Raw genomic sequence first — 72089 nt, forward strand, 5'->3', positions numbered from 1 at the left:
AGTCTCATAATATATCGCGAGCCCTATAAATTCTACAAAGAAACTTCAACAGTCGTTTTGTTGCTATTTCTTCAATGATTTTAGAGATTCCGATGGAATGTGATCCATCCCGTCTGCGTTATTTGAGCTTAAGTCGTCGACAACTCTCTTAAATTCTAATTCTAGCACTGGAACCCTTGTCTTTTAGGTATCGACTTCTTACATCACGACATCAGGCACTTCTCCCCCTTCTAGAGGCTTCCATTGTACGCTTTCCACCTATTAGCTCCCTCCTCTGTATTTAACAGTGAATTTTCCATTGCGCTCTTAATGTTCCCTCCGTTTTAATTTGACTGAAGATTGTTTTCACTTTTGTATATGCTAAGTCAGTCTTTCCGACAATAGTTTCTTTTTCGATTTCTTCGCTTTTTTCATGCAGTCATTTCGTGTTAGCTTCCCTGAATTTTCTGTTTATTTCATTGCTGAGGGTCTTGTATTTCTGTATTCCTGAATTTTTTGAACATTTTTGTTGTTCCTTCTTTCGGCCAACAACGAAGTATTTCTTTTTTCCAATGGTTTCCTCTCACTTACCTTTCTTATACCTATGTGTTTCCTTCCAGTTTATATGGTTTCTCTTTTTAGAGTTGTACATTGCTCTTCAACTGAACTTCCTGCTGATCTATTCATTATCGCAGTGTCTGTAGCATCAGAGAACCTCAACATATCTCTTCATTCCTTAGAATTCGTATAAAACTTCTTTTTACATTGATTCTTCCTGAATGTTCTTTTAAACTTTAGCCTACTCCGCGTTATTATCTCCCTAATTACTAAATTGCGAACTGAATCTGTATCTGCTCCAGGGTACGCCTTACTATTCAGTATCAGATTTGGGAATCTCTGCCTGACCATCATGTAATATAACTAGAATTTTCAAGTTTGTCCCGGACTTTTCAAAGTACACCTCCTCCTCTTGTGATTACTGAACAAAGTACTAGCTATTAACATCTGATATTTATTTCAGCACTCTATTATCCTTTCTCGTCGCTCGCTTTTGTTACTAAGCCTATATTCTCCAGTAACACTTTCTTCTACTCCCTCCACTATAACCGCGTACCAATCTCCCATGACTATTAGACTTTCATCTCCCTTTACGTACTGAATTATCTGTTAAGTATCTCCATATAGTTTGATCTCTTAATCCTATGCTTGTGACGTCGGCATGTAAACCTGAAGTATTGTTGTATTTTTGGTTTGATGTCGATACTGATGAGAACAACCCTGTCATTGAGCCGTTTGCAGTAACTCGCTCTCTGCCATACCTTCATATTCACAACGAATCCTATTCCCGTTATTCCGTTTTCTGCTGCTGTTGATGTTACCCTATACTAATGTGCCCAGAAATTGTTGTCTTATTTCCACTTCACTTCACTTACTCCCAGTATGTCTAGATGAAGGTTCAGCATTACGCTTTTCAATTTTTTTATCTTTCGTACCACCTTCAAACCTCAGACATTCCATTCCTAGAGTTGTAGAACGTTATCCTTAATCTTTTTGTCATGGTTACCTTCCCCTCGGCAGTCCCTTCCTGGAGATCCGAATGGGAGACCAGTTTGGAACATTTTTCCAATAGAGACATCATGATAATATTTTTCCAATTCCGGGCGGATGTCCCGTGGGTATACATTATGCGTCTTTGATGCTGTGGTATCCATCGCCTCTGTTTGCTCATGATGTTGATCATTGCTGATTATTCCGCCTTTTATGGTTAGTTTTCCACCTAAGAGCAAGAGACCACCCTAAACCCTGGCTGCACTCCGCCCTTTGACACGGCCGTTGTGAGATTGAGGTTGACTTCTTATGGAGGAAGTCTTCAGCAGACATACCTGATAATTTATATTCAAAATTTAAGCAATGGTGGCGTTCGAGCCTGGGACCCAATGCGTTCTGATCGCTAGTCAAAGACGCAACCCATAGATCAAAGCAGCACGGTTGGTTTTTAATACCACCTTAAAACAGCCATGCAAATGTAGATTCCGGCGTTTGTAACGTGCTCAAGGTGTCGGTTTTTACAATGACTATCAACCCAGCACGTGTAAATCTTAAACTGAAAAATTAAAAAAGAAATGCCTAAACTTGTATACGAAATTCTCATGTAAGCCTTACAATCCCTTCCTTGAAACTAATTTGCAATTCAAAGGTTCTTTTGCTTCTCCTTTTCATGCCTTTTCTGAAAAATATTAAGGAAAATAATTAGCATTATTTCAGTCTATTTGCAGTGTAGGGTGAAAACTGAAAATAAAAAAAAAAAAAAGAATTTACCACATGGGGACTAGACCCAATGAGTCTCTAATTACATTTCTGTACACCTTCCGCCGAGCAAACCGGTGTCTGGATGTTTTGCTAACTAATCTGGCTCATGTCTTACCTGAATCATGTCAGAAATGCTAATTTTTCCAAACGATTGGCCATCTGGATCTCACACTTCTTTCATTTGTGACCAAGTCTGCATGTACCACAAATATGGATGAAATCGGCGATGACGAGTAGACTTGGTCCCATTATGAGAGTTCTGGCAAAGAGCTGCATTAGAGTGAACTGACATGGGAGTATTTGCCATCCAAACTCTATTTGACTCGATGCCGGGCCAGGTTAGGTCCATTGTTGCAGCAATAAGTGGCAGCTCTGTGTTCTGAATTCTGCATCGTGTGTACCAGGTGTGACCAAGAACTCGGCTCGCCAGCTGTGGCCTGGCATGAGTGCCATAGCGCTCAGCATTACTGCACACTTCTCCATCTCCACACCAGGCTGCCTGAGTGCAAGGAGGGAGAGGATGCCGCATTTAAATGGCGTTGTAGTCGCACTGCATGCGACTTGCTTTTATATTTCTCATAGATATACATCGCAAACAAAACAAATTTTCAATATTAATTAATTACATTGTTACCATGAAGACATATACTTTTTATGTGGTGTTAATTGGCGGTATATGCACAGACAGAGACAGTTTCGCAGATTTTCACACTCACGTTGCCACATAATCGTGGCTTCTTTAGTTTGATAATCGAGAAATGGTCTTTCATACGCATATGTTGATCGGAATATTGTAATACTTTTGCTGCTTCATTATAGAGATGGTGAACCTCTGCCTGAGGAAGGCAGTATAGACGTCCTCGACAATTTTAACCTAAAATTATTTGTCTTTAAAACGGAAATTAGCCTGCATGTGAATCAGTTACATCTGTACATCGATCCGGGTGCTTTCAACTGAAATGGCAAACGGACTCGAAAATAGGACGGAAAACAGATGTAAGACTTTCAGTTTACTAAAAACGTTTAGGGAACTATCCTTACAATTCTTTCAAGGCCACAATAAAACCAATCCTTGTGTTTTCTTTGACGGCAGTGAGGTTCGTGGACTGGTTGTGTATGTCAGAGTGTGTCCTTTCTACAACGGGATTTTCTTTTTAAATGCATGCTTAAGGAGTCGTTTCTCACCTTGCACTGGATTTCTGTGGCCAGTCTGAAGTCCCGTTCACTCAAAATGTGAGATTGGCAAACCATTCCCGATGTTCTAATTTTAGTTACTGCACTCGTTTTTCCTTCATAAACTCTAAAATTTCGAGTTTTAAATCGAAAACTGGTTCCAGGCCTGCTACCTAAACCAACCAACGTAATTTTCAGTTATATAGAAAGTTCCCATACTCTACTTTCAATTCCTTCTAAAACTGTAGCAATTGACAATGGAATAATGCGTGGAGCTTCAGAAATTTTTACTATTCATACCACCAACTTCTTCACGTGTTGAATGCGCGCAAATTTAGCACGTCTGCCGATCTTTATAATTTTTTTAACTTTCATTGTCAACTAAATTTTTAAATTCCTTCTGTGCAGTATTGTAGTATTGTTTCACAGCAAATTTTCAGTACCCGTCACTTATGTGACGGCATAATAGGTATTGAGAATTCTCATCCCTCTCTTCTGTCATTCCCATTCATTTTTAAAGGATTCTGACGATATATGGCTAGATTGCGTCCTTTTGTGCAAACATCCATTGGACCTGTGAACGTCATTCATACCATGAACGAATAGTGAAGGGTAAACAGCACTGACACCACAATTCTGTTGAACTGAAGAGCGTTTTGCCGCTCGAAAAATAAAATTGAAGTGTCGCGCTGTATCGAATACTTTGGGAAAGGAACGAACAAAGCCGACAAAGGCATGAGCCATGGCTCGCGCGCGATGCCCAAACCCAGCCCGTGTCAAGTTCTTCACGCCGTGGCCGGCACTGCTGTATACCCTCATATCAGCTACGAAATCAGTCATGTATTCTTCTTGAAGTAATGTGTTCGAACAATCAGTAAAATCTCGTTATTTACTAGCCTTCTTTCTGTGGAATTTTAATAGCCACCACAGCATAGTAAGGAACGTTTCAGAGTCTTCAGTATCCCAATCAGCAGGTGGAGCCGATAACCATGTTATCGGATTCTACTTCACTCCTTAATGCTTTTAGGCATTCATACAGCATACGAATAATCACCCTGTTGCTTATGGGGCCCAGTAGTTGATAACTTTATTCCACAACGATCAGCAGAAGGCTGGTGTTGATGCAGAAAACGCGTCGCCCCCTTAACGGAAACAAAATCGTTCTCGGCATATTTTCTGTAAGGCATTAAACTTAAATAATGGAAAACTGGAACAAATAATTGAATATTTGACTATGGATGTACGAAAACAGTTAAGGATTCCCGTCAGAGGTAGGAAGAAAACGTATGCACAAATTTAAAGTTAAAGAAGTACTCCACAGTCTGACTACCGTCGATACTGAACGAGCTTCAGAAGCACCATCGCATCACTCTGGTTCACTTACGACTGCGTCAAAACAGATCTATAAAGCGTCAGGCTTTCCTCGTTTGGCTTATCGCGAAACAAACAGTAACCATAGATTATGCAATGTATAAATCGGTATGCTATATGGCGATGTCTTCTTCAACAGTTCTGTCCTCTGCCTACTTTAGCGAGGTTCTACAAGGTACACAGACTCTCCATGAAATTTTTTTTATTGTAAACGTACAATGTTTTGGGTTATTGGCAGAAAGTTTGGAATTGTGCATTTGATTATATTTCAAAAGCAGTTATCAATATAATAGTGCTGATTGCAAGAATCACCAATGACAAAATATTACGATTGTAAATTGTTAAAAATAAAATTCACGTCAAAATTAAATTAACAACGGGAAATCCGATACATGAAACACAGTGATGAAACTAGATGACTGTGCGACAAAACCGGAAGAAAATTTATGCTTCTGCGTTGAAAGGCCAGTTGATAAAGACCTCTTGCAAAATTTCTGCTACTGTCGACGTACCAATCGTTTCCATAAAACACTAAAATATGGTTATTTAACATTTATGAGTGCTTGAGACTAATATTAACGGTCTATTACTCGCCTATTATGCTGGCGTCGGGTGATATGCGAAAATTAGGGCATTAATGACAGTAATGTTACGTTGTCGTCGCGAGGAAAATTATCATATGAGTTATTGCATTACGTGCTATTTGCAAATGGTGACATGCCAGTAATGACGTGGGGGATAATGTGCAGTTTTATACAGCTTGCGTGTACCCTACAACCTAGTGATCTCTGTGTAATATAAGTTCTCCCACGGCCTTTTCATGGTTAATTGGCCTAATGGTGCTAATTGTGCTGCGTGTGCCAGCTCACATTTTGCCATACAACAGCCGATGGACACGACGGAAAACTGTAGAAATCTTCTGGACAGTGTTTCAAAGGACGTTGGCCGCATGCCAGAATTTATAACGGAACTGACTCCAAGATAGTCCCTTTCCTAATTTATTATAAGGAACAAGGAAAAACTGATTTCCGCCTGTATATATGGTTCTCGGGCGAGACGTCGGATGTCATAGTGAAAACTCCACAATACTTCATCAGCGCAACTGGCCGACATCTTCAAGTGCGCCTGTTTATCAAAAACATGTACTCTTGAAATTATTTTGAGGTCTGGCCTTTTCACTGAAGAATTTTTTTATAAAGAGCCGCGATATTTTGACAGAGCAAATATAGCATGATCATTTATCATTTACTATTTGCATGCCGCTCGGGGACTTCTTGACGGGAAACGAATTATAAGCAAGTTGAAAAGATTTTAAAATGCAGTATGTAGCTATACTGGCCAATATGGAAAATCGTCATACTTATCTCCTTTACTTGAGTGGGCAATAAAGGCACGTAATCATTTAGAAAGGTCTTATCTTTTTGTACAATGGTGGATTAGTATATGTTTACTGTGCTTTATGACATCTTAGCACCTATTAATATCCTGTACGAAACTTCAGGTTGCAGTCTGAATATTGTTGTGTGGTGGACTAGCTGAATCGAAATAAGGTACTGGACAATTTCTTCGATCTTACAATCACAAGAAACAACCATCAACATGAATTCTCCATCTACAGAAAACCCACATCCACAAGCACTGTCATCCACAGCTGATCCAACCATCCAACAGTGCATAAATATGCCAGTTTCACACACATTCTCCACAGGATAAACAGAACACCTCTTAAACCAGAAAACTACACACAGGAACTAAACATAATCAAGCAAATTGCTGTTGAAAACGACTACAAAACAGACATCATAAACAAACTCAACAACAAGGTAAAACGAAAACATGCTGTACACAAAGACAACACAGCTGACCGCACCACTTCAGAAAAAAGACAGATGGTACACATTAACATACAATAACAAAATATCACATAGAATAGGAAACATCTTGAAAAAGCAAGAGATTCCAAAACAATTCAGAACAAATAATACAATTCAGAAAAAACTAAGACCGGTCAGAAAAACCTCAAACAAATTCAGCAATGCTGGAATACATCAACTCACTTGCAACTCCTGTCAGGCCCAATACTTAGGACAAACAAGTAGAAATTCCTGAACGAGGTACACAGAGCCCATGAGAGCTCTAAAAAGTGACAGCGCTCATTCATGTTTTGCAGAAAATCTAATGTACGAAAACCATAACCCGACTAATATCGAAAACGATTTACACATTCTGGGAAACAGCAACAGTTTATGCCGACAACTAACGATAGAAGAAAATTACTACATACAAAAGGCTATAGTCGAAGGGAAAATGTAATAAATGAAAACACAACACTTTGCAACAACACACTCCTTACCGCCCTGAGAGAACTGACTAAGGACACCGAACAGAAAGCACACACACGCAAAAGAACCACTTCCCTGTCACACACAGAGACATAAATAATGAACAGAAGTTTTCGTAATTCGCGCTACAGTTTTCATAGCCTTTTTCGCCACATGCGATACAACTCTCGCGACACACGCGAACAGCAAGATGGCGTAATGTTCTGGATCGGAAACAAAAGTTTTATTTTTCTGTTTATAAAAGCAGCCACGTACCATCCAACGAACGTGAGTACACGAATAGCTAAGTAACAGCTCAGTATACACCAAATAACTGGCTTCCACAACACTACCATAACCCCAAGTATATATTGCTGACATACGAAGTTCACATTTCAGTATTTTGTCTACTAACAGCCGCTCACGTGCCTGCAGATGACATGATGTTCGCTAAGTAAAAAACGGCAACAAAAAAAAAGAGCACAGAAAATATGCCGCCATCAGCGCCAATAATTGCTTAAAACATGTTGTAACATACAATAAATAAGGCAGTATGAAAGTATTTCATAGAAAACTATATTTCAAAAGACGAATAATAAAAATGTAATAATATTTTACTGTGTTTGTATAACCATGCTATTTTCTGCATGTTTTAGATTAAAAAATCCCACTGACGATGGTGATATTTGTCGCCGAAACTAGTTTGGGATAATAAAGAAATAAACGAGTAACAAGGTGTTTTGCATCAAAGCGGACGCAATTTATGATATTACTGTTTTTCTATTTAAACACGGACCAAATGGAAGAGTTCCAAAATAAAATAATCGTTGCACCTCCACACGTGGTGACAGACGTGTTGCGTGCATGTCAGTGATGAGTCGCTCTGCCACATCACGAACAACAGCACAACGAATTCGATCTGTTGCGCAACAAGCAGTGTCCGCACGTACCATTCGACGTCGTTTATAACAAAGTAGACTCTCCACAAGGCGTCCATTGATGTGTTTACCACTGAGTCAACGCTACAGGCGTTTGCGCCGGCAGTGGTTCGATGAAAAATGAACTTGACAGCCGAATGGAACGACATTGTTTTTACCGAGGAATCCCGATTCTATCTGCACCACCACCACCACGATGGTCTGATTAACCTGGAGAAACCGTGGTGAACTGATTCCCCATGTATTTCCATACTATCCAGCACCCGGTACTATGGTTTGGAGTGGTATAGATTCCACTCTCGCACTCACGTAGTATGCATTGCTGGTACACCAATCAGCCAGCATTACATCTCGGATATAATGGTGCCTGTTGTCCTCCCCTTTTTTTTTTTTGGAGCTTGTCAACTGCCACATTGTAACAGGATAGTGGGCACACAGTGTTCAGGACCTCTTCGCCGTCTATCGGATTGCACTGCTGCGTTGGCCTCCCTGTTCTTCCGATATCACACCTGTCGAAAACGTCTTGTCGACAACAGAGGAACGACTGGCCCAGAATACAGCACCCGCTGCTACACCATTCCAGCTTTGGCAATATATGGAAGTAGCATGAACTGTTATACCACAACAACATATCCAGAGCCTCTCTGATTCAAGACCGAGGCGTGTGGCAGCGGTCATTTCCAGCAATGGCGGGAAACTCCGTACTAATTTTATCATCTGTCTCACATCACATCGGGCTGTATTTTCAGTCATGTGATCTTTCTACAACGCGTTAGCTTCCAAACCAACTTGGCTGTGATGTTCTTCTTCGTGTTGCATTTTGGATTGTCAGCAGTGTATAACTCTCTTCACATTCAAAATGGAAGTATAAATAGTTTCAGTACTTGTATTTTCTGTATGGCGGTGTATTTATAGCTTAAGAGAACCATCATCTAAATTCTCAATTATTATTCCGCCTCAGTTGCACGTTTTTAAGTACAGTACATGTTTTGATCACCCTGTATCATCTGTGCGCCAGCAACCTGGCAACCTGTCTTGTCTACTCAGAACCACATATCAGAGTACTGTATTCTCATAGGTTGTTCTCACTAGGCAAACGGGTCTCTGACGCAACTACTTGGATCTGAAGATGATACAGAGTCGTCAAAACACGTAATATAATTAAAATTGTGCAACTGAGACGCAATAATAAATGAGGGTATTTTTAAATATCTACAAAGTTGCTGAATGTTTCAAGACGATTATGTGGACTATAGTGAGAATCATCATCATCATTTTCATCCTCATTTTCTCCTTTTTTTCTTCTTTCCTCTATTTGTAGCTACAATACATAACCACCAAATTCTGTAGTACTATGACACCTCTATTTTAAAGATATTGGCAAAGAAAAGGAGTTGCTACAGATAACTTAGTTCAGTTGTCTAAGCAGTAGTGCATATTAAAAATGATGGGTGAAACATCCACAATGTGGATTAAAATTACTGATGATAGTTTTGAGTGGATTTGCATATTTCTGCGTTTAAGAGCCCAATATGCATTGGCCTAGTAGCTAATGGTGATGAGTTTAAGTATCCCGAAACTTTCTTGAAGCTTGTTTTATATTTGTCACCAACAGAATACGTGAGTTCCATTGACGATTTGATATAAATATCTTACTTCTCTACCGTCCATGTCGGTTGATATTAGGGAAATGTAAACGCACAGTAGGAATAAGTCTCTATCATTGATCAATGACATCAGTGAATGATATTCAGCTAACGTTATGACCTGTCCTTCAAAAGAACTAGCCACTTTCCAGATTCGCGATTAGCGTTGGGTGTTAAAAGAAATTATGAAACTGCATGTTAACATGGCTGTATTCAATGGGTTGTATACTGAAACATGTAAGAAGTTACCAAAGTGAAGGCAAACAAACATTCGTTCAAATTTGGATTCAAAGAATAGTAATTATTGCTACAAGTGGTCACTTATAGCGGGTTAGTAAGCCATCAGATGACCTTGTAAGCTACCTCTCTAACTATGTCTCTTGCTTAGAAGCATTACACCATGCTAACATTTCATTTTCTAGCAATCTGAAGCACGTGAATATATTTGAGACTAACGACGAAATTATGTCTCTTAATATGTGTGTTACTCCAACTTCTCAGCACGCTTTTACGTTTATAGGAGAGGCAAAGGAATATGATGAAAAAGTAATTTAAAGTCACTTTATTCTGTGCATTGAAACATCATAATCATGGGAACCAGTTAATCAGTTAATGACGCTGGTTGAATATACAAATATTTACAATCTCTGTTACATAAAAATCTTTAGAGGCTATCACAAGTAACGTTTCTCTTTATACTGTTACGCTGTAATATGGAGCATTGTTTGTGTTATTTTAATTCTAAAGTGAAGTTGGCTGCACCTTTAGCGATTGTTTGCAAATCAGATCATTCAACAGTGTCACGCACAAAACAGGGAACAGTAAATAAAATTCCACAAGCGCAGCATGCAATTAAAGCTATCATTTAACATATATGCAGATATCGGCTCTCTACTACAACGGGGCGGTAGTGACGCAAGTGATGTGCACAAACCATTGTATAACTCTCTGCATTCTCCGAAGTTACAGTAGAAATGATCGGAGTTTCGTTTGAAGTGAGGTACCGACTGTATGGAATGACTTAATAAAAAACTTTGTTTGACGACCAAGCGCGTGATAAATTACAAGCAGATAAATATTAGCCTCGAAGATCGATAATTTACTTTGCTGCAGAACTTAGCCACATGTGCAGGGAATGGAAGTAAACTGATGAGAAACACACAAATTATCCTCATGACACAGACAGATTTAGAGGATATACACGTGTTTTCTGAAATTTAAATTACAGGAATCATTTTACAGTGTAAGGATATAAGAACAACAAAAGGATACGAAGGGAAAGTAGTTCCACTGTAAGAATCGAAATACCACAATTGTGAAAAATATGTGAATCTGCTAGAGGGCTCTCTTCGAAGTCTGATGAATTATGATGACAATTTTGTATGAACGTAATGCAAACAAGTGGACGAAACGGAACATAATACTGCAGTGAAAATAAGTACAGGCCATGTTACTGGGACTGGGCCAACATTGAAAAGTAGAAAATATTTACTAAAACTATCGTTGTGAACCAACATTGTGAACAAAAATTCCAGTTATTATAGCCCTGCAAATTTCTGGGTACTCTCTGCAAAGATGAGTCTCATACCTAAAACGTGATGACTTGAAAATAACAATGAAAGTGTATCCCCAATAGTGAACAGTTTTATTTGATTAATAGGACAGTTTACATATAATATGTACAAGAACCAAGAGAGATCAATAAATTCGAATAACAAGAATGAAGCGTCCATATTAGAAAGCATGTAGAACAGGAATGTAGCAATGATGGAAAAATGAGAAAGATTCTAGAAGGAAATCGAAGCATTTGAGATATGGTGCTGAAGAACAACTTCGAAAATTAGGTGCCGGCCGGAGTGGCCGAGCGGTTCTATGCGCTTCAGTCTGGAAACGCGCGCCCGCTGCGGTCGCAGGTTAGAATCCTGCCTCGGGCATGGATGTGTGTAATGTCCTTAGGTTTGGTAGGTTTAAGTAGTTCTAAGTTCTAGGGGACTGATGACCTCAGATGTTAAGTCCCATAGTGCTCAGAGCCATTTGAACTATTTGAAAATTAGGTGGAGTGATAAGGTAAGCGATGATGACATTCTCCGCCGAATTGGCGAATAAACTAACATATAGGAAACACTGACAACAAGAAGGGACAGCACGATAGAACGTTTGTTAGACGTCAGGAAATAACTTCCATGTAGAAGGTTAAATCTGTAGATGATTTGAATGCGTCCAAAAAAAAAGGTGAAGATGTTTAATGATATATTTGGAAGAGACAGATCCTAAATTCAGTTGCAATAAAATAATCAACCTTTGTCTAAAAACGAATGATGATTCTTTAATGATGACCTGCTCTAATATATCAGATCATCTTCAGACCATAAAGCATCTCCTTCAGTGATCCGCAGAAACACAGTTGAGGCAGCCGTTGACTACTGTGCCTTCCGACATACAGTCTAGACTCTGTTCACTGTTTCCATGGATCGGTGAACGAAATGGTTTATAGTCTGAAGATGATCTGTATACTAAAAAGCGTGCAATCGGTGGTATTTATTTGATGAAAGACGTTGGCGGATTACTCTGACTTATATTAGTAAATCAGTGTCTTATTGTTGGACAATGTGTTTGAAAATTTCTTCCCAGTCTGTCTCAAAACATACGAACTGAAATCAGCTCATTATGTGACTTCGGCTGATTTAACGTAACATGCTTTGCTTAAAATATTTAATTCGGTGGCAACTTATTATGCAAAAATTTTCAATTACCAATTTGTTGGGCCTGGCATCAGAGACGGTATTGTTCACTGTTCGCATAGACATGCTGCTGTAAACACTTGAGTCATGACAGATTTCAATTAAAATAATGATTAGTCGTATATTATAAACCTAGATGATGATAGCATGTACAACTGGGCGATGATGTAGCACCTACCAGTCTCAGACTGGACGGTTTTGATGATATGGGCATACCAGGTGACTCAGACATAGTTTACATTTCAGAAGAAGATACTATGTGCAGAAAATATCCATTTCTTTCACTCCACTCCAGTGCTGTCCGCAGAGGAAATTATAGCACCACCAAGCAACAAAAAGTCGATTTCCGCTTTATACCACAGCAAAATTTATGTGCTGCAACACTGAAATTTAAAGCAGGTTCTGATCAGTAATCTTATTGGTATCAAAATTAATCGGATATTATTCCATGCCTCCTTGTATTAAACCGATATCGATATTAACTCTTAAAAGTTTAAGAATGCAAAAAAAAGGTTTCGAAAAGAAGTTTTTGTAACTTATGAGTAACAACTCAAGGTGTTGGAATAAATAAAGGAACTATGAGAAACAAGAGATAGAAGCAAGTATAAAAGCGGTATCCAGACCTTTATATTCACTCAAAAAAGCAATGTCACCTAAAATCGTATCAACTGGATCCAAAATAAGGCCACATAAACCATAATCAGAGCAATAAAACTCTATGTGGCCGAAATACACCGAATAGATAAGTATCGAGAGTACATAAAATCGAGCGGAATATGATTTGTGAGGGAGGAGAATTGCGATGAAGGGAAAAAAGAGAGAACTCATAAAGGAGTATAAAGAATCTGATGTTGACGCGAAAGCGTAAATGGAGAAGATGTTAAGACAGACCTAAAATATGATAGAGAGATAAGCTGGCCAAAGATCGTCATATAATTGGTGCAAAGAAAGAAGATACCAAGAGCACTATGCAGTGGAGTATGTGGAGAATGCGCAAAAATGAGTGATATAAAGTTTGTAACAAGCTGGGAAGGTAGATACGGAGCTGCTGCTCTAACTGCAAGACCGGTTTTATAGTCCAATGTCATATGTAAGAACAATTTAGTTGTTGTAGAATTAAGTGGACATAAAATTGTTTTGGAGAAATCCATAGCTGCAAGAACGTCTATTTTTGATGTTACTAAGCTCGTAGATTTCCATTATGTGTGTAAAATAAAGCAACTGTTGAAATGTGTTAGACAGACACGGATAGCTTAATATGTGACGTAAATAGACCACTGGTCATTAAAATTGCTAAACCAAGAAGAAACGCAGAAGATAAACGCATAATCATTGGACAATTATATTATACTAGAACAGACGTGTGATTACATTTTCACTCAATTTGGGTGCACAGATCCTGAGAAATCAGTCACCAGAACAACCACCTCTGGCCGTAATAATGGCCTTGATACGCCTGGGCATTGAGTCAAACAGAGCTTCGATGGCGTGTACAACTACAGCTGCCCTTGCAGCTTCAACAAGAGTAGTGACTGGCGTATTGTGACGAGCCCGTTGGTCTGCCACCATTGAGCAGACGTTTTCAGTTGGTGAGAGATCTGGAGAATTTGCTGGCCAAGGCAGCAGTCTAACATTTGCTGTATCTAGAAAGGCCCGTACAGGACCTGCAACATGCCGTCGTATATTATCCTGCTGAAATGTTGGGTTTCGCACGGATCGAATGAAGGGTAGAGCCACGGGTCGTAACACATCTGAAATGTAACGTCCACTGTTCAAAGTGCCGTCAATGCGAACAAGAGGTGACCGAGACGTGTAACTAATGGCACCCCATACCATCACGCCGGGTGATACGCCAGTATGGCGATGACGAATACACGCTTCACCGCGATGTCGCCAAACACGGATGCGACCATCATGATGCTGTAAACAGAACCTGGATTCATCCGAAAAAATGACGTTTTGCCATTCGTGAAACCAGGTTCGTCGTTGAGTGCACTGTCGCACGCGCTCCCGCCTGTGATGCAGCGTCAAGGGTAACGGCAGCCATGGTCTCCGAGCTGATAGTCCATGCTGCTGCAAACGTCGTCGAACTGTTCGTGCAGATGGTTGTTGTCTTGCAAACGCCCCATGTGTTGACTCAGGGATCGAGACGTGGCTGCACGATCCGCTACTGCCATGCGAATAAGATGCCTGTCATCTCGACTGCTGGTGATACGAGACCGTTGGGACCCAGCACAGCGTTCCGTATTACCCTCCTGAACCCACTGATTCGATATTCTGGTAACAGTCATTGGATCTCGACCAACGCGAGCAGCAATGTCGCGATGCGATAAACCGCAAACGCGATAGGGTACAATCCGACCTTTATCAAAGTCGGAAACGTGATGGTACGCATTTCTCCTCCTTACACGGGGCATCACAACAACGTTTCAGCAGGCAACGCCGGTCAACTGCTCTTTGTGTATGAGAAATCGGTTGGAAACTTTTCTCATGTCAGCACGTTGTAGGTGTCACCACCAGCGGCAACCTTGTGTGAATGCCCTGAAAAACTAATCATTTGCATATCCCAGCATCTTCTGCCTGTCGGTTATATTTCGCGTCTGTAGCACGTCAACTTCGTGATGTAGCAGTTTTAATGGCCAGTAGTGTACCTCAAATATTTAAGATGTTTTTAAAGTGATGTGCATAGGTGGCTCTATGCTTCAGATTACACCGATAAAACCATTTCTAACTTCCCTCTAATTAATAAAGAAAAAATGGGGTCAATGAAAATAAATTCCTTGGGGTTATTGTTACAGAATTCATAGAACAGAGAAAATATACCCGCTCTGGAAACTGTTAGGCCCCAGGGGATGACTGGAAAATGCAAAATTTTCTTAAAATTTTCTCCAGCTAGCTCTACGTGAAGTCCAATAGGCCAGCATACCGTATAGCAATCAGAATTACCAACATGGAGAGAGCCGACACTGTAAATAATGTGGCACACTCCGGAAGTTATTGTATCATCTTGCTCGACTGAGGAATCTGAATAATTGATTCAGTAATATAATCTCACTGGGGAGGGATCATAACATCATTTTTACAGCACAGCACAATGCCATAGGAACAAGCCGAGTTGGCGGCGAGTGGACCTCTGGCGACGAGGAGAGGAGGGTTGGAGAGTACCGAGCGAGAAGGACAGAACGGCAGAGTCTTGGGGTCCGGATGGTCCGAATTGAGCATTAATAATTTTAGCACTCTGTGGTAATGAATTGATGGTGAAACCGAGATGCTTCGGAATTCAACTCTGCTGTGGGCTGTGCAACTGTATGGACGCAATTTACGGCGAGCTGTGGCCGATGTTGTTTGTGGGTGTTTTGCCACGGCAGATAAACAAAGACAGCGTGGACCCAACCTGAAAACGGTGTGCTGTAGCATGTTCGCCCACGATAAGGATGTCATGACCTTGGAGAAGAAAGCAGTGGAGTACGGTACGCGTATTAACCTTCAGTGACTTCTGGGGTGTTAATTTACTTAACTGTGTGGAAATTGAGCAGTAACTGTCACTCTTGAACGGAATTTACGATTGTGTAAAAGTGTGGCCAACGGCCAGATGGGCGTTGTCATAAAGTTATTATATTTCTTATTTGTGAACATAATTTTCTGTTATCAGGAATACTCATTGTAGAGATTTGAAATTGTCAGTTCTGCACTTTAGTTCAGCGGGTTACAAATACTAGAATTTCACAAATATGCTAATTGTGAGTTTTGGATATGTTTTTATATCTGCGTGTGAAATGAAAGTGAGTTTTGAAGTTTGTAAGGTATCTTTCTGCCATTACGGTTCTGTAAGTTTTTATTTGGAAGTGATGTTGTTTGCTACTGTTACCAGATTAATCAAAGGAACGGTTATTTAACCAACCTTTCTACGAAGCGTTTTAAGACTTGTTTTTCAGTGAACTGTTATTAATAAATTACATAAATCAGTAATGTTGTGTAAGCAGTTATTGAAGGCCCCCATCTCCATTAGCCAATCAATCATGGCCAGTTGAGAACGGGCATTGATGTAACATTAGGGGACTATAGACTATTTGTCAAGTTGTGGCACCGCTAATCCTATTGTTTGTTGTTCTTATTGCAGTGTCTAGTCGCCCCTAAATTAAATACTAATTCCGCACATCCTCGGTAAGACATAAAGTCATTGCCTGAGATGGATAGGCTTCGAGGAACATATCCTATTAAGGTACAGTGAGCCAGTTATGATGTAGACGCTTGACAGAATTCTACCATTCGCCAAATGACTTATCTTTGAAATTGCTGCCTGCACGGTCTGCCAAACCTAGTCGCTGTGAGATGCAAACATATCAGTCTGCTGATGAGGAGTCTGGGGGTTATCTGTTCCCAGATTTCTGAGAGCTGAGCTGATGCTGTTCGGTGCATCACCCACATGTCACTGTATCTGGAAATAATGCTATGCATATGTAAGCAGACTCCAGTGTAACTCTGCACTACTATCTACGTTCCGTGCAGAGCTGTCGGAATTGACTTAGGGACACCGTTTCGAGTGCTCCACTAAAAACAGTCGATGATCTTATGGTCGACTCCACTGTATGATCAATTCATGCCGCCCACTAGCCTACATGACACCTGAGCTGCCTCGACAATGACCTTGAGAATGCACAGAGTTGACCGAGTCAGCGTGTTCCAAGGATGTGTGCAGCGTAAGTCTGTTGACTTGGATGTTATCTAATTGGTGTATTACCATAAAGTGTCTGGGTTTGCTTTCTTATAGGAATGCTTCGTTTGGCAACTATATTTGAAGTTGTTCACAAGTACACAGGTTGCGTAAGGAATTTCTGTTATATCCTTAATTTGATGTATAGTCCAATTATGCATCCAGAGCCAACTTAATCCTCCATGAAATACCTGAATATGAGTCATGGATCGAATTTTACACCTTTCATCAAAAAGGAAACCATAAGATACTTAACAGATAATGGGAGAAAATTAACAGAAATAATTAGTTTTTCAACGCATCAAAACTAACTCCATAGTGTTGAAAATTATTTTTGTTATTGTACATAGGGATACCTTAATTTAATTGTGCAGGTCTTGCACAACGCTATGTGACGCAGAACAACATGACAACTATGATGAATGAAGTTTGAGGTGTTCAAATTTTGAAAATACTGTTGATTCGAAAATCTATTAAAAGAATTAGAAAATTATACAACAGTTTACTGGTTTAGTTCTTATGAATCAGCAACAGAAGATAATGATTGCCATGAACACTAGTTCTAGTGAAAACTGGTAAACTGTAGTTTGTTTATCCAATGCGATCAAGACACAATATCTGCATAGAATTAATGTAATGTGCAGCTTCATGGACATCATTGATGGTAGAGTACTGAAGACAGTGTAGACGTGGACAGATACTATTCAATATTTTAACAGTGAAACACTGCACTAGTAATGTATTTTTTCGTGTTTAGCACGACGTTCTGTATATCTTGAACTGAAGTCGCCATTCTGAGGTTATACTGTATTCCGAAAATTGGCCAAAATAAATTTTATTATGTGTTTTACGCGCTAATGTTAGAAACAGTGTTTGCTCCATCTCCACCATTAAATTCATTATATGTGATTTCTGAAAGGGGTGGAGAATTATAAGATCTTCTTCTATGTTTTTGAGTGGGTGTCCATTTCATGTTTGTTGCTGTAACAGATTTAGTGAATTGGTGATCTGTGTAATAGTTGATGTGCTCAATGCATGTAGTATGAACGTCCCCATGGGTCTGTCCTATGTAGTAGCTTGAGCAAGTTTTACGTGTGATTTTGTGCATTCCTGAGTATGAGAACTTATCTTTCTTTAAATAAAAATATGGGATTTCAGTCTTTTGATCGCTATTTTTTATTTTCTATGACCGGTTTCAGGCTAGCTGCCCATCTTCTGATCCTATATTGCAGTTACTCTGGGCATCTGAAATGCCATATTTTTATTTAATGAACGATCGTGGGAGTCCCATTACGACAATCATGTTTAGTTTTGATATCTTTTTATTGTTTGAGGCGTTCACCAATTTCTGTTGTAGTTTACTGTTTGTGGAGAAAGCTACTTTTAGTTTAGTGGGTTTGCTATTTTTTGAGAATTGTTACCTATACAAGGTATGCCGGCCATGCTTATCGCTGTGGTAGTGGTTGCTTATAAAGAACCAGGAATTTCTTTTTCGCTGTTTGTTTCCGCATTTTGTTTGTCATTGAGGTGGGGAAGTCAAAAGCCAAGGCTATTTGCTTAAGATATCTTATTCCTTCTCCACATTCTCTTTGTTCTATGGAACTTTATTTGCTCTGTGTACCATCGTTTTGTATGCAGCGTTCTTGTGTGTTGCTGAAAGTTTTGTTATTTTGTGTCTTGAAACGGTATCTGTGGCCATTTTCTTTGCATAAACCTAGAAAATTGACTCTATTACTTTCTGGTTTTCATACGTAACATTTATTTTCTTGTGTAGAAATTTATGATTTATTAGTGGTACTGGCGTGATCTCTGACTAAATTTCAAGTATCTACATATCATTTGTTGTATATAGACTCCTGGTGTGTATACTGTTCTGTTAGCTGATGTCAATACTGAGTGCACTCGTAAATGCCCTGTGTCGAACTTACTGTCATCGAATTTATTACATATTATAACACCAGACATACATCCACCATCAATTAATGACATGAGAGATTATTTACTTGAACTGTTTTTAACCTTATATCCATTCATGACCGTCTATCAAGGAAACTGGTTGGTGCTTGGGGCTTTCAATGAAAGAGCTGATAGTCAAAACTGTATTTAATGAAATATGGTACAGATGCATGAACGCCACCAAAGATTGTTCTTTCAGATATCGTTAAACATAAAAAAAAATACTACTGCTTCGGCTAAAGCTGCCAATCTACAGGTTCTACAAACGCCTCAGATTACCTTTTCAGACGAATTCTAACTGTAGCTGTCCTACCGTGATGGCCACTCCTGTAGTGCCACAACAAATGCAGAGTTTATTCCTGAAACGTGGCGAACAACACTGTCATGATTTGGGGTGCAAGTAGTACAACGTGTAAACTAAATATGACGACTTTTGGTGGAGCTAAACTCAGCACCTAATCTCGTGACATATTTACTATACGTCAGGCGGGTTCTCGATCTCCATCTACTGTGTCTCCTACATGAAATAACAAAATTTCAGCGAGACAAATTCTTGCGTCGTTATTAAGGAAGAACAGCAACTAATCTGACATGAAAGTTCGTTTGATGTGTCGCTCATGGAAAATATCTGAGAGGTGGTTGATCGGCAATCTGTTCGTCGCATTTATTCAACAACTAATGTTGATGCATTGTGAACTCGAAAACCAACCGCACGGTTCCCCAGAGATGCCTGCAGCTAAGTGCTTCTTGATCTTACTCCATGATGTGAATATGGTTTGACTGCTGCGCAAAGGAATTTCAAGCAATTTATCTGAAAGAAGTGCCGTAATGGTGAAACACTGGTATAGGATGAAGGCAGTCAAATCAACATTCGACCCTGCAGATTTAAGATTACAGCGGTTTCCGAAAATCGCTTGAAGGGAATGTCGGGATGGTTCCTTTGAGTATGAAACTGATGATTTCATTCTCCATCATCCTTCTACACGAGCTTGAGCTATGTCCCTAGTAACAACTTTACGGACAGGAGTTTAAAATCTAATCTCCTTTCTTCATTTCACAACACTTAATTCTTAAAGTCCGAAACCATACGCAGTTCGGTAATCCTAATCATTCGTTTATCTATTGTCATTCAGGTAGCTTATGGAACGATCCTCTGAAAATAACACCACCAAAACAGATATGTTAGTCTGTTAAGCTACGGACACTTCAAGGGACAGAATAGGTACCTCGAGTCTATGGAACCCAACAATATCTTATTCATTCACTTACAACACCTCTTTCAGCGTCCATAGTACTTTCTTTAGGCGCAACTAAATTCAGTAACTAATTTCTCTTTTGTGGTATTACAAATAGAGCAAACAGTCTTTTTGAACATCTTCTTGTCTCTTTCGGTAAGTTTACTTTTTCTCCAGTAATTTTATTTTTCTAATGAAGTTCTGTCGCCAATTGCATGTACTGTCATTATATTAGACATAATTATTCTACAAGCCCCAAGTAGGTATGTGGTTGTTGCCGTGGAACACCGACTTAGTGGATGCTAGCTAATATCATTTGCTTCCATTTAATGCTTTGTAAATGTCAATCAATGTAGTTGACAGCTGAGTAATCGTGAAAAACAATACTCTGTAAGTCAATCAGATGTCTATATCGAAACGACCAAACGAGCATGTGTTAGAAAATTGTATTACATTTATTATTACAGGATTAATTGATAGAAAGATCGAAACTTCCTGACAGATTAAAATTGTGTGCCGGACAGTGACTCGAACGCAGGACCTTTGCTCTTCTGCCTGAGCTACCCAAGCAGGACTCACTTCCCGTCCTCACAGCTTCACTTCTGCCAGCACCTCGTCTCCTTCCTTCCAAACTTCACAGTTCTCCTGCAATCCCTGGAGAACTACCTTGCAGAAACAACACAGGAGAATGGTACATACATAAAATATGGGGATAAAAGATGAAGTTTACACATGAGAAGGGGAATCAGTGGAGGGCAAATACACAAAAATGGGGTAGCTTCACAAGGCATGTTTACATAAAATCCACATATAATTAAAATGACACTCGATGATTACCTATCACATAAACATGCGCGGCAAGAAGAGCACAATTAAAAATGGCGCTCAGTCATGAGAGTGACATGGGATGACAACACTGAACACACACTGCACTGATATTACACACATGGCGAGCGCCAAAACACAACAATATAACTGGAGTAAAGTCAGAAGGACCTGCCAAGTGAGAGGAGAGGAAAGGATAGGAGGGAAGGGGAGGGGAGATCAGAGAAGAGAGAGAGGAAAGATAGAAGGGTGGTCGGCAGAGGAGGGAGGGAGTATGGGACAGAAGTGGGGCAGCCCATTGCACACAAAGGGGAAGGAAATAGGGAGGATGGGGAAGGTACAGCCCATGAGGGAGCACTGGGACTGGGAAAGGAGATGGACAGGGAGGAAGTGATACGAGGGAGGAAACAGTAGATGGGGGAGGGGGAGGAGAAGGAGCACAAGAGAGGAAGGGACACCATCAATTTTTTTTTTCTTTATTGTGATTTCATTCCCCTGCCCATATGGGCAGGGGAGGACTAGCAGCAGCGCAATCCGCTGCTACTCAGTCAGGTGACATAACAGTTAAAAAAGAGGAAACTGTGCATAAAAAGGGTGATGTAAAAACATAATAAGTGGAGGCAATGAGGATTAAAACACACACTGACAGGGAGACGTTCATTGTGGGACAGTTAAAAAAGTCGACATAAAGATGGAAAACACAGTTGGCGATTCGTGCAGCAAATCAGATACACTTAAGTCACTTGCACAATTTAAAGGCTGAGCACAATATAAAACACTCCATAAGACGGACACTTGAAAAGCCACTGTAAGAGATGGAGCACACATGATGAAGAAGAAAAATTGCTGGGAGGGACCTGCCGAGGGAGGGCTGGAGGCTGTTGGATGAAAAAAAAGTAACAGGAGACAGATAGGCTTGGAGATGGAGAGGGAAGGCAAGCCAGAAGGGAGCACAGAGAGACAGAAGAGATGACCGCTCACATGAAGGGAAAGGAGGGAAGAGGGAGCCCTTGGGAGTAGGAGGGGGAAGATAGGGTTACAGTTGGTAGGAGGGGTAGAGATCGGGGAGAAGCTTATTATCCGAGAGGGGCAGGTGCTGGAAGTTGCATTGGGAAAGGAGATTGTGGAGATGGAGAGAGGATGGGACACAACGGTATAGATGGAGCAACAGGCAGGGGTAGAGAGGATGGAAGACACCAAGGGGTGGTGGGGACTAGGTCGCACACTATGTAAAGGATACAGATGTGTTCGAGGAGAATGAGAAGATGTGGAAAGGGTTTGAGGTCATCGAGGACCCTCATGGGGGACAGGAGGCAGATACGGAAGACAAGGCAGAGTGCATAGACTTCAAGGATTTAGAGCGCTTCATAGAATCTGGGAGGGGTGGAAATCCAGGTGACGCTGGCATAAGAAAGGATTTGTATATGTGTGGAACGATGCTGTCGCCATGTCTGGTCAGACAGGAGTTACAGGAGGTGGAGTCTATGGTGGCCTTTGTGTTGGATTGTAAGGAGATTGCGAATCCAGGTGAGGTGATGGTCGAGGGTAAGGTCACGGTATTTCAGGATAGGAATGAGGTGGGTCGGATGACCATAAATGGTGAGGTAAAAATCGTGGAGCTGAAAGGAGTGGGTGGTACAACCTATGACAATTGCCTGAGTCTTGGAAGGGTTGATGCGAAGGAGCCACTGGCTGCACCAGGTGGTGAACTGGTTGAGGTGGGTTTGAATTTTTTGTTAGAACTCTTGAAGGATAGGATAGAGAGCCAGAAACGTGATGTCACCAGAAAACTGGAGAAGGTGAACAGGCAGTGGAAGTTTGGGCATATCTGCATTATACAGGTGATAGAGGAGAGGGGAAGGAACGGACCCTTGAGGCACACTGGCAGTGGGATGGAAAGTGCAGGAGTTGGTATTGTGCACAGTGACATAGGAGGGGCGACGGGAGCAGAATGAAGCAACGAGATGGACCAATCGGTGGGAAGAGCATAGATCTGGAGAGCATTTAAACAGGAGCCAAGGATGCCAGACAATGTCATAAGCGTTTAGGAGGTTGAGGGAAACAAAAATATCACAGAGAGAGACCATTACCTCTTTCTTTCAGTTCCTCATTCAGGGCAGGCTGGCAGTAGCATAGGCGCCGCTCTTCACCTGAAAGACAGTAAATGCGTAACAGGGAGACATTTAAAACGGTATAGCGGAGAAAATATAGCGAAACAGAGATTTAAAAAAAGGCGGAACATAATGGAAGATAGTCCATCGTCTTAAATACGGACATTTAAATAAGCGTATGATTTTGTTGGATAACGGGAATAACTGCTCATCCATCGAACTATTGGGATAATGTGATCAGAGAAAGAGTTCAAATTAGACTTTGTGAACACACCTTCAATAGAGACACTGGCTGTGCACATAGCAATGCACAGAAGGAAAAAAATAAAAAATTCTCGCAGTTCACCTCCTGACGTGATGGATGCCTCTGCAAGCAACAGTGGATAGAGGGTGTAAGTAAAATCTGTAGATGCAGAGCACACTACCTCTGTTTGCACCGCCATGACGTAATCCAGCCAATTCGAGGCAGTCCTGTGGGTATAAAAGAGGGGACCTTTCCAGTCCGCGACATCAGGGCAAAAAAACATTGGGACTGGCAACAGACCAGTACACGACTCAACACCACCCTGCCTATAAACTCCTCCAAGTACTGGTCAGCCTTCCATCACCTTACTGGTTTCCATTCTGCATCCCATCACCCCCTTCTCCATAATGACTGCTCCCTTCCTGACAATCTCAGTAAGACCAACCACTTCACTTCCTACCTTTCCCAGGTCTTCTGTGTCCCTGATGATCCTGACTTTGGTTACTCCCTTTTCCCCACCATCATGGAACACGTCAATACCTCAGTCAGTCCACTTGCTCCCAGTCTCCAGTACTTGGGAGAGTTGCCCCCTCAGAGATAAACACCCCAAACACATTTCAAGACATTAAACTTATCCTCCGGTCAGAACGCAACACAGCCACTGGTCACCACTGTGTCACCTACTGCCACCTCAGAGAATGTCCATTCTCCGTCCTGACTATCCTTGACAATATGTACAATGTCATCCTCTCTACTGAGTTGTGGAAGAATTTCCACGTCGTCTTATTCCTTAAACCTGGCAGACCCCCTTCCATCACCTCTTCCTATCAACCCATCTGCCTCACCTCCATCTTCAGTAAGGTCTTCGAATCAATCTTCTTCCATCATATCCATTACCACCTTAATCAACATCATCTCCTGCCCCTTACCTTGTGCGGCTTTCGAGCCCTCTTCCCTGCCAAACTCCATGACCTCGTCCACCTTTCCTCCCTCCAGCTGGCCGGTGTGGTTCCAGGTGCTTCAGTCTGGAACCGCGCATCCACTACAGTCGCAGGCTCGAATGCTGCCTCGGGCATGGATGTTGATAATGTCCTTAGGTTAGTTAGGATTATGTAGTTCTAAGTTCTAGGGCACTGATAACCTCAGATGTTAAGTCCCATAGTGCTCAGGGCCATTTGAACCATCCTCCCTCCAACTTAAATCCTGTCACCAAGCCATATTTTTTCACTCAACCTCCATAATGACTACAACCACATATGGCACCCTGGTCTGCTCTTTAAACACCAAACCTACGCTGTACCTATCAATTTAGTTCATCTTGTTGCTTCCTTCCACTCATTCCATCCTTCCTACATCACCCTCCATGATAAAGACTCCTGTACCTATTATCCCACTGCTGGCGTCCCCCAGGGTGCCGCTGTCTCCCCAATCTTCTATCTCCTGTACACCACAGATATGCCTAACCCACCCCCATCTGTCTACCTCCTCCAATATGGTGATGACACCGCCTTCTCGGCTCTCTATCGTATCTTCCAATGGCTCTAACCTGACCAGTTCACCACTTGGTTCAACCAAAAGTTCCTTCATATCAACCCCTCAAAAACCCAGGCAATCGTCATAGGCTGCACCACCCACTCATTCTGTCTCCATGATCTCTACCTCACCATTTATTTTTGTCCCATGCAATTCACCCCAACCTGAGATACTTTGGCCTCACCCTCAACCATCAATGCCTCATCTCCTGACCATCCAGCAGAGAGCCCATTCCTGCTTCCACCTCCTGTCTGGCCGGACGTGGGGACTGCATCCTTCCATCATCCTCCTCACCTCCAAATCCCTCATCCATCCTATCTTCTGTTATGCTAGCGTTACCTGGATCTCCACCCCTCTCCACTTTTATAAGGCCCTCCAAATCCTAGAACGCCACTCACTCTGCCTTGCCTTCTGTATCCACCTTTTGTCTCCCACACAACTCCAATATGACCTCATCCCTTCCCCCACCACCTTCTTTTCCTCCAACATATCTGCATCCTTTACACTGTCTGCATGCTTCATCCCCCAACCCCTGACATTCTTCTCTCTTTCCGCCTCCCACTAATTGCCACACCTCTATCACAGTATCCCTCCCTCTCTCCATCTCCACACCCTCCATTTTCTTCATCAGGGCCATTTCCAGCACCTCCCCTTCCTGCATGATGAACTTCATCATGACATCTACCCATCACACCAATTGTAGGCTGGCCTCGTTCGCCGTCTCCCCCGGGTCCCCCTGTTTCCTCTTCACTCCTTCCCCCAGAGTGGTTTTTCCTCCTTCCCCACCCTGAGTCTCTGCTCCCTGTCCTCAGCTGTTTTCGTCCCCCATCTTTGTCTTCCTGTCCCCCTTCAGTGCGCCCCCGACCCGTCTTCCCCTCTCTCCCCCTCTAACACTACCCATCCCCTGCCCCCTTTCTTCCCTTTTGCCTCATCTCCGTAACTGTGACAGACCCTCTCAGTTTGTTTGTCATCATTGGTGTGCTACATCTGTGTTGTGTTTGGTGCTGTTTCCAGTGCCATCAAGTACTTTGATTTTAATCATATGCTGGACTTGTGCATAGTATTGCTATCTGTGATTCTTCTATGACACCCTGCCCCACCATTGTGGGACCTTCTCCACCAATTAGCATCCCAATTAGCATCCCAACCTGTCTACATCCAGTGGTTCTTCCACCACTCAACCACCAGCGTCCTTTCGATCTCATTGTCGTATCATGGCATTAAGCAGATGATGACTGAACTGAACACTTTCCTCTGTGACCCCTTGTGGACATTTTACTTGTCTCAGAAACCCACTGGCAAAAGATTTTAGTTTGCACAGCATTGATTGCTATCACACATTCTGACTCCATACCTGAGGTGGGGGCACGGCATTGTTCCTACATAAGACACTCGTTCATAATCGTGAGCAGTCCCTAACCAGTGGAACGCAGAGACGCCCTAACGGTCACTATCTCTACTCCCCTTGGTACTATTACTTTTTCTGTGGCGTATTTGAGCTCTAACCTATACATATTGACATCATTTAACAAACACATTGTTGGGGAAGACCTCAATACCAAGCGTCTGGCTTGACATTCTCGCGCCGCTATTCCCAAGGGCAGACGCCTCCTCAAACTGGAAGATACTCTGGCACTGTTAGTCTGTGGCTCAAATGTTCCTACTCATATATCAATATGCTCCGACCGACAGCCAGACGTTCTGGGTATGGCAATTTTCAAGAACATTGTGATGCAGTTTTTGTTGGAAAAACTCTACGAACTTGTCTCTGACTACCACCCAGCACTCCAGCCAATGTTGTTCTGTCTTCAGACGTCTGTTCTACCGTGACCATCACGGATTGGGACAAATTTTTCAGGATCCTCAACTCCACCCAGGAAAACCTGCATTTCTGGTTAGCACTGTAGCTTACCTAACCACAAAAATCCAGAAGGCAATGAAAGCGTCTTCTTCCATTGTGTCTGGATCTTTATCCCACTGTATGACTTGCCTCCTCTATTGCGTGAACTAAAAATCCAGAAGAACCACTGCCACAGGCGGTGGAAGCAGTTTCACGACCCTCTGGATAAACATCACATGAAGCACCTCCAACATGAATTCTGCCACCATCTGGCTGATTGGAAAACGGAACAATTGGACATAAATCAGAATGGGGTGTTGTCCAAGCCCTTCAGCGCTCTGCAGTGAGGTCTAACCATACCATCTGTACAGTGGTGACTTAACTTACGATGCATCCATGTGGTGGAAACTCTGAACAACGCATTTGAGGCCCAGAATCCACTCCCCGTTCAGGACCTTACGCCTCATGAACTCCAGGATGAATACGCTATTCTGATGGCTGTTACTGCTTTCTAACAAGGACCGCTGCTCCTCATTTTACATCCCTGGCAGAAGTCCAGCGGATCCTCTGGTAGAAGCATAGACAGTCAGCTCCCAATTTAAATGGCATCTCAAATGAGCACCTCTGTCGGCTCCTGCGCAAGCAACTGGTATTATTCACCAGTATGCTGATTCACTGTCTCAGAACTAGCCTTTTCCCGAACGGTGGAAGCAGACAAAACTGACTGCCATCCCCAAGTCCTACTGTTCCTACCAACAACAGCATTCAGAATGAGATTTTCACTCTGCAGCGGAGTGTGCGCTGATATGAAACTTCCTAGCAGATTAAAACTGTGTGCCGGATCGAGACTCGGACTCAGGACCTTTGCCTTTTGCGGGCAAGTGCTCTACCAACTGAGCTACCCAAGCACGACTCACGCCCCGTGCTCCAAGCTTTAGTTTTGCCAGTACCTCATCTCCTACCTTCCAAACTCTACAGAAGCTCTCCTGCGAACCTTGCAGAGCTGGCACTCCTGAAAGAAAGGATATCGTGGAGACATGGCTTAGCCACAGCCTGGGTATGTTTCCAGAATGAGATTTTCACTCTGCAGCGGAGTGTGCGCTAATATGAAACTTCCTGGCAGATTAAAACTGTGTGCCGGACCGAGACTCGAACTCGGGACATTTGCCTTTCGCGGCAAGAGCTGTAAAGTTTGGAAGGTAGGACACGAGGTACTGGCAGAAGTAAAGCCTCGAAGACGGGGCGTGAGTCATGCTTGGGTAGCTCATTTGGTAGAGAACTTGCCCGCGAAAGGCAAAGGTCCTGAGTTCGAATCTCGGTGCGGCAAAAAGTTTTAATCTGCCAGGAAGTTTCATATCAGCTCACACTCCGCTGTAGACGGAAAATCTCATTCTGGAAACATCCCCCAGGCTGTTGCTAAGCCATGTCCCCGCAATATCCTTTCTTTCAGGAGTGCTAGTTCTGCAAGGTTCGGAGGAGAGCTTCTGTAAAATTTGGAAGGTAGGAGATGAGGTACTGGGAGAACTAAAGCTGGGAGGAAGAGCGTGAGTCGTGCTTGGGTAGCTCAGTTGGTAGAACACTTGCCTGCGAAAGGCAAAGGTCCCGAGTTCGAGTCTCGGTCTGGCACACAGTTTTAATCTGCCAGGGAGTTTCAACAACAGCATTACTTGCCTTCTGAATATCATGGCGAAGGTCGTAGAATCTTTGCTCCTCCATCACATTTCCCCGCCTCTGGTGACGGCTGGGACAATCCGTCCAGAACAGTTTGGTTTCACTTCCCACTTGTCGGTCGAACTACAAGATCTTAGAACCACAGAACATGCCAGCAAGGGCTTTAACTCCACTGTGTCAATGCTAACGGTTTCCCTGGACTTGCAAAATGCTTCAGAAAACATTTAGCAGGACAATCTCTTGTAGAAAATGCTGACACAGACGACCATCCCGGACATAAACATCAAGTTGCGGAAGAGATCATCCACGATACAAACCTCTTGGTTACTCAGCAAAGAAAACGCTCGAGCTTGTCATATGTCGATGGATAGCTCTCAAGGCCATGCGTTGTCTCGAATCCTTTTTAACATTTATGTTGATGATATGCAGTCATCCCAAACTGCCACCTGGCATAATATGCCGACGATACAGAGCTCTGTATGACTGACTGCAACACTGTCCAGGTGAGTGCAACTGTCACCTGGTGTCGTTCAAACAAGGCTTCTCTCAATGCAACCAAAACTGTGCCCATATAATTCATCAACAAGCGCCCTATACTCCGTCACAATATCACTATTGCCAGCATGGTCCCCAGATACCACATATCTAGGCGTCCACATGGATAAAAAACTGCTCTTCCATTGAGATGTGGAATACGTCACCCAAAACGCATAGACTCTGTAAAAACATTGTACTCACTCTTTCACAGCAGAGAACTTAGACACCAAGCTCCCTATGTACCGCATGGGCGATCCACCATTCTCTCACATCTGTGTCGGCCACGATTAGTGCCTCCTGGATGTAGGCCTACCAGCGTCTGCAGCATACGGTGGTTTGGTGGAGCCTTCATGCCCCTTCATGTTACCCTAATCGAGGAGACCAAAAACGTTCCTCTAAAGTCGCTCATTTGGGGGATTGCAAGGTACACTATAAAAAAGTGAACACCCTATGGGACTCAATCAGTGGGCTGCTAGACACTGGCACCACACCTCCCCAGCACTGGCATCGCCACTCTATCCCTCTTACCATCCTCGAGGACTCAGATTCAGACCATGGCTAATGATAATTCTGGTACGACCACTCTGGTACACTCATTCTGTGCAATCCTTCGTGTGACTACCACTCTAACTAAGTCTCTAGTTGTGTCTGGTCTTACTAGCAAACTTGAACTTACACTGTCAGAGAGTGGTATGGGACTTCAAGTCCCACCGCCACACCTTCAAAACGTAATACAATGATGGCATTGAAATGCCACCAGTATTAAGATAGACAAACACTACTCTGACACGAAGACAGACTGCTCTCCACTAGTGTGGCTGTACTGCAACATTCCGCGTAAAATAACTCAAGACAGTGAGATTTATTCCTTGACAAAGATGATGAAGGGTATCACAAAAGCTTGGAATTTTATCCAAATTTGACACCGCAAGCAAACTGAGAAATTTTTGTGCATGAACTCCATCGCGAAAAGCTTCAAGTGAGCCTTGAGCAGCCGCTGGTGAAGTATCAGTGCAGCGGTAGTGCAGCAGCAGTGCAGTAGCGAGTCGCGTATTTAGCTTTCATATTTGTTTTGTAGTTTGATTCTTAATTTCTTTCCAAGTGTTTGTGCGCTTGCATATTAATTACATAAAATTTTTGCGTATTCCCGTATTTGAGAGGAGTTATATTGTTTATTGATAGCTGTAAAGTATAAATTCGCGGAGTCGTTAGTCAGTTGTTTGTTTTGGACAGCCAGTGCTTTCTGTTAATTTCGGAGAGTCAGTTAGCAGCAGACAGAGGCCAGTGCAGTTTCATCTGTGCTTGCAGAGTGACGTGTGCGAGCAGTAGTAGCAGAAACTAATCGTATATTCAGTTTTTCGTATTAGTTCCGCAGGTTTAATTCAAATTACTTTGTGTGTCTGTGTGGTGAAATTTTTCGGATCTTTGCGTATTTTCGAATTAGAAAGGAGTAGTATCAAATTGTAATAACTGTAGAGGGTAATACTGCGTAGGCGGTTGTCATTTGTACTAAGACGGGGGTAGGATCGCACTGTAATATCTGTATAGTGGCGTAGTCGTGGTCATTTGAGTGCTTAGTTCGTACGTAAGTAATTGTTCACATATCGCAGCTCAGTCTGGCGCTGGTGACGCAACTGCGCAGTCGCATATTGCTGTTTTATTTGTCGCAACTCTATACGTCCAGATATTAGCAATAGGATGGATAGGACGTGTGCGTGCTGTTTGCGGGCGCAGGAGGAACTGGCCGCGGTTCGCGAGCAGCTGAGCGTGCTTTTGGTCACGGTCAGCCGCCTTCAGGCTGCTGCCTCGAGGTGCAGCGACGGCGGAGGGTCTGGCGCGTCGCTTAAGACACCCCAGGTGTCGCTTACTGCGTCCGCTGACTCAGCCGCCGAGGCACCTTCTAGTGTATCCAGCGTGTTGGGGCCGCCTTCACCTCAGAGTGAGTGGCGGACTGCAACGCGTTCGCGTCGCTCGAGGTGGAGGGTCAATGTGTAGGCTGGCCGGATGGCCTCGCCCGTTCATCCTGTAAGTGGGCAGGTGGCCGCTCCTTCAGCAGGGCCCGAGCAGGCACTCGGGGGAAAAGGCTAGCTGGTTACTGGGAACTCCAACGTTAGGCAGGTGATGGAGCTCCTTAGGGAAATAGCGTACAGGGCTGGAAAGAATTCCAACGTGCACTCGATTTGCCTGCCGGGGGAGGGGGGTGCTCATCCAAGATGTGGAGGCGGTCTTGCCTGCAATTATCGAGCGTATGGGGTGCAGTCGTCTGCAAGTACACTCCTGGAAATTGAAATAAGAACACCGTGAATTAATTGTCCCAGGAAGGGGAAACTTTATTGACACATTCCTGGGGTGAGATACATCACATGATCACACTGACAGAACCACAGGCACATAGACACAGGCAACAGAGCATGCACAATGTCGGCACTAGTACAGTGTATATCCACCTTTCGCAGCAATTCAGGCTGCTATTCTCCCATGGAGACGATCGTAGAGATGCTGGATGTAGTCCTGTGGAACGGCTTGCCATGCCATTTCCACCTGGCGCCTCAGTTGGACCAGCGTTCGTGCTGGACGTGCAGACCGCGTGAGACGACGCTTCATCCAGTCCCAAACATGCTCAATGGGGGACAGATCCGGAGATCTTGCTGGCCAGGGTAGTTGACTTACACCTTCTAGAGCACGTTGGGTGGCACGGGATACATGCGGACGTGCATTGTCCTGTTGGAACAGCAAGTTCCCTTGCCGGTCTAGGAATGGTAGATTGATGGGTTCGATGACGGTTTGGATGTACCGTGCACTATTCAGTGTCCCCTCGACGATCACCAGTGGTGTACGGCCAGTGTAGGAGATCGCTCCCCACACCATGATGCCGGGTGTTGGCCCTGTGTGCCTCGGTCGTATGCAGTCCTGATTGTGGCGTTCACCTGCACGGCGCCAAACACGCATACGACCATCATTGGCACCAAGGCAGAAGCGACTCTCATCGCTGAAGACGACACGTCTCCATTCGTCCCTCCATTCACGCCTGTCGCGACACCACTGGAGGCGGGCTGCACGATGTTGGGGCGTGAGCGGAAGACGGCCTAACGGTGTGCGGGCCCGTAGCCCAGCTTCATGGAGACGGTTGCGAATGGTCCTCGCCGATACCCCAGGAGCAACAGTGTCCCTAATTTGCTTGGAAGTGGCGGTGCGGTCCCCTACGGCACTGCGTAGGATCCTACGGTCTTGGCGTGCATCCGTGCGTCGCTGCGGTGCGGTCCCAGGTCGACGGGCACGTGCACCTTCCGCCGACCACTGGCGACAACATCGATGTACTGTGGAGACCTCACGCCCCACGTGTTGAGCAATTCGGCGGTACGTCCACCCGGCCTCCCACATGCCCACTATACGCCCTCGCTCAAAGTCCGTCAACTGCACATACGGTTCACGTCCACGCTGTCGCGGCATGCTACCAGTGTTAAAGACTGCGATGGAGCACCGTTTGCCACGGCAAACTGGCTGACACTGACGGCGGCGGTGCACAAATGCTGCGCAGCTAGCGCCATTCGACGGCCAACACCGCGGTTCCTGGTGTGTCCGCTGTGCCGTGCGTGTGATCATTGCTTGTACAGCCCTCTCGCAGTGTCCGGAGCAAGTATGGTGGGCCTGACACACCGGAGTCAATGTGTTCTTTTTTCCATTTCCAGGAGTGTAGTTGCTCACGTCGGCACCAGTGATGCCTGTCGCTTGGGTTCTGAGGCGATCCTCAGTTCGTACAGGCGGCTGGCGGATTTGGCGAAGACCGCTGGTCTCTCACACGGGGTGCAAGCTGAGTTCTCTATTTGCAGCATCGTTCCCAGAGTGGACCGGGGTCCTTTGGTTTGGAGCCGAGTGGAGGGTCTCAACCAGAGGCTTTGTCGACTCTGTGACGGTGTTGGCTGCAGATTTCTAGACTTGCGCTATTGGGTGCGGAATTGCAGGACGCCCCTGGATAGGTCAGGGGTGCACTACACAAAGGAAGCGGCTAATCGGGTAGCAGAGTGCTTGTGGTTTTTTAGGCTACGCAGTAGTGCGAGGTGTCCTGATGAACACTCACCAGTCGACGTGCCGGCAGGAAAATCAGGACGCGCTCAGTGTAAAGACACTTCAACTATCAAGATATTAGCAGTACATTTTCAGAGTGTTTGGAATAAAGTTCCTGAATTTACTGCCCTCCAGGAAGCGTGTGGGGCTCAAACTATTCTCGCGACTGAGACCTGGCTGAACCCTGAGATAGGAACTTCTGAAATATTTAGTGAGGGTTGGAACGTGTATCGGAAAGACAGATTAGACACCGTAGGAGGTGGTGTCTACTGAAGTCGAAGTTGAGTATGATTGTGAAGTTATCTGGACACGTTTAACAGGGTTAGAAGAAATAAAGTTAATTGTTGGGTGTTATTACCGGCCACCAGGTTCCACCGTGACTGTTCTTGAATCATTCAAAGGGAGTCTACACTCTGTATCGCAGAAGGTCCCAGATCATGCTGCATTAGTCGGAGGCGACTCAACCTACGTAGTATAGACTGGGATGTTTATGGATTCATCACAGGTGGTACAGACAAGCCGTCGTGTGAATTACTTTTGAACACATTATCCGAAAACTGTCTTGAGCAGATAAATCGACAGCCAACGCATAATGGAAATATTTTAGATCTGGTAGCCACGAATAGACCAGACCTCATCGGCGGTGTCAGTGTTGAGACAGGGATTAGTGATCATGATGTCGTCATTACGACTATGGTTACGAAAGTTAAAAAGACGGTACGATGGACGTGGAAAAATTACGGGCAAATTTTAAAAACATTGTAAATCACGCATTGGAGAAGTATGTGCCGAAAAAGTGGGTTACGGACGGAAATGACCAACCGTGTTTAACAGCGCAATTCGGAGAATTCTCAGGAAGCAAAGACAGTTGCACTCGTGGTACAAGAAAGATCGGGAGAATGAGGGCAGGCAGAAGTTAGTAGAGATTTATGCTGCTGTAAAAAGAGCGATGCGCGAAGCATACAACCACTACCACCGTCATACCTTAGCAAAAGACCTTGCTGAAAACCCAAGGAAATTCTGGTCTTACGTAAAATCGGAAAGCGGGTCAAAGGCTTCCATCCAGTCACTCACTGATAAGTCTGGCCTGGCAACGGAAGACAGCAAAACGAAAGCTGAAATTTTAAATCTAGCATTTGAGAAATCTTTCACGCAGGAGGATCGTACAACCGTACCGCCGTTTGAGCCTCGTACATATTCCCGTACGAAGGACATAGTGGGATTGTGAAGCAGCTGAATGGGTTGAAAATAAACAAATCGCCAGGTCCTGATGGGATTCCAATTCGGTTTTACAGAGAGTGCTCTACTGCATTGGCTCCTTACTTAGCTTGCATTTATCGGAATCTCTTGTTCAACGTAAAGTCCCGTGCGACTGGAAAAAAGCGCAGGTGACGCCTGTATATAAGAAGGGTAGAAGGACGGATCCTCAAAATTACAGACCAATATCCTTAACATCGGTTTGTTGCAGGGTTCTCGAACATATTCTTAGTTCGGATATAATGGATTTCCTTGAGACAGAGAAGTTGCTGTCCATGCATCAGTACGGCTTTAGAAAGCATCGCTCCTGTGAAACGCAACTCGCCCTTTTTCACATGATATCTTGCGATCCATGGATGAAGGGTATCAGACGGATGCCATATTCCTTGACTTCCGGAAAGCGTTTGACTCGGTGCCCCGCTGCAGACTTCTAACTAAGGTACGAACATATGGGATTGGTTCTCAAATATGTGAGTGGCTCGAAGACTTCTTAAGTAATAGAACCCAGTACGTTGTCCTCGATGGTGAGTGTTCATCGGAGGTAAGGTTATCATCTGGAGTGCCCCAGGGAAATGTGGTAGGTCCGCTGTTGTTTTCTATCTACATAAATGATCTTTTGGATAGGGTGGATAGCAATGTGCTGCTGTTTGCTGATGATGCTGTGGTGTACGGGAAGGTGTCGTCGTTGAGTGACTGTAGGAGGATACAAGATGACTTGGGCAGGATTTGTGATTGGTGTAAATAATGGCAGCTAACTCTAAATATAGATAAATGTTAATTAATGCAGATGAATAGGAAAAAGAATCACGTAAAGTTTGAATACTCCATTAGCGATATGAAGTGGGACATGCTTGTAATGGCAGTTTTGGGGAAGGCGGATAGTCGTCTTCGGTTCATTGGTAGAATTCTTGAGTACTGCTCGAGCGTTTGGGATCCCTATCGGGTCGGATTAAGGGAGGACATAGAAGCAATTCAGAGTTGGGCTGCTAGATTTGTTACTGGTAGGTTTGATCATCACGCAAATGTTACGGAAATGCTTCAGGAACTCGGGTGGGAGTCTCTGGAGGAAAGGAGGCGTTCTTCTCGTGAATTGCTACTGAGGAAATTTAGAGAACCAGCACTTGAGGCTGACTGCAGTAAAATTTTACTGCCGCCAACTTATATTTCGCGGAAAGACCGCAAAGATAAGATAAGAGGGATTAGGGCTCGTACAGAGGCATATAGGCAGTTATTTTTCCCGTTCTGTTTGGGAGTGGAACAGGGTGAGAAGATGCTAGTTGTGGTACGAGGTACCCTCCGCTAAGCACCATATGGTGGATTGAGGAGTATATGTGTAGATGTAGATGTAGAAATTCTTAGCCATGTATATTACTGTGTCTGAATGCCTCAATAATAATATGTAAAAGATGATCATCAATATCTAAATCTTTCAAAGCTTCCCACAGTTTTGCTTTAGAAACTATGTTACAGGCTTTTTCTGAACCTGTAGAGGCGATGTGTAACTCTTTCCCTACGGCTCTATAGTTCTCCATTATGTATTGCTAAATAAAAAGTTAATCTGTAATGAGCCAGCAGGCTGGAGACCCTTTTGCACACTTCCAACTCTACATGCCTACTACCAGGCGCAAAAACTGCAGCGTAGCCACCTTACAGGCACCTAGGGCTCTTATAAAGCTTGTCTCTGTACAGGTACATTTTTGAAGTCATCAACAAAGATGGGCAGATGACACCAAGGGTGTTGCTGAACTAGGTGATCTTAGAGAGGCTCTTACACCGTTTCATTTAGGCTTGTGTCAGTGCTGCACCCCTCAGTGATCACATCACAGGGGTGCACGAAACAGAGGGGCTGAAAAGCATAAGGACCTTTTGCTGTTTCGGATAACATTCAGGCTTGGTGGAATGGTTTTAAATGACTCCTAGTGGTTTCACTCTGCACACCAGACGAAAACTTGTGGTCACACTGCACTCCAGAGGTATGTATTCTCGTTCAGTGTAGTTGATAGCGCATGACAAAGAAGCGTTAAATCGTGTGGGGGTTGTCCGCAGTGTCAAAAGTTCTTAGTAACTCGTCCTGTTGCTCATCGCACACTGAACTGTCATTTTCGATAGCGAATAGTGTGGGAATGAAAGCCCCAAGAAAGGGAATCGTTTCATTGACCCCTTTATGCCCCTCCCACCCCTCCCAGGTTCTTTTCATGTCGATTCTGAGCGGCGGTATGTCTATGATGTTGTATTTGGCCATCCATAACGTACCTTCGTAATATCAACCCTGGACGTCGCGATTCTGACTTCCTCACGTAGGAGTCAAAAGAAGGGGTGTTACGTTATTCCCATCGTGTGACATGTCCACCGTGGCACTGGGCTGAATTGTGATGAAATCTGTTGCCAATGTTACATTATTAATACACCTTACAACTCACATTAACTTCTGAGTTATGACTTTCATTTCGCATGTGTCGACATATTGTTGTTTGAACCATTGCCAAGGTGGAGGATACCGTCGAAAGATACCACGCTTTGACACCGACATTCAGGCTTCTACGGTGCAATGAGTGGCAATAACCACGTTTCTAAAATGTGATTCTTTAATTGTGCTGTGCAGTGCAGCTCGCTTGACGCTTTAGCTCCTTGTTTTGGCCGTCGGGGTCTTTGATGCAAGTGGCCAGAGAGTCTCGTAAAATTACGTACAATGTCCCTAAGAAATTTTAAATTAGTATGCCTGATATTATCGGGATTGGAGAAAGAGATCTGTACGTAATTTACTGAAATTAATTTTTTTGCAAAAGTTTTTCATGCGTAGATCTCATTTAAACTAAACAAGTAAGTAAGACAGTTGCAATATCAAGATTAGATAGTTTTTGTTGCAATTACCTACCATCTTCATATCATATGGACATATTAAATGTGGTTTGAACATAAACTGTTCAGTTGTCTTTTGACTTTGAATGGGGATAGTCTGTTCAGTCTGGCTGAATATACAAACATTTTATTTCGCTGTCGATGAGTTACGTGATGTAACGACGGCCATTTTAAACCATATGACTGATACATGATTTTAGCAACCTTGGTGTAAGGTCCTTTTTTGATGGTCTTCTCTTTTCTACAATTGCAAATTAATAATGCGAGTTTTGGATATTTAAAGTTTTGCATATCGAGCAAGGAGTGTTTGTAGCCCCAGGTATGTTGCTCCACAGGGTAGCAACTTGGCTGTGGATAGAAAAGAAGCGAAGAAAAGGAAGATCATTTTTCAAGGAAATTACCTTTGCGCAGAGATTTAGAAAACTAGTAAAGAAGTACAACCCCTGCTACCTTTCACACGTATTCCACGAAATAAGGCAGCGCAACAATATCTGGTATGCAAGTATATGCATCGTATTGTTCATATCATGTACTATACCCGTATAACTCATTAGCTATCAGTCTGTCCACCAAAGAAACCTTTGCCTTTTAACAGAGATATTCTGCCGACACACCACGCTGTAGCTTTATGCGGAACTTCTTAAACTGTCGCTGCACGTGGTACATTGAATTTACTTCTGCGGAGTTGGGGTGTTTCTTTTAACCGATAACCATAAAAAGTTTTTACTCTTCTCTGCAGTCGAGATAGGACGTGCCTTGTTGGATTTTATGAGTCGTAACATCAGTGTAGCATTTCTTGTTCAGTGAATTTTGCAAGAGCTTCGATCGATCATATCTTACTTTTTTATGAGATGAGATGGTTGTATCACAGTGCACCTATATAGAAGTAGTTTGTGGTGTGGGACATGTTTGTAGTAGTGAGAAAATATCCTCGGTTGTAGTTCGGTGGAAAAGAACGTTTAGTACGTTTGCGTCCAATGCTGATTTGCATCCATCGTGACAGTTACGGTTAAAAACATGAATTTACTCAGAAATCATCCGTAGTGAAACCTGGAAATTACACCTACGTGAGTAACCCACGGAAATAGATGGCGCAGTGGCTGGCAGTATAATATTAGCTGACCAGCCTAAATGAAATATGCTGAACTTTCTTGTATTTTATTCAAGCAAGCTGTAGAAGGTCTGTAGCTGGCGATACTAGACTTCACAGGTGTTTTTCGTCTGTGATTTTGTGTGATGTCCACGTCTGTGTGATGCATTGATTCTGATACTTAGTGGGATATTGTCGAAAGCTTTCAATCATTCCTTAACCGTGCTTGCCCGGTAAGGGGTGTCGTTTATGTTCGTTTGCTCTGAACCATCACGTACCATGTGTATAGCCTTGAGGAAATAGGTAGCCAGCCTGTTTCCACTAATATAGCATTAAGTGGTGTTTAAAAAGTATTAATTATTGTAGGATTACAAATTTTTGTGACAGAAACACCTAAGAAAGAAAATAATTAACAGAACAGGAGTAGTGAATATCGTTAATGTAAACATTGTTAGTGTCATTAGATAGGAGAACAAAACCGGAATTATCATTTTGTAAATTAAAGTACGTAACGTGGCGTATCCCAGATTCAAATTATACCTGATAATTGTTAACAAATGTACGTATTAGTACCAATTGTAAATTCTTCACTGTAATTCCGTCACAGTTGCGTAACAGTATGGTGACGACTAGTTTCAAACTACGTTGCTCATTTTAAAATCATGCCCACTAAAATACAAAACATTTATGGGAACACACGAAAATAAAAGTTAGAAAACCAGAGAATGTTGTTGTTGTTGTGGTCTTCAGTCCTGAGATTGGTTTGATGCAGCTCTCCATGCTACTCTATCCTGTGCAAGCTTGTTCATCTCCCAGTACCTACTGCAACCTACATCCTTCTGAATCTGCTTCGTGTATTCATCTCTTGGTCTCCCCCTACGATTTTTACCCTCCACGCTGCCCTCCAATACTAAATTGGTGATCCCTTGATGCCTCAGAACATGTCCTACCAACCGATCCCTTCTTCTGGTCAAGTTGTGCCACAAACTTCTCTTCTCCCCAATCATATTCAATACCTCCTCATTAGTTACGTGATCTACCCACCTTATCTTCAGCATTCTTCTGTAGCACCACGTTTCGAAAGCTTCTATTCTCTTCTTGTCCAAACTATTTACCGTCCATGTTTCACTTCCATACATGGCTACACTCCATACAAATACTTTCAGAAATAACTTCCTGACACTTAAATCTATACTCGATGTTAACAAATTTCTCTTCTTCAGAAACGCTTTCCTTGCCATTGCCAGTCTACATTTTATATCCTCTCTACTTCGTCCATCATCAGTTATTTTGCTCCCCAAATAGCAAAACTCCTTTACTACTTTAAGTGTCTCATTGCCTAATCTAATACCCTCAGCATCACCCGACTTAACTCGACTACATTCCATTATCCTCGTTTTGCTTTTGTTGATGTTCATCTTATATCCTCCTTTCAAGACACCATCCATTCCGTTCAACTGCTCTTCCAAGTCCTTTGCTGTCTGTGACAGAATTACAATGTCATCGGCGAACCTCAAAGTTTTTATTTCTTCTCCATGGATTTTAATACCTACTCCAAATTTTTCTTTTGTTTCCTTTACTGCTTGCTTAATATAGAGATTGAATAACATCGGGGAGAGGCTACAACCCTGTCTTACTCCCTTCCCAACCACTGCTTCCCTTTCATGTCCCTCAACTCTTATAGATGCCATCTGGTTTCTGTACAAGTTGTAAATAGCCTTTCGCTCCCTGTATTTTACCCCTGCCACCTTTAGAATCTGAAAGAGAGTATTCCAGTCAACATTGTCAAAAGCTTTCTCTAAGTCTACAAATGCTAGAAACGTAGGTTTGCCTTTCCTTAATCTTTCTTCTAAGATAAGTCGTAAGGTCAGTATTGCCTCACGTGTTCCAGTATTTCTACGGAATCCAAACTGATCTTCCCCGAGGTCGGCTTCTACTAGTTTTCCCATTCGTCTGTAAAGAATTCGTGTTAGTACTTTGCAGCTGTGGCTTATTAAACTGATTGTTCGGTAAGTTTCACATCTGTCAACACCTGCTTTCTTTGGGATTGGAATTATTATATTCTTCTTGAAGTCTGAGGGTATTTCGCCTGTTTCATACATCTTGCTCACCAGATGGTAGAGTTTTGTCAGGACTGGCTCTCCCAAGGCCGTCAGTAGTTCCAATGGAATGTTGTCTACTCCGGGGGCCTTGTTTCGACTCAGGTCCTTCAGTGCTCTGTCAAACTCTTCACGCAGTATCATATCTCCCATTTCATCTTCATCTACATCCTCTTCCATTTCCATAATATTGTCCTCAAGTGCATCGCCCTTGTATAGACCCTCTATATACTCCTTCCACCTTTCTGCTTTCCCTTCTTTGCTTAGAACTGGGTTTCCATATGAGCTCTTGATGTTCATACATGTGGTTCTCTTATCTCCAAAGCTCTCTTTAATTTTCCTGTAGGCAGTATCTATCTTACCCCTAGTGAGATAAGCCTCTACATCCTTACATTTGTCCTCTAGCCATCCCTGCTTAGCCATTTTGCACTTCCTGTCGATCTCATTTTTGAGACGTTTGTATTTCTTTTTGCCTGCTTCATTTACTGCATTTTTATATTTTCTCCTTTCATCAATTAAATTCAATATTTCTTCTGTTACCCAAGGATTTCTACTAACCCTCTTCTTTTTACCTACTTGATCGTCTGCTGCCTTCACTACTTCATCCCTCAGAGCTACCCATTCTTCTCCTACTGTATTTCTTTCCCCCATTCCTTTCAATTGTTCCCTTATGCTCTCCCTGAAACTCTGTACAACCTCTGGTTCTTTCAGTTTATCCAGGTACCATCTCCTTAAATTCCCACCTTTTTGCAGTTTCTTCAGTTTTAATCTACAGCTCATAACCAATAGATTGTGGTCAGAGTCCACATCTGCCCCTGGAAGTGTCTTACAATTTAAAACCTGGTTCCTAAATCTCTGTCTTACCATTATATAATCTATCTGATACCTTTTAGTATCTCCAGGGTTCTTCCATGTATACAACCTTCTATCATGATTCTTAAACCAAGTGTTAGCTATGATTAAGTTGTGCTCTGTGCAAAATTCTATCAGGCGGTTTCCTCTTTCATTTCTTAGCCCCAATCCATATTCACCTACTATGTTTCCTTCTCTCCCTTTTCCTACACTCGAATTCCAGTCACCCATGACTATTAAATTTTCGTCTCCCTTCACTATCTGAATAATTTCTTTTATTTCATCATACATTTCTTCAATTTCTTCGTGATCTGCAGAGCTAGTTGGCATATAAACTTGTACTACTGTAGTAGGTGTGGGCTTCGTATCTATCTTGGCCACAATAATGCGTTCACTATGCTGTTTGTAGTAGCTTACCCGCATTCCTATTTTCCCATTCATTATTAAACCTACTCCTGCATTACCCCTTTGTGTCTATAACCCTGTAGTCACCTGACCAGAAGTCTTGTTCCTCCTGCCACCGAACTTCACTAATTCCCACTATATCTAACTTCAACCTATCCATGTCCCTTTTTAAATTTTCTAACCTATCTGCCCGATTAAGGTATCTGACATTCCACGGTCCGATCCGTAGAACGCCAGTTTTCTTTCTCCTGATAACGACATCCTCTTAAGTAGTCCCCGCCCGGAGATCCGAATGGGGGACTATTTTACCTCCGTAATATTTTACCCAAGAGGACGCCATCATCATGTAATCATACAGTAAAGCTGCATGCCCTCGGGAAAAATTACGGCCGTAGTTTCCACTTGCTTTCAGCCGTTCGCAGTACCAGCACAGCAAGGCCGTTTTGGTTATTGTTACAAGGCCAGATCAGTCAATCATCCAGACTGTTGCCCTTGCAACTACTGAAAAGGCAGCTGCCCCTCTTCAGGAACCACACGTTTGTCTGGCCTCTCAACAGATACCCCTCCGTTGTGGTTGTACCTACGGTACGGCTATCTGTATCGCTGAGGCACGCAAGCCTCCCCACCAACGCCAAGGTCCATGGTTCATGGGGGGAACCAAAGAATACAGTTCTTAAAATTTCAGTAGTTGTTCACTCAAATGAAGCATAATTGCACTAACAGTATTTGGTTCAGCGACGGTCAGTTCACACATAGATAAAACGAGACACATGGAATGTCAGACCAGTTTCACAATATAAATAGATGTGTTCATGAAGCGCAGTTGAACTGTCTAAGGACTAGCACTGGAAACAGTTGCATAAGGAAACAACTGATGTCATAGTGTCCAGTTTTGCATCCGTGCACCCACCTATAGCCAACAGCGCGTAGATGAGTAAGGTATATGACAGGTACTGTGTCGTAAGCAATTCGCTGAAAGTAAAGAAGAGCTAGGTCATCAAATAATAAAGTACGTACAAGTTGTTCTCACATTACACTTATACAATTAGGTGACAAAAGACTTGAGATAGCGATGTGCACATATACAGACCACAAGATACAAAAGGGCGACGCATTGGCTGAGCAGTCGTTTGTTCTCAGGTGATTCATATGAAAAGGTTTCCGACGTGATTGTGGCCGCAGGACGGGGAACAGGTTTCAACGCGGAATGGTAGTTGGAGCTAGACGCATGGGACATTCCATTTCGGAAATCGTTAGGGAATTCAGTATTCCGCGATCCACAGTGTCAAGGGTGTGCCGAGAATACCAAATTTCAGGCATTACTTCTCACAACGGACAATACAATAGCTACTGGCCATCACTTAACTACCGACAACAGCGGCGTTTTGTGAATTGTCAGTGCTAACAGAAAGCTAAACTGCGTGAAGCTACAGCAAAAATCGATGAGGGACGTACGAGGGAGGTATCCGATAGGAAAGTGGGGCGAAATGTGTTATGGCAGCAGACGACCGACGCGAGTGTCTTTGCTAACAACACGACATCGACTGCTGCGTCTTTCCTGGTGTCAGATGAGTCCCGATTTCAGTTAGTATGATCTGGTAGTAGGCTTCCAATGTGGTGCATACCCCACGAAGCCTAGGACTCAAGTTGTCAACAAGGCACCATCAAGTTGTCGGTGGCTCCATAACGATGTCGGCTGTGTTTGCATGAAATTGACTGTGTCCTCCGGTGAAACTGAAGATGCCATTGTTTGGAAACAGTTATATTCGGCTGCCTGGAGTCCATTTTCAGGCATTCAAGGACTTCATGTCATCGGGACACAATTGTTTGCGATTTATTTGGAGATCATCCTGAACAATTCCAACGAATGATTTGGTCACCCACATTGTCCCACATGAATCCTATCGGACATTTATGGCACGTAATCGAGAGGCCAGTTAGTTCACAATACCCTGCACCGCCAACACTTTCGCCGTTATGGACGGCTCAGTAATTCTGCAGGGGATTTCCAACGAATTTTTGAGTTCATGCCAAGTAGAGTTGCTGCACTACGCAGGGAAAAAGGAGGTCCGAACCGGTATTACGAGCTGCCCCATTAGTTGTCAGCTCAGTGTGGGCCGTCATATGGCCATATACCTTATAAATTAACCAGTAACATCGTCCAATAAAAATTAAAATTAAAAATAGTCATAAAATATTAAAATGACAGTACATGTCCCGACAGAATAATCTGCTGTAATCCACCGTCATGCGACCAATAACAGTCATTTGCGTCAAGAGCACAGCGAATATGAAATATTTATTGGATATAATCATTCAGGCACTAAGAAAATTTTAACACATTGACACACTGCATGCACCCTAAAGACAATACTTGCATTGCAGCATGGGACTGCATCTGTTCTTTAATAGAACCACGCAATTCAAAACTGGGCAACCGCAACGCGTGCCACTGTGTAACATGCCGCAATGATACGTTACACAGCTATCAGCTGATCTAACAGTACACAGTGCTGCTACGCTGGTATTCAAGTATCCGGCTCGGACCTTAAAGTGATAAATACATTCACTACAGCTGCTTACGATGCCATGTGCCTATCTGCCAATAGCGCTTGATGTGTTCCTGCGGCTGTTATTTTATAATAGAAAATAAAATATTAGAATTTCATTAATAGGATTATTTTTAATTTTTATTGTTTCTGGTTAATTTACATGGCGTATGACCTTATGGCATAATGTTAGAGTAGCGTGAGTGCAGTTCGAACATATTTTTTTATTTGATGATGTAACTCAACTTTACTTCCAGCATATTGTTAACGGCACTGCACCTCTTATATGTGTTACTAATATACGAAAGAGGATCTGAAAGTTTTTTGTTGACAGATCTTCGACATAGGTCGCCTTACGAGATGGACGCTACGACATGTTAAGCAGGTAGCATTACTATACAACCAATAATTAGACCGCGTTCACTTATTCGTGACTGACAGGTGCTCAAACTTGCCTTATTTGTGTTATTCCGGTGTAAGGACGTAAACATTGAAGTCCATATTTTTCAACAAAATTTCGTCAGTTTATCTAACTGACTTTTAGTGCTAAGTAAATGTAGCAACAAATTATGTAATTGCAATTGTCCTAACGTGGATTGGTTAATACGATTGTTGCATAAATGATATCGCTTACTGTAAGTTTTGGTATTGGTGCAAACTTTTCCATTCGGTACTTGTCAAGTAAGACTTGTGACACGCTATGTGAAGATGCACACGAACAGTTTGAGATGCATGCGCTGTTGACGGTAGGTGTGCTCATGGACACGCAACGAGGCATTAGTGTCATCAGCCGTTTGCCTATAGAACTGTCTTCATTGCTAGTCCTCAGTCTAGTTCAACTGCACTTAATGAATATATCTGACATTCCATGTGGCTATGTACTATGAGTATACAGTAGCGCCTATGTGTGAATTGATTGTCGCCTAACCAAGCACCATTAGTGAAGGTATGTAAAGAGTAGTTCACTCACGCAACTAATGTGGCGCCTCAGCTTGGGGCCTAGTGGCATCACCAGCCACCATTCACACAGAACACTACAAATTCTGTGCAGTTGTACTCTTTCAGTATGGAGATCACATGTGCTGAAATTAATTTTATAGGGCAGCTTCAGCATTAGAGCTGTGACATGAGTGAAATACAAGGAAGATGAAATCCAGATCAAAAATTGATTTTGTGCAGGGATAAATAAGGGGCCACAAGCATATTTACAATAGAAATAACCCTCGAAAGCGAAAATACTGTCTGCTATGGGAAACTAACGAACAGCTGACACGTGTAAATATCATCTGCAGCTGAGTCACTAGTCCAATATTTTAGAATGTTATGGTTTTCGTTGATGTTGGTAGGTATTTCGAATAACTAATTTTGATTGCTGTGATGGAAGTACATTTTTTTTAGACCTACAAGTCTCACCTTTTTCTTAGATAAGGATAGAAGCTGAACCAATGAATTAAAATTTGTGTCACACTTGCTACTTGAATCTTGGTCTGTGATAGCCATAGCTATGACAGTGTAATGGTTAGCACATATGCCTAACAAGCAGGAGACCTGGGTTCAAGTCCGAGCTGTGGTACTAATTATAATTCACTGATTCAGGTTCTTTCCTTAGCGAACTAATTTTTAGTTTAACAACTGCGACATTACACTTGGGGGCTGTTTCCCACATGTAATTCACAATTTATGCAGTGTTTGGTCTCCAAATCGTATTAAAGTTTATACTACTCGCTTTTTTGCTTACACAGTAAGTTTATTTATTTATTCATCAAAAAATTTTTCAAGACTATTGAATAGGCCTACAACTTGATTTTTCAAAATTGCACACACATGCACACACACACACACACACACACACACACACTGCTACAGAACATTGAAGATGTTTTCATTCTTGCAGTTCCATAAGCTGTGAAAGTGTACCTATCGGCTACTGTTTTGTCTTTATCAGTAATAAAAAGAAAACACGCTGAAATCGAATAGAGCATGGAGGCAGTTACTCCACGACAACTGCTACAGGTTGTTCATGTTTTTAAATACACTGATGACACAAAACATTAAGGTTACCCAATAGCCGCGCGGGATTAGCCGAGTGGTCTCAGGCGCTGCAGTCATGGACTGTGCGGCTCGTCCCGGCGGAGGTTCGAGTCCTCCCTCGGGCATGGGTGTGTTTGTTTGTCCTTAGGATAATTTACGTTAAGTAGTGTGTAAGCTTAGGGACTGATGAACTTAGCAGTTAAGTCCCATAAAATTTAACACCCATTTTTGTTACGCAATAGCTTGTTTATCCGTTTTTGCAACGAAATACATCACTGACTCAGCGTATCACGGATCCGACAGTTTGTTGGTAGGTATGCTGAGGTTTGTGGCAGTAGATGTCTGCGCACAGGTCATGTAATTCGCGTAAATAACGGGACGATGTTTGCGTACGCGGCGATGATGCCCAATGGCGACAGAGGTGAGTACCATATGATTCACGTCAGGCGAATTTGATCACCGGGACATCAAAGTGACTTCACTATAATTCTCTTGAAACCACTGTAACACGGTTTTGGCTCCAAGACACAAACAATTACACTGCTGAAAGATGACATCGCCGTCGGGGAATACATAAAGCATGAAGTGATCTGTCGTCATGTCTTCGATGACTCCTACTTTCATAGAAGCGGAGGATAATGTCTTCCATGGCATAATACCGCTCCCACCAGCCAGCGTCAGTGGTGTGCTGCACTTTTCGAGCCACCGTTCACTGCGCTTGTGGAGACGGCCGTTGAGCTAGTGTAGGAAAGAAGAGCTGAAACGTTTCCACTGATCGGCGTTCGAATCCCAACGATCCCGCGCACCCTGCAATCCTAACAGTCGATGTCGTTGGGTTTACATGTTAAAACGTAGGGGTGGTCTGTTACAGAGCTCCTTGTGCTACAATGTACAATGAATGGTGTGCTCAGAAACACTTCTGTGTGCACCAGCTTTGTGCCCTTTCGGCAGAGAAGTTACAGATAACTATTTGTCCTTCTCTACAGATCAGGCACTCTTCCGGACCACAAGTTTCATGAAGAGTCGTGAATGTCCCACCATTTAATGCCCAGTGGTAGTTTCATTGTCCGTCCACCTCTTTCTGTAGATGCTCACGACAGTAGCACGTTAACATTCGACCGGATTCACTGTTTTCGAGATACCCGTTCCCGGGCCTCGCGTAATAATCTGCCCTTTGCGAAAGTTGCTTGTGTCAATGGATTCCCCCATTTTCAGCCCATATCTTCACTGGGATGGTCTCCCGTCTGTGTCTGTTCCGCTTACATACTTTTGTTACAGCGTCACTTGCCCACAACGCCAGCAGGCGGCATCCAACGTCATGGTGGGCAGTGGTCACACTGGCTGGATTATCAATGTACAGCCACCAAGCAGCAGTGGTGGAAGGAAAGTGGACTAGCAAAGTACACCCTAGTTGAACTTTCAGTGGCGTGACAAAACTGGCCTCTCTTAAGGTGTGCCATTAAAACTGGGAGTTAAACATGCAGTTTAGTTGCAACAGCATTATGCCACTAGACTTGGCGACACTTTAGTTGGATACGTGAAACTGGCTTTTCTGTTGAGTGAACAACTGCTGAAATTAAGAACTGTATTTCTATGTGCTCTCATAAATGTTATGCGTTTTAGCTTAAACACACCTGGCTTGGGAATGAACTTATCAGTTCTAAACTAGTTGCCAGGATAGTAGTAGGCACCTATAATGAAATTATAATAAAGAATTGATGTTATCCAAGTTGCTGGTCTCGTCATGACTTCATGTTGAAAAATATGTAGTACCAATTTTTTCAGTCAAAAAACTCGTCACTTGATTTATAATATGAATTATCATCGTTACGGGGTTAGATGTGGATGAAATGGAAGAACAAATATAACAAATATTAAAGTTTCAAAGACGTCTGAAAAATTTACGAGTAAACTAGAAGAAGAGATAGGTGTAACAACAGTGGACCACCTAAAATCATTGGCGAAAGTAGGAAATTAACGCTTACTTTAGTTAAGACGTAGGATCTATGCAATGAGGAACTTTATGCAGGACACTGTGGATAATATCAACACAGTATTGAAGACTACACGGAAAGGTTAAATCAGCTTAACAACTCATTTACCCCAGGTGTTAACCAGAACAATATGTAGAACAACGTAAAAGAAAGGTAAGTTTTAATTTGATGGTGGGCGCTATGGCTTTAGCAAACTTAAAGGCACCCATATAAGCAGGTTTCTTGCTGATGGAAGAAAGCCTTAATGAGACTCAAGAGACCTTCAGGGGATTTGTTGGCCTAGGAAAAGTGAAACGGTGCATTATATTTGAAATACTCACAAAAAGTATGGTTTACTCTATAGACGAATTTGGGCTCTATAAAAATGTGTTGAAGAACCCATTGAGAACGGAATGGAAGACCACGTAATGTATTCTCAGGTTCAAAAAGGGCGCAACGCAGAGATATATGCTGTTCAACCTTTGTCTGGAATAGGGAGTGAAGGATGTACAAGATAGGTTCATAAGCTCAATTGAAATTTATCGTGAAATTAAGTCGATGCTAAGTATCCCTGTCGACACTGCTACTTTGGAAACAAATCAACGAATGACAGACGAAGAAGATTGACTACGAGAGTACTCCTTGCCGAATGAAATATGCTAGTATCAGTTATAGTCCTTAATTTTGGGTAGGAATTTCACTTCACAAAAAGGAAGAACAAATATTAGACAGAAGTCTGAAAAACTTACGGTTTGAGTAGGAGAAGGGATAGGTGACATGTCGGCGAATTATCTAGAAACATTGAGGAAAGTAGGAAATTAACGCTTATTTTAGTTAAGATGGATTTGAATAGTAGACTGCACGGAAACAAGAAAAGGAAGGAATCGAAGCGTCTGAGGTGTAGTAAACAGAAAAACAAAGCTCCACATTCTCGCTCAGACTGTCCAATCAGGACCGATCGTCATCTACAGCAATGTCTTCATATGGATGTGGTATGGAAGGGCATGGAGTCAGCACACGACTCTCCGGATCGTAAACGGCTTGATATTATAAAAGAGAGCAGAAAATTAATTCGACTTACGAATGTCTCCACAGATTCGTCGAGGACATTAATGTGTACAAAATCAACAGCTATAAAAAGAGACTGACAGGACGTGCTACGGTAAAAGCTAATAACTTCCATGTCACGTAGAGGGGAAACGTTATATGGGAAGACAGATATTGTAATATATTGATATGATAATTGTGCGTAAGTACTAATGTGAAGTAATTATAGTAAGGAGACTGAAAAAAAAGAAGAAATTTATACTGGGCACGTCATGATATAGCGCAATGCGGTCATTTATTATAACACAACTAACGCAATAACCTACGATCATTTGAACTCTGCCATCCACATAGACAGATGCATATTTTGCCGCTGTATAATCAACAAAACTTTTGGTAGCTTACGAAGGCTCGGCAGCTATCAAGGATTATTCTGTTCTGGAACAATAACGAACAGTTTACTTCTAACCTCAGATGAAGAGTCAATTTTCATGTCTATTAATGAGAATTACTAGCATTAGATCCGTTCTATACTGTTCGAGTAAAGCCCAAAATTTTTCGTAACAGGATCGTTTTAAGCCCAGGGAAACACTGACGATTCTCTGTCATGCCAACGACAACTAGAAGCGGCTGCCAAAATCCGTGCATTAACAGCACATGATCCGTTATATTTCAATAAATTGGCAGCAGTTAGCAGCGATGTAGACTATCCATTATACTTTATCCCAAAATGATGTGAATCTTAAACATATTAATGCGCCACGTCTCTTGGTGGACGAAGTTCAATAATATGTTGCCTGTCCTGTTATTGGTATTCGTTATCGACACTGTGAGACACTCTGAGAGAGTACACGTTCATGACAACTGTAACACTAATCCTCCCTCCCGAAAAGAACAAATCGAAGAGCATGAGATATTAACCTTGCAAAGGGATGGCATGCATTTAGATGCGGTAGCAACCTCATTGGTATGACGAGAAAATATGTGTGTTACGCGACGCTTATCCGGTAACGACCCTCAACCGAATCGGGAACGTGAAAGCAATTGCCAGAAACTCCCTGCGATGTCAAAGAGGCCCATATCAGTGGATGCGTGTATTCGAACAGTGACGAATAACTAGTCTACAGTTTCTGGCTGAAACATAACGTTATAAAAGCTGAATGAATAGAAGGGTTGTCATTAACTGTGAATATCAAGATCGGAATTGTGTCCACCTCTAAGTCGAACGAAGACAAACGGCAAAACATGCGGTCATCACAAAGAAAACCGAAACCCATTCAAGACAGCAAACCGTGGAAGTAAAATGATATTCGAGTCGAGGCTTGTAGTTTCAGATGCGAGACGATACTGCAGGCGGCCATGTATGAGAAAAAGTAGCATATGTGTTCAGTATTCTCTGGTATCTTCGCTGTGGTCATTTCATGACTTGTCTAACTCAGGGAATAGGGTAGAACGCTTGTGGTTTACATGTTGATAAAAATGTTTATTTGAGGAAAGGTGATATTGAGCACCAGTACCAGCAGTGTCTGGGCCTCTGTGGTTGTAACAACAGGTCGGCGCACTGCGAAGGGTGCTTCAGTCAGTCTTGACTTGGGAGTGTTAGTGCCCTAAAATCAGTGCTTGGGTTTATTACCGGTGCCAATCTGAACTGCCTGCCAAATTCATCGCGAGTCAGATGATCAGGTGCGTGGTGATGGCACCATTCCAGTTCGATGTGATTTGAATCTCCCGGCGGCATTGTAGAGTGACATTGCTGAGCTATACAGAAGGAACAGCAACTGCCAGGCCGACGTGCCCGTGATTGCATCTCGGAAATGGGCATCAGTTTTATTTGGTGGAGCTTTTGGGCTATATTTGACATGTTGAAATTTGAACATTAAACTGTTTGTGGCGCTCTTGTGTATTTACCAGGGTGGTTTGAATAGTTTTCGGAACGGAATAGAAAAAAAATTCTTACATCACTGAAGCTCCTAATGTTTGATTGTAGTCTTCTTATAGATTAATGCACTTGGTCCAACGATGTTCCACTGCCTTGATCCCATCTCGAAAGTGCGTTTCCTCCAGGACTGCAAAATAGTTGTCAACTCCGGCTATCAGATCTTCATTTGAAGTGAATCTTCGTCCACCACGAAAAATTTTCAGTTTTGGTGAGAGATGGACGTCTGAAGGAGCCATATTAGATGAATATGTTGGGTGTGGCAACAATTCATACCTTAGTTTGTGTAATTTTGCCATGGCGACGGCACATGTGTGCAGGCGCGCGTTGTCTTTATGGAAGACTTCTTTTTTCCTTGCTAAACCTGGCCTTTTTTAGGGTATCTTTTATTGAAATTTGTCCAGGGGGCTAGCATAGTATTCTACAATAATTGTTTGCTTAGTGGGGAGATACTCTACAAACACAATCCTCTTCGCATCCTCGAACACTGTTACCATGACCTTTCCCGCCGAAGGAATTGTCTTTGCTTTCTTTGGTGGCGGAGAATCAGCATGTTTCCCCTGCTTTGACTCTTGTTTTGTCTCTGGGGTATAGTATTGCACTCTAGTTTCATCTGTGGTCACAAACTGGCTCCGAAAAACTTGATCGTTTCTCCTAAAACGGACCAAACATTTTTTCGATATGTCCATTCTTATTCGTTTTTGATCGAGCGTCTAGAGTTGCGGCTCCCATGTTGCAGATAATTCTTTCATTTCTGTTCCTTCAGTTAAAATGTGATATACCCTTTCAGATGACATCTTGCAAGCATGAGCAATTTCAGGCACTTTCAATCGGCGATCCTCCATGGCCATTTTGTATTTTGTGCACTTTTGCAATGATTTCTGGAGTAGTGACACATCTTGGTCGACCACTGCGCTAATCATCATCTAAAATCTCCCGACCAACTTTAAATTCATTTTCCATTTGGCAAAAGTTGAATATGAAGGAGCAGAGTCCTGCAGTGTATTCTGGTAATCGAGATAAATGTCCTTTGCTGTCATACTTTTCCTTCCGCAGTACTTAATTACTGTTCAAATCTCGATTTTTTTCCGTCTTCGCAAATCACTTCGCGGGAACAACAACAGAGCCACGTCACCGCCATAGCTCTCTTCCAAGAGCACTGAATGGCACTTGTTTACATGCAACAGTCCAATGAATATCGTGAACAAATCGTTGCGCTAGCGCTGACCTCTCGTGGTGATTTCGAGAACATTTCAAACCACTCTCGTAATAAATGTTGTCAAACCTTGTCGTCTTACTTCTCTCCCAATTATCTGTGAAGTCATAAAGTGTCACATCAGATGTCCACTGAAGCGTTTTGGTTCCCATTACAAGAAGTCACCCTTCTGCTTCTATTGTTGGATGCGTGAGAGAGAAGAGCGAGTCGGTTTTGGTATGATCTTTATTTTCGGAATTCGTCTTGACTGGCTTGGAGGATATTATACTGTTGGAGACACGTTGTATTTTACTCAGAATAATTCGTCAAAGTTATTACATTATGCTGTATGGTGTACGCCACGCCAATTCTCCCTACATGTCATCTTCCTTTTCTTGACGTCAGATTATGAATAAGCATAAAATGTTATGATACATGGAATAGGGAATAAAAAATTTCGAAAATGGACTCACAGCCTTAAAAAATCTCAGATATCATGGACGTTATATTTTCTGTGATATTTTTCGTTACGTTTTTGCCTGAAAATGTTTGATACTTCCAACTTACTTCTTGTATCACTTATCTATCTGCACAGATAGCAGAATGTGATGCTGTTCTACAATTTAGACAAATCACATTTGATCTGCACGTGAATTAACGTCGATTAACGGTATTTATATTTCCAGTCCTAAACATGTTTTTGAATGTGTTTTACGTAACTGTAATTCTTGACGAAAACAACTGAACACTGAACACAAAGATCATTAGAGACCGAATGGAACTACCATTGCATTACTACCAATACCAATTTTATATCATACGATACTACCAATACACTACCGTACTGTACTACCGTACTGTACTACCAATTTCTATATAGGCATTTTAAGACAGATAGGAGGGGATTTAACGGCAGCTTTCCTCGAATAATCGTCTAACGACTTCCCCACGTCTCATCTCGCTGTCACAAGAGCAGGATTTTTTCAATTCAGGAAGTATGGTAAGAAGAAAAATACCGATAAAGAATTATGTGAGAGTAAGAATAATTGAGTATTGATGATACAGAAACCTCAAATTCAGTACAGAAGGAGAAAAGGACTAGAGTCACACATAATTGGGATTGCCGTGTGACTAATCAAGGATTGTCAAACCGAAAACAGAGGGTCTTATCTGAACTTACGAATTCTTCAAATTTATATGAGAATAATTTAGGACACAATTGTTATTTTTATATACTGTGTTCGCATGCAGCAGTGGAAAGGTCAGTCGCTTGTCATCTACACTGTTAGTTTTGGCAACACATATGCAGTTGAAAGTCTTATTGGAAACGCTGTTACTGCATGGCTGAACATTGTTGCAATTTCACAATAATGATGCAAGCAGTTCTTAGCAAAACAGCCACTGATTTATGCAGCATAAATCAGAAGCAATATGCTTAACAGTTACTATGAACAGTGTTCAAATGGTTGCAGTCATGGACTGTGCGGCTGGTCCCGGCAGAGGTTCGAGTCCTCCCTCGGGCATGGGTGTGTGTGTTTGTCCTTAGGATAATTTAGGTTAAGTATTGTGTAAGCTTAGGGATTGATGACCTTAGCAGATAAGTCCCATAAGATTTCACACACATTTGAACATTTTTGTTCAAATGGCTCTGAGCACTATGGCACTTATCTTCTGAGGTCATCAGTCCCCTAGAACTTAGAACTACTTAAACCTAACTAACCTAAGGACATCACACACATCCATGCCTATGGCAGGATTGGAACCTGAGACCATAGCGGTCGCACAGTTCCAGACGTAAGTGGCTAAAAGCGCTTGGCCACCCCAGCTGGCATGAACAGTGTGCCAGCGACTGAACTAAGGAGGGGAAGAGGGAACTTCCATTGAGGGCAATTGCTTGCTAAGTGCAAAAAAATACGTAGTATTACAGTGCATATTGTTGTGGCATCAGACGCCAAATGTAGTGGATGGGTACCAGGAGGTGCCATATTAAAACTCAGCGAGAACTTTCCAAATGATTTATTTGCTTCCATTGCAGTGCTCCGTTCACCTCAGTCTGTGTCACACAGCCCCACAATGCAGAGGAAGCACCCCAGTGACCTGTGCAACGTAACGCTGTCTCGAGCCGTCCTCGTTCACCAGCGGAGTGCAGCGCCGCCAGGATGCTGAGGTTAACTTGGCGGTCTGTGTCCCTGCTGACTCAGCGCCGTTCAGTGTGAGCTGCTGGCGGCCAGTTGTGTACTTCTCCTCGCCGGCATGGCTGAGATCGCGGCGATCAACAAGTGCCCGCTATCCAGCATCCGTATCTGCGGCCCTCGCCTTGGGAAGTCTCTGGCGTGTGTCAGGAGCTGAGACGACTGCCTCCAGTAGCAAACCAAGGAGTGGCCCGCCCTGGCTGGCTGTGGACCCCGCGTCAGCCTCAGAGGGTCGAACCAATGACTCGCCATGGACTGGGATGCTGGCCGCATCTGTTGCTGCGTGTAGCCCAGTGGTATGACATGCCTCGCCGTCCAGGAGAGCTGCCACACTTAATTGCCCCACGTGGGCTTCAGAGAGTCGAACCAGTGACCCACCGTGGACTGGAATGCTGGCGCCCCATCTGCTCTGTGTGTAACCAGTGGTGCGACACACCCCGCCATCCAGAAGAGCTGTCACACTTCAATGACTCTCGTTAGGAAACAGCATCTATTTAGACTCTGCTGCGCACCTTTGTGTCGCTAATGCACGCTTCACGTCACGTCAGGTTGGCCAGTGGCCCTCTTCTGCCTGTGACTTGCGCCATGGAAACTGCTGTGTGTGCCCTCTCCGGCAGTTCTACACCCCCGTCGCCTCTATTTGCCTTCGCAACTGCTGGTATGTGTAACTTACTGCAATCTGGCCTGCACCTGGCTGTAACTCGTGTTCCGAATGTTACATAAAACTAACTTTCCCTATCCTAGATGGTGATGCCGCTGCAATATATTGTGAAGTTTGTCCTGTAAGTACCTAGCAGATACCTTATTTCTATTTATATTGTGAGAAAAAGAAAGTTACATGAAAGAAACTGACACGAAGATGTTTATTTAAATACATTTTTGCCTCAAAACATCGAGGTTTTAAAAATGGGCTGATATTTTATATGCACACCATAGAAAATCAAATCTCAAATCGTTGTAGCAGCATTCGAACCGCAAGTGCATCAAGAAATCATTTCTCTACAGAGATTTACAAGACACACCTCTAAACTCCTATTCTTTTGTGCTTTCAGGAAGTTTTATGTTTTAGAATATCTACATATTTGCTCTCCAGCTATTCATCACAAGTTGTTGTGCTCAGTACTGATCATCGTGACCCCATGAACCAAATGTCTCCTTCTTAGACTGCTGAGGATGTAGACCAGAGATCTACGATTGTTCGATACCCATGTTTGCAGTTCTTACCCTCGATCTTTCCTTTTCTTTATTTTTTATCCATCTTTTCTCACAATTCGGCCAAAGAACTGGAGACGTTTTTTGGTTTACACGAGAAGAAAGGTGCGAGGAAATACTGAGCTGCTCAATTATGGACGCATTTGTTCTTCTTTTAGTCCATTTTATGAGCAGCGTCCTGAGCCAGCACCAAAGCTCAAATACATTGATGCGCTGTTTTTCTCTGGCTTCAAGTCTTGCAAAACATAAAAGAGGGAAAACACCATGAATGTTTCAACAAGCCAGATCTTTGTGGTATTCGTTATTGCTCTCCTCTGCCAGATCTTGATGAACTTCTGCATAGCCATTCGCTGTAGAGTGATCCATCTTCACAGTTTCCTGCGTCTCAGGTGGTTGATCCATGATAGATGAAAGAACGCGCGATTTGCACTTCCTTTAATCGGCCAGTGAGTTAAACCTTTATTCCACAGTTGATTATCATGAGTGTGAGTTACTGAGGTTGAAGTTTGATTCATAAGATATAATGATGTCTTTTATCTTTGTTAATAGCTCAGCAAGTTCATCTTTGCTGGTGGCTAAAAGCACTATGACATCAGCAAATCGGAAGTTGTTAATAGTTCTACCTCCAATTGAGATGTCTTTAGTTCAACCATCAAGCGCAATCCTAATGACATGTTCTGCAAAGACGTTTTGCATTTGAGGAGGATAGAACACTACTCCGTCTGACACTTTTTGATACACTGAAGAAATTAGGCGTGCCAGCAGGTGTTTACTTTATAGACCTCTGATCAGACCTGTCAAGTGTGATGGTATTTCGAACTCTACAAGCATATGATACAACTGTTTCCAGACAACACAAAGGCTCTCTTGTCGTTAAGGATCCAGATGAAGAGAGAAACACGAACTCTCACGATTTCTCGGTTACTTGTCATATGTTGATACTCTGTTTATGAGTTCCTTTTCCTTCAAGAAAAGCTACTTGTTCTGCGGATATGTGAGGCTGAATGTATGGTTTGAAACTCTGGTTCAAGTCATAGAGCAAAATTTTGCTTGCGTCGGGTCTGAAACTATGGATCGTAGCTGCAGATCCTGATTGCCCGTTTCTTGTGTATAGGAATGAAGAGAGACTTCGATCAGCCTTCTGGCCACTCTTCAGTTTACCACATTCTTGTACACTTGAATGGAGCACATCAACTCCTTTCATCCCCATTTCCTTGATCATCTCATCAGATATACAGTCTATACTAGGAGGATTATAGTTCTTCAGATGTATTGATTTCTCTCTTCTGCTGCTTAAGATTGTAGGTTCCAGTGTAAGATGCTGAACTGCTTGTCTTTCCATAATGTTGTTAAGTCCCGAACACAACTCTTCACAGTACTTTTTCTACCCCATAACAGCTCCTTCCTTGCCTCCCATATGGTTGCCATTTTCATCATCTACTGCGAATGAGGATAAAGAGTATGTCTGGCAATTAAAGCCATTAAAATGAAACGTTATACACACATTTCAGATATGGAGCAAAAGCCTGTGGGACAGTTATTTCCTGAAGTTGTTTTAAACTGAATTACATACCTGATATGAGTAAATGTGAGTAAATTATTTTACAAAAAGTTGATTCCAAAGAAAAACTTTTCTATAAAAATAATAGCGCCGTTGGTTCCATTTTGGTTTGTCTTTGTATAACATTTGATGGGACTGTTTATGAAGTTGAACTTACCTAACACTAACTGTCTAACTACATTTTTCCTCCCCCCTCTTAAATACCTTATACAGTATAATTACTAAAATATAAAACTACAAAATTATATACCTTGTTTTATTTCAGTTTTTTTCTGGCTTTTTTGTGGTCACATTTAGCGTTTTTGTTTCTAAGTGGTGGCAACAAGTTGACGGGCAGATGGCGTCAGGCTACAGGTTATGCTGTGTCCGCCGGCGGCGTCATGTCGCTCAGTGTGTTAACCAGGTAAAGCCCGCTGATGTAAGTAGTCCCTCACGAAACTCGCTACACCTGTTCTTAAGGATTGTTTATCACTCATTCTTTAGAACTGTTATCACTCTCGTGTCTTGTAAATTTGGATAAACGGGGAGGCAGGAAGGAAAAGATAAACAGAGAACATTCTAAGAAATGATGCAGGAATATCACAGGTTTATTTAAATAATTCGTGGTTACTATCGTCTCCAGACATTATTGTTGTCAGCGTACAACACGTTTCACCGAAAAAATATAATTTAATATACATTTCTTTATTAGTATCAAAATGTTGCACTATCTATAACAGGAAAACTGAGTAAATTACGTAGATGTATAAGTTTTCCCATAACAGAAGGCAGGGGGTTAATCTTTACAGCGTACATGAATCAACGGTGGCTCTCCCTTATTACAAAGTTTACCAAACTAAGTGCTGAATTTAGAGCGACCAATGCAAATACATGTAGATTTACATGCAATGTTCTGAGCTTTACTCCATAAACACTTTGAGCTCTGCAGTGTGTTAAAATCCTCAGTTTATCTCTTATATTATATGCAAAAAATTCAGCTCACACCATCCAGGCTCTCGGAGCAAAGAAAAATCTACCAACGCGTTGTGAACGCTAAGCGCAGGTGTTAAACGGGTTTAATAAAACATATTTCCACGTGGGAAATGCGCATTTATACGCAGCGTAAACACAGGAAGAACAAAATGTAGTACTCTGAGGAAAAACAGTCTGTGCCACACCAATGGTTTTCTAATTTTATTATGCGGTTTCAAATCCATTAGTAGACCATGAATACAGACAAGGCAGTTTATAAGATGTTTAAAAATATTCTTCCCGACATATCAGTTTTGCAGATTGCTGACCACTCCAAAAGTGTCGGCTTCAGAGTTCTTTCTTTACTGTGTTGCTATCTAGATTGTACCGTCTCTGAAGTATACACTGTAATAATTATTTATTCTATCAGCTAATTATAACAGCATAATACTCCTCAGAGCAATAACAGATGTCTCTTACGGCAATTGCATGAGTTAATGTTATGCGTGAACAAGTTTTCAAAGTTCAGAAATATAACTCAGTTTTATACGGACATGAAATGAAGCTACTACACACCATTACGTCACATGCTGCTAATAAATAAAACAGAATGAAAACCAAACAACAGAAAGAAATCGACTTTTTGCACGTGTCTTCTTATAACTTGTTGAATATTATGGTTCCAATTGAACCCAGTCAGGTAACATATTTTACAGAACAAATTTCTCTACATTGTCCAGCCAGACAAAAACAATGGAACAAAAGTTTTCAGTGAAAGCAATAGTGAAATATTCGCAATAGCTACCCCATTTTGCAGCAATCGGATTCTAAGGAAACAAACCCACTAAGTAATTTTCGATCATGATTTAATGGCAAAAACGAAACTAATATCCGGTGTGTCTGAAGGGAATGGGATATCCTGCCAATACTGAAAGAAGAGAAACATTGCAGATGAAGCCCATTTTATATCACTAGAAGTCACAAACCTGTAGTCCAATAGCCCTATTAAAAAACCGTTGCAAAACATAAAGAACAATTTACTGAAGCATGAAAACTTAAAACTACTAGGACAAATCTTCAAAAACAAAGCAAAAATCAGAATTTCTCAGTGAAAAATAGATAATGGAATGACTTATCTCTTGAAATGTTTCACCTATATATGGGGTGAAGTACCTAAAATTTGTACCGCACTTATTGCGTAAATAGAAAGTGCTGTTGTTGTACGGTTTCCACAGAACGGGTTGGAAGTCAGAGAATCATATATTCAGCCAATGATCAGAAAGTATATTTTTGTGAAAATAAACACTTTTTAAAATAGAACAATGCGTATTGACGTTAATAATGTTATAGTATCGTAAATTAGAATTTCAGTGTTGTTTACAGCCAGTCGTTCATGAGGTATCGTGTTTTGAAAAGTTCCCATCCTGATACCTGCATAATACCTGTGATGGCACACACTAAAGAGCAACACAAGTGTACACACTATTTATGTGTGCTCTGATCAGTAACAAGACAACTGGCCATCACAGATTGTGTTCAGAATGACCAGCGACAGCCGCAATACACCATGTAAGTAGGCTGTTCAGTATTTTATGTTGGTAACGCCACGTAGCGCTCTGTATGAAAATCGCTGACTGTGCTGTGTGCAGTCTGTGACTGGTTGGAATTGTTGCAATATTAGCTATTGTAGTGTTGAGCAGTTGGATGTGAACAGCGCGCAGCGTTGTGCAGTTGGAGGTGAACTGCCAGCAGTGGTGGATGTGGGGAGAGAGATGGAAGAATTTTAAGAGCGGACGATCTGGACGTGTGTCCGCCAGAAAGAGAAAATTTGTAATATTGGATATCATGAACTGATGTATATATACGATGACTTTTGAACATTATTAAGGTAAAAACATTGTTTGTTCTCTATCAAAATCTTTCATTTGCTAACTGTGCCTAGTAGTAGTTAGTGCCTTCAGTAGTTAGAATCTTTTATTTAACTGGCAGTATTGGCGCTCGCTGTACTGCAGTAGTTCGAGTAACGAAGATTTTTGTGAGGTAAGTGATTCATGAAAGTTATAGGTTATTATTAGTCAGGGCCATTCTTTTGTAGTGATGTCTGAGTACGTTCAGTTCTGCTCAGCTGTTTGAAAATCAATTAACGTAAGAGGTTTATCAGCACAGTAATTTATTAATTTTTCTAAGGGGACGTTTCAACCAGTCTGATAAGGTACGACTGCTGCACGCGCGCTATGACTCAGCGGAGTTTTCCGACTGTCTGAAGTAATCCGTTGTTGCATAGCATCGGTTGTGGTAGGTACGTCCTTACAGACACCATTTTTTGTCCTCTCCACAGAAAAAAAAGTCAACAAGCGTTAAATCCGGAGAACAGGGTGGCCAAGGTACACATCGTCTGCGTCCAGTCCAACGACTTGGAAACAATTCATGAAGACATGCTGTAGTACTTCGCGCACTATGGGCTGGACAGTCATCATTTTTTACCACAGTTTCCTCGTAATCTGCAGAGGAACGTCTTCTGTCATCCGTGGAAGACGGTCTGTTTCGTCTATGAAAAACAGGACCATGAACTGATGGTTCACCATCCCACACCAGACTTTACACTCTACGAACGCTGACATTCCAGCTGACGAAGTCAACAGGGATTATCTACAGACTAATAGCTCATGCTTCGATGGTTTACATGGAAATGACTGGCAAATGTACATTCATCATTAAACAAGATACCATGATACATGTGGAATGTCCGGTGTTAATGCCCTTGTACAGAAGTTAACACGATTCTCATAATCGTTTCCACGCAGGTCTTGATGGAGAAAGATGAGTTAGGGATGGAACCTATGTCGATGGAGAATGTTTTTATGCCACTTCCTGTTGCGATTGCGCGAAACCTAATATGCGGATCAGCTACAACAGCAGCAATAACTTTGATTTTCCCCTCTTCTGCCGTCACTTGTCTCCATGTGTTACGTTGCCTGCGTGTCATACTACCACTTCATGTAACTGGTTGAAGAGGTTGATAATTAACTACGGACATAGTTGACTTCTATTGGGATATCGTGGCGCATACACCGATCAAGAATGAACTGCATTCTTCCTACATTCTCCTTACACAATGAGCATGTCGGCATTTTTGTGTTGGTAAATCCCATAGTTCACTCACGAAATGCCGCTTGAACTGTTACACACTATCTGATTAGCAAGTCACAATGCACTCAAGGAACACACGAGCCCACTGTAAGCAAATATTACAACACCTTACCTAGCAACTACGCAGGCTGAGTGACACAAGTAAGTGTCGGTGTAGAAACTTCAAAATACGACTCCCGCTAGAATCCTGGACCAACACAACTGACGTTCTAATTTACCCTACTTTTAATTTGTTAATGTCAATAGGCATTGTTCCTTTGAAAAAGGTGTATGTTTGCACAAAAATACACTATCTAAGTGTTGTTACAATCTGTTGATAAGCTAACACTACCATCCTATGAGTACCAATACGTCTTGTGAAAACCGCACATCAGTAGAACTTTCTATTTCCGCAATGTTTGCGGTGTAAGTTTTAGGTGATTCACCAGGTATAATAAATAAAATAAATTGGTAAATATGTTCATTTCTTGATACATTCTAGTCAATAATTGCAACAAAATAGTCTAATAAGTCGAATATAAAACTTCGAGCATAATTTAGAAATGCTAGGACAGAAGTTATGAGCAACAGCTTGACATAAATAATGTAATGCACGAAAAATATAACACCTCTGACTGCATCGATCTCTTTGGAAACCCACACTTTCGTAATACCTTTGTACCACATTTCTATTTCACATAAAAAACAGTGTGAGTGTTGGATTGAGTACGTTACGATTTATGGACAATGAAGGAGGGAAATTACTTGTCAGTAGACGAAAAATGCTATTTTAATAAGTTTAGCACGTAAAAGCTCACAAGATTCGTGCCTTCCGATCGCAGTAAAATCACTGAGAGCTGATACAGGGCAGAAGAGGTAGAACAACACCCAATCAAACATAACATACAATAGCACTATATATATATATATATTTGCACTTGATGGTGAGAATAAGTTCTCGAAATGTGTCGTGCCATGCGTGAAGCCAAGTAATTGGTGCAGTGTCTTATTATTTAAATCTTGAATGACACAGTTGCAAGATTTCTAAGAATTTAGATTTCACTACAGTGCCATTTGTGGTTCAGATAGGTTCCACTGAATATTATTTCTTCTTCGTTATCCCAGTCTAATGGTATACAAACTTCTAACGCTCCTGAGAATAGTTTTGGTGACAAGTAATCTACTGCTCAACCCCTTCTTTCAGTTCTGATTACCTCTATTACCTCTCGATTTTCAGAGAGTTTGTTGGGAACTGTAGTAATGTGGAAGGTGTGCATATTAGGAGAAATGGTTATGTGGTTATGACAGGTGTATATATCATGAAAAATATCAGTTTGTTCGGTTTGTTGTTACATGCATTATTACATGCCTTAACACATGAGAGATACGAATTATTTAGCAGCCAGAGGTTGTATTACTGCGTAGAACTCAGGCGGGCGAGGGAGTCAGTAGCATTTGTCGACTATACACACACACACACACACACACACACACACACACACACACACACACACAGAGAGAGAGAGAGAGAGAGAGAGAGGGAGAGAGAGAGAGAGAGAGAGAGAGAGAGAGAGAGGGAGGGAGTTAGTTGTGTCATGGCAGAGTAAGGAGCTTGGATGATGAAAGTGCCGCACAGACACAGTATGAATTTTATTTGAGGTTCTCTATGGCATGAAATTAGGGCTAGAGAATGATTTTGTGAGGATATCATACAGACAGCTCATTTGGAAAAATGTAATTTATATTTTAATTTTTTCTGCAATCAGTAGACGAGTAATTATTGTAGTGTAAATATTTCATTATGTCTAACACAATATATCCGTATCCAGAGTGAATTATCAGTCATGTGTTCAGTACTTTAATTAGTTACAAGCATTCCATTTAAAATGCTAAGACTAAATTTTATGTAATGTAAATATTCTGTGTAGAAGTACTTATTGTGGTACATGACAGTGCTGAGAAAAACCTATGGTCCTTGCTGGTTTGACTTTCTCTTCTGTCTCATTAAGAGGACTGAATATGATTGCAGAATACTTTCCTTTTGTCATTTTTAAATATTTCATGAAGCTTATCTTTACACATTGAGAGAAAGATAATTTTGGTAAAACCCAACTATCACTACTTGATACCTGCGTTTACAGTGCATCACGCTTTCAGAAAAAGATAACAAAGGTTCAGTTTGCTAATTCAGCCTGAGAAAATAAATACAGCACAGATTAACCGATATCACACACATCAGAAATAATTTGCGCAATATGTTCGTGTTTAAAAGTATTGTAGCTAAGGCTATTGTAGATCAGTATACAACCGACACTGTTATCGCATATAAAGGTACTGGCTTTCAAATTTCTAGCAAAGGTTTTGGCGCATACAGTTTCCTGTTAACAAGTAATAGCTAAATAAGGTACAGCTGACATGTATATGCTTCAGTATAATGACATTTACGTTATTGTAATGCCTGTGTTGTTCAGAAGTACGATGCAATATTCCTTCGGTGCGGCATAAATTTTCACTATCGTCGCTCCATTAAATAGCTAATGGTAGCCCATATTCGCAACTGCGAATACTTTTTACACTCACGTACGTTCTATCAACAGATTCTCGATTCAATGACCTCGATCAGTGCCTAATGGACTGCTTCGGACGGTAAGCTCTTTGCTCATAACAGTACATATTTTCACATGATGAAAGTTTCTTCAGATGCAACGTAACAGACACCTTGGACTACAACGTAAAACTGCATGACATTATCTGTCCCTTTTCATATTAACCTCTCTTACATTTACTGTATCAATTTACTGGGTGTAATGCCTGTTTTCACATTTGGTTTCCTTTTTAGATATTATCCTCTACCCTACTAATATCCACTGGAAGTGAGAGCCACCACCTATTTCAAGTGACATAGACAGATTTCCTGAGACACAGTTGTCATGAACTAATTCCACGAAAGATGAAATGAGATAACTGCTCAGCTCACTTTTCGACACCTTTCTTGAGACAGTTGTTCCGAAGTAATTGGGGCATTACAGTAGGCGTACGAGATAAAACTACCTCGATAAGGTATGACTTGTATTTTATGAATAAAATCTAACTTTTTGACTTCTTTATTAACACCTGGAATACTGCAAGACTGTGACTAATATTATATTGGCCGGAAGAACCGTTCGAAACACGATTTACGGAGTACAGAAATTCCCAGAATAAGACAGTTCTTGTTGTGCACATTTATGTAGAGAAGCGTCAGGCACAAGATGTTATCAATAAAATGGAAATGTTGCACTCCGCACCCATGGGTAGGCTTCTCGATGTACTGGACGAAAAAGAAATTTATAGCAAAAAGGAATATTCTCCTAAAGTAATACTCAATGAGCTACGCGAGTTTAGTCAGAACTATCATTTTAATATTTTCGGTGACCTGCTCTAAATGAGGTGACTTATTCTTCTGAAAGCACTGGTGTGCGGCCGGACGAGTCTTGAATGTGTGCTGCAAGGAAGACTGCCAGGAAGGATTCCCCATAGCCTCCTCCCCCCGCCCCCACCCATGCCTTCCGTGCTCGTGCGTTGCTATCGGCTCCGCTAACCACGCCCTCTGCAAGGTGGACAGTAGGCGACCACTGGCCTTCCACAACAATTTTAATGTTAGATTGAAACACTCTTCTTCTCAGTATTCATTTTATTCAAAATGTAGGAATTATGTTTCTTGCTTTTACCGTTTGTTTTAAGAGCTGCCATCTGATATCCGTCTCTCTCTCTCCCTCTCTCTCTTTCTATGAATGTTACCAAGACAGTAATAACCATTTCTATTATTTTCTTGAAATTGAAACTCTGTGTACTTGTGCAATATATGGCTGCTATAACTGGCAAACCACGGTGAGCGCGCATACTCTTTTGATGATTTTAAACGATAACAGCCATGCTTTGAAGTACTATTTATTTGGCATGTTACATTCCATAACGGTGAGGTAGCATGTGTTTTACTTACTTACCGATTCATTAATTTTCATCATATTTGTGTTTCAGTATTGTTATAAGTGTATGCTTTTGGTGATGTTAAGTGTTAACATTAATTGGAAGGCAATTTTCGGTTAATTCCTATATATGTGAGCTACACTTAGTTACGATGGTGTTATGGCCAATAGTTTACTCCGGTAGGACTCGGTAGTAAGCATGATCAAACGTCAGTCGTTAATCAGTCGAAACTGGTAATCAGCAAATTTTAATTTATTAGGTTACCCAAATTTCAGATCTGTAACATGGATCGTTGCATCTCCTTCACCTGACAATGTCAGGTCTTTAAGCCACGTCCACCCTGGCTGCACCGTGCAGAGAGATGGATAGAAGTTGGTCGCAGTGCGTCGCGGCGCAGCCTATGTGGACGTCAAACCGCACCGCTCTGCATGGCGCTGCGCCACAGCACCCGAGTGCGCGGTACATCAAAGGAAATGGTTCTTCTGAGCGCACTCTGTTTGGACAACGTTTCTCGTTTTCTATTTTTACTGGTGCATACGCGCACACAGGCACATAGCTGCAAACCTACGAACACTTTGCTTCATTCTGCGCAGTTCTGCACAGCTTTACGCTCCGCAGCGCTCTATTAACAAATTTTTCTTTATATTTCAATCCTCAGTATCATACCAAACGTCAAATGAAGCTGTGGACATGCAGCGCTGGAAAAATCGATGAGCGCAAAGCAAGTATATGTACTGGAGTCGTGAATTTGAGCCACTATTACATGGTGTCGATTTTTATTCCTACATATCAAAGGAAAAAGTCAAATCTTTCCTCAAAATGTATTTATCTCATTTCACCTGTAATTTCTTCGACTAATTGCAAAAGATCTACCGGATATACTTAAGCCAGTACCTTCCTTTACCGGACTGAAATCTCATCTTGCTACGTAGGCTTTTAACGTACAATATAATGATTTCATGTTTATTCATTTCTGCTCTAACCCTTCCTGTATAGGTGGTGAAGCGCATACCAGGTAAGTGTCCACCTGGGGCAATTAGTTTCATTGTGTTTCTATAGACCGCTTGACCGCGGTCTTATAGCTGCAAGACCAGGACGTGTCTCCAGGAAGGCTCGTTCGACATCTGCGACCACGCGCGACAACCCCAGCTTCGGAACTGAGGATTACGTATTCCGCCTCTGCCAGCTGCGACCAGTCTGTGGCTCCGAGGGACGTTTAGCCCTGGGGATGTCGCTTGTTCAAGTGGTGAAACGCACCTGTATCTATGTCTACATGATAGCAGTTTACAATTAAATGCCTGGCAGAGGATTCATCGAACCACCTTCAGATTATTTTTCTACTGTTACACTCTAGACCAGCGGGCGGGAAAAATGAACACATAAATCGTTCCGTCCGAGTTCAAGTTCCTGTTACTTAGTGTGAGGATCATTTCTCCTTACATATGTCGGCACCAACAAAATATTTTCACTCTCTGAGGAAAAGGTTGGTGAATTTCCTAAGAAGATCCGCTGGAACGCAAAACGCCTTTCTTTTAATGACTGCCACCCTAACTCGCATATCATATCCGTGGTTCTAAACGAAACTAAACTTAACTCCGTCTGAACAGGCCTTAGAAAGCCCAACGGTACCGACCGGTCGCCATGTCATCCTCAGCCCACAGGCGTCACAGGTTGAGGATATGGACGGGCATGTGGTCAGCACACCAATCTCCCGGGCGTGCGTCAGTTTACGGGACCGGAACAGCTACTTCCAAATCAAGTAGCTCCTCAGTCTGCATCACGAGGGCTGAGTGGACCCTGCTTGCCAACAGCGCTCAGCAGATCGGATGGTCACCCATACAAGTGCAAGGCCGTGGTACTCTCTTCTGTATTCCGCGATAGTACAAAACGAGTTTCCCCTCTTTGAACTTTTTCGATGTACTCTGTCAATCCTATCTCATGCGGATCCCACACCACGCAGCAATACTCTAGAAGAGGGTGGACAATCGTAGTGTAAACAATTCCTTTAGTAGACCTGTTGTATTTTACTAGTGTTCTGTCAATAAATCGCAGTCTTTGGTTAGCTTTCCCACAACAGTATCTATGAAATCATACCAAGTTAGGTTGTTCGTAATTGTAATCCCTGAGTATTTAGTTGAATTTACAGTCTTCAGACGCCTGAAATTTAGCGGATTCGTTTTACCAGTCATGTACGTCGACGTCCTTAGATTACTTCTTATTGTTATACAACACATTTCTAGTTACTGATGATGCCCTGAAAATATGGCTTTGCTTTCGACGGAATATCACGAGGTTATCAGCTTATCACAGAGGAAATTCTACACGAAGCTGATAATCAGCAGATTTTTCATGTATAGCCGAAAGTTGTACCCGTGGACTAGCGGTAGCGTCTTTGATTCATAATCAAAACGTCTTCGGTCCCGGGTTCGAATCCAACCACTGCAAAAATTTTGATAAATAATCAGCATTGGCGGCCGAAGACTTCCGGCATAAGAAGTCAGCCTCATTCTGCCAACGGCCTTGTCAAAGAGGGCGGAGGAGCGGATAGAGGTTCAGGGCACTCTCTTGTCCTAGGGGTGGGAAATTGCCCCTAAAGGCGGAAGAATCAGCAATGATCAACGACATGAGGATGCAGAAGGCAATGGAAACCACTGCATTAAAGACACGTAACGTGTATCCACAGGACATGTGGCCTGTAATTGAAGAAGTGTCATGATGGTCTCTCCATTGGCAAAAGATTCCGGAATAGTCCCCCATTCGGATCTCCGGGAGGGGACTGCCAAGGGGGAGGTTACCATGAGAAAAAGATTGAATAATCAACGAAAGGATAACGTTCTACGAGTCGGGGCGTGGAATGTCAGAAGGTTGAACGTGGTAGGGAAACTAGAAAATCTGAAAAGGGAAATGCAAAGGCTCAATCTAGATATAGTAGGGGTCGGTGAAGTGAAGTGGAAGGAAGACAAGGATTTCTGGTCAGATGAGTATCAGGTAATATCAACAGCAGCAGAAAATGGTATAACAGGTGTAGGATTCGTTATGAATAGGAAGGTAGGGCAGAGGGTGTGTTACTGTGAACAGTTCAGTGACTGGGTTGTTCTAATCAGAATCGACAGCAGACCAACACCGACAACGATAGTTCAGGTATACATGACGACGTCGCGAGCTGAAGATGAACAGATAGAGAAAGTGTATGAGGGTACTGAAAGGGTAATGCAGTATGTAAAGGGGGACGAAAATCTAATAGTCATGGGCGACTGGAATGTAGTTGTAGGGGAAGGAGTAGAAGAAAAGGTTACAGGAAAATATGGGCTTGGGACAAGGAATGAAAGAGGAGAAAGATGAATTGAGTTCTGTAAGAAGTTTCAGCTAGTAATAGCGAATACCCTGTTCAAGAATCACAAGAGGAGGAGGTATACTTGGAAAAGGCCGGGAGATACGGGAAGATTTCAATTAGATTACATCATGGTCAGACAGAGATTCCGAAATCAGATACTGGATTGTAAGGCGTACCCAGGAGCAGATATAGACTCAGATCACAATATAGTAGTGATGAAGAGTAGGCTGAAGTTCAAGACATTAGTCAGGAAGAATCAATACGCAAAGAAGTGGGATACGGAAGTACTAAGGAATGACGAGATACATTTGAAGTTCTCTAACGCTATAGATACAGCAATAAGGAACAGCGCAGTAGGCAGTACAGTTGAAGAGGAATGGACATCTCTAAAAAGGGCCATCACAGAAGTTGGGAAGGAAAACATAGGTACAAAGAAGGTAGCTGCGAAGAAACCATGGGTAACAGAAGAAATACTTCAGTTGATTGATGAAAGGAGGAAGTACAAACATGTTTCGGGAAAATCAGGAATATAGAAATACAAGTCGCTGAGGAATGAAATAAATAGGAAGTGCAGGGAAGCTAAGACGAAATGGCTGCAGGAAAAATGTGAAGACATCGAAAAAGATATGATTGTCGGAAGGACAGACTCAGCATACAGGAAAGTCAAAACAACCTTTGGTGACATTAAAAGCAACGGTGGTAACATTAAGAGTGCAACGGGAATTCCACTGTTAAATGCAGAGGAGAGAGCAGATAGGTGGAAAGAATACATTGAAAGCCTCTATGAGGGTGAAACTTTGTCTGATGTGATAGAAGAAGAAACAGGAGTCGATTTAGAAGAGATAGGGGATCCAGTATTAGAATCGGAATTTAAAAGAGCTTTGGAGGACTTACGGTCAAATAAGGCAGAGGGGATAGATAACATTCCATCAGAATTTCTAAAATCATTGGGGGAAGTGGCAAAAAAACGACTATTCACGTTAGTGTGTAGAATATATGAGTCTGGCGATGTACCATCTGACTTTCGGAAAAGCATCATCCACACAATTCCGAAGACGGCAAGAGCTGACAAGGCGAGAATTATCGCACAATGAGCTTAACAGCTCATGCATCGAAGCGGCTTACAAGAATAATATACAGAAGAATGGAAAAGAAAATTGAGAATGCGCTAGGTGACGATCAATTTGGCTTTAGGAAAAGTAAAGGGACGAGAGATGCAATTTTGACGTTACGGCTATTTTATAGGATTTGTCGACCTGGAGAAAGCGTTCGACAATATAAAATGGTGCAAGCTGTTCGAGATTCTGAAAAAAGTAGGGGTAAGCTATAGGGAGAGACGGGTCATATACAATATGTACAAAAACCAAGAGGGAATAATAAGAGTGGACGATCAAGTACGAAGTGCTCGTATTAAGAAAGGTGTAAGACAAGGCTGTAGCCTTTCGCCCCTACTCTTCAATCTGTACATCGAGGAAGCAATGATGGAAATAAAAGAAAGGTTCAGGAGTGGAATTAAAATACAAGGTGAAAGAATACCAATGATACGATTCGCTGATGACATTGCTATCCTGAGTGAAAGTGAAGAAGAATTAAATGATCTGCTGAACGGAATGAACAGTCTAATGAGTACACAGTATGGTTTGAGAGTAAATCGGAGAAACATGAAGGTAATGAGAAGTAGTAGAAATGAGAACAGCGAGAAACCTAACATCAGGATTGATGGTCACGATGTCAATGAAGTTAAGGAATTCTGCTACCTAGGCAGTAAAATAATCAATGACGGACGGAGCAAGGAGGACATCAAAAGCAGACTCGCTATGGCAAAAAAGGCATTTCTGGCCAAGAGAAGTCTACTAATATCAAATACCGGCCTTAATTTGAGGAAGAAATTTCTGAGGATGTACGTCTGGAGGACAACATTGTATGGTAGTGAAACATGGACTGTGGGAAAACCGGAACAGAAGAGAATCGAAACATTTGAGATGTGGTGCTATAGACGAATGTTGAAAATTAGGTGGACTGATAAGGTAAGGAATGAGGAGGTTCTACGCAGAATCGGAGAGGAAAGGAATATGTGGAAAACACTGATAAGGAGAAGGGACAGGATGATAGGACATCTGCTAAGACATGAGGGAATGACTTCCATGGTACTAGAGGGAGCTGTAGAGGGCAAAAACTGTAGAGAAAGACAGAGATTGGAATACGTCAAGCAAATAATTGAGGACGTAGGTTGCAAGTGCTACTCTGAGATGAAGAGGTTAGCACAGGAAAGGAATTCGTGGCAGGCTGCATCAAACCAGTCAGTAGACTGATGACCAAAAAAAAAAAAAAAGCCGAAAGTAAGTCATGTAACGCGGAATTTGGATAGGGTGCTTATCTGTCTTCTTAACCGGCGAGCCGGGCTGTGTACAAGGGAACTCAGTCTAGATTCCAAGGCGCAAAAGCACCACAAGGAAGATTAACGCTCGATTTACCCTTTAACTAATAAAGATGCAAAAGCTTGCTCTGATTGGGGGAATGAAATTGATCGCATGTGTTTTGAAGGCATTATCCTGGCAATTACCGAAAGGGATTTAGGGAAACCACGAAAAACCTAAATCAGGAAGGCGATTTGAAGCTCCGCCCTCTCGAATGCAAAGGTAACCACTGTGCCGTCTAGCTCGGATGCTTAAACTTCTTTGTGTGAGTGCGAGAAGTATTAACACAGGAATCAGACTAATGTGTGTCAATGTTTTTCTTCTTGCTCTTGCATACACTCTAACGGGTCTCGGAAGGACGATTTCGTCGATTTCCGTAAATCGCTTCAGACAAATGCTAGGAGGTTTATTTAGAAAGGGCACGGTCGATTTCCTTACTCATCCTTCCCTACCTCGACTTTGTGATCTGTCTCTAAAGGCTCTTCATTTAAAGACATCCAGTAATTGTGATCCCTGGAAGTTTCTGGCTACTCGACATCTTCTACAAGTAATTCCCAAGAGCCAACAAAGCCGCTCACTTGAAACTTTGTTCCCGGTGCACTGCCGCACCCAAACGCTAAGGCATCTGGCGAGAACCAAGCAAATTATGGGGCGGGTCTCAAACTTTACCTACACTATAGCCCTTCCCGTTCCCTTAAACTTTAATCTCGAATGTGTCGTTTGTTAAATTTACGCAGGAGTTCAGCTTTTGCCACCTGATGCTGATATCATCCTTGATATTTCATTTTCGGTTTGGATATTATGGTGAGCTAATAAAATAC

This window comes from Schistocerca piceifrons, chromosome 7 (genome assembly GCF_021461385.2).
Source record: "Schistocerca piceifrons isolate TAMUIC-IGC-003096 chromosome 7, iqSchPice1.1, whole genome shotgun sequence".
Lineage (NCBI taxonomy): Eukaryota > Metazoa > Arthropoda > Insecta > Orthoptera > Acrididae > Schistocerca > Schistocerca piceifrons.